Raw genomic sequence first — 72,089 nt, 5'->3', positions numbered from 1 at the left:
ATGACAAAAGACAGGTATTAATTTTTCAATGTCCCACATTAGGGAAAAGAAGGGCTTCTTTGGAGGAAGGTGTGCCAGGTACATCTCACCTGTCCAAAACCCTTTTGCCCATTATACTTATTTTGGACTGAGGGAAATATTTTAGGTTTCCCCCATCTCAGGCCTCTGGGCTTTTTCTGTCCAAGCCATTAGGATAGAAAAGAGAAACCAGTTTTAAAGTGAAGCCCACAGACCACCCCGTTCTTCACCAACCCAGCCACTTAGTTCAGCCAAACCATTGAGTCTCAGGAGGCAGCAATGCAGACAGGATTAAGTGAGGCCTATGCATACAGATAATCACTCAGGTAATGAGATTGTAGGCTTATGCCCTTTGAAAACAGAAAACACATGTTAATTTATGTAACATAACCCACATACAAGTCTCTAAATCTGTAGGACTGTCTTATCGGAAGGAAAATCCTTGTCCTTCTAATATTCACTGAACTTGCATTTCTATTCTTTATATTTTTATTCCCCCACCCACTAAAAAATTTTCTGTTTGTTTGTTTTTCCACTACAGTTGTCTCACTTTTATTCCCCCTCTTGCTTCCCTGCACCCTGCCCCCCCCCACAGTCAGTCCCCACCCAGTTGTCCATGTCCATGGGTCATTCATACATGTTCTTTGACTAGACCCTTCCCCTTCTTACCCCTTCTCTCCCTCCCATCTCCCCCTTTGTTACTGTTAGTTTATTCCTTGTTTACATACCTCTGGTTCAATTTTGCTCATTTGTTTGTGTTGTTCATTAGTTTCCTGTAACAGGTGACAGCATAAGGTAATTTTCTTTTGTTGCCTGGCTTATTTCGCTAAGCATAATTCTCTCTAGTTCCAATCATGTTGTTGCAAATGGTAGAAGTTCCTTCTTTCTTTCAGTACTTATTCATTGTCATTTTCCCCCTTTGTACTCGTGTTCCTCTCTGTCTCTCTGTTTCTTCATCTTCTTAAAGCAGACCCTTTAGCATCTCTTGCAATGCTGGTTTGGTGGAGATGTATTCTTTTAGCCTTCTTTTGTCTTGGAAACTCCTTATTTCACCTTCCATTTTGAATGAAAGCCTTGCTGGGTAGAGTATTCTTGGTTGTAGGCCTTTGTTTTTCATTGCTTGGAATATTTTTTGCCATTCTCTTCTGGTTTGTAGTGTTTCTGCTGAGAAATCTGATGATAGCCTTATTGGAGCTCCCTTGTATGTTATTAGTTGTTTCTCTCTTGCTGCTTTTAGGATTCTCTCTTTGTCTTTGAATGTTGGCATTTTAATTATGATGTGTCTTGAAGTGGGCCTGTTGGGGTTCATCTTCATTGGGACCCTCTGTGCTTCCTGGACTTGCGTGACTCTTTCTCTCGTCATGTTAGGAAAGTTTTCTGTCATTAGTTTTTCAAAGAGGTTTTCTATCCCTTGCTCTTCTTCTTCTCCTTCTGGAATTCCTATGATACGGATATTATTACGTTTCATGTTGTCCTGCAGCTGTCTTAGAACCTCTTCAGTCTTGTTCAGTCTTTTTTCATTTTGTTGCATTGTCTGGGAGTTTTTGTGTAGGTTGTCCTCCAGCTCGCTGATCCGATCTTCTGCTTCCTCTAGCCTGCTTTTAATTCCTTCTACTGTGTTCTTCAATTCAGAGATCATATTTTTCATTTCCTCCTGGCTCTTATTGATAGCTTCTATGTCCTTTTTCATGCTCACGTAATTTTCTGTGAGTTCCTTGTAGTTTTTCTGGAGTTCTTTGAAGTTTCCGCTGAGCTCATTCAGTTTCTCCATAATCCATGTTTTGAATTCCATATCTGATAGTTCGCTCCCCTCTATTTCATTTAGCACTCTTTCTGGGGATTCTACCTTTCCTTTTGATGGGAGGTTGTTTCTCTGTCTCCCCATTTTTTTGACTCCTATTGTTTGTTGGTGCTTCTTGGAATGATCTGCACTTCCTGGATCTGCCTCTGGTGGCGTCAGATCATGTACCAGTCTGGCCCTAGGCAGCCTGTTGGAGACTTCCAGGGATCTACTGTTGTTGTCTGTCTTCTTTGATTGTTAATCTATTCAATCTGTGATTAGCTGTCAGGCTTAAGGACTGTGGGTGTGGCAGCTTAATTCCTGTAGGCAGGGCTTTTGCTTCCCCTCAGGCTGACGCCACTTGGAGGGGAATGGTCTACCCGCAGTACTGGGGATGAGTCAGCACTGGGACCCAGTCAGCTGCTCCTCCAGTTCTCCCCTCAAAGCCACTGTGCCAAATTCTCCCCAAGTGTCTCCAGCCCTCATTGCCTTCCCTCTGCTTGAGCCCAGGGTAAGTGGTGGCCAAAATATTTTCGTATGTGATCCACTTAAGAGCTCTTTTTCTCCTGCTGTTTCTCTCCAGCTAGCAAGAAAGCCTGTGGCTTTTCGCTTTTCACAGCTGATACTATTTTACTTTCCACGCTGTCGCTGTAGGCTGGGAAGCCCAGCTGGGGGTTTAGACCCTGCCCTTCTCAGGGGGAATCCCCGGCTGCTGAGCTGTTTCTCAGCCCCTTCAGCTGCCACCCGTGGGAGCCCAGCCAGCCCTTCCACGTCTCCGCACTCCCTACCGGTCACGTTGTGATGTAGCGGCCTTTTCTGTCTCTCCGTGGTTATAAGACTTCTCTCCAGCTGGTGTTCGGTTCGTTATTCCAGATGATTTCTCCAAAATTACATTGTAAATCCAGACTAGTTCTAGGAGGAAGTTAGTGTAGCTTCCACTTACTCCTCCGCCATCTTGTTTCTCCCAACCTGAAACATTTTGATGTACAGGATGACTTCCAACCAACTGAACTCCCCACTGTCTATTTTGTACCTACCAATTATGCTTCTTAGTCCCTGCATCATTTCCCCCTTTCTCCCCCTTTCCCTGCCCAGCTGATAATCCTACAAATGATCCTCATACCTATGATTCTGTTCCTGTCCTGGTTGTTTGCTTAGTTTGTCTTTGTTTTTATTTTTTAGATTCAGTTTTTGATAGTTGTATGTTTGTTATCATTTTAATGTTCATAGCTTTGATCTTCTTTTTCTTAAATAAATCCCTTTAACATTTCATATAATAATGGCTTGGTGACGATGAACTCTTAGCTTTACCTTGTCTGGGAAGCACTTCATCTGCCCTTCCATTCCAAATGATATCCTTGCTGGATAGAGTAATCCTGGTTGTAGGTTGCTTTTCATCAGAACTTCTTCCATTTGGAATGGTTTCCTTGGGCACAGCTGTCACCCTGGGAACTTTCTCCACCTTGCTTATGTGTAGGATCCCATTATTTGAATTACAATATTTTTTATTTTTTTGTTTCCTTTCATTGTGGGAGAGCACACCTTGTACTACTAGCTAGACTCCTGAGAAAGAAGGGTGATAATGAAGCATGCTGTGCTTTTTGATATCTTAGTGTATCATCACACTTTCTTGACAGTTTGACTGGGTAGATGACTTTATTTTATTTATTTATTTATTTATTTATTTATTTATTTATTTATCTCCTATTGCTACGCCCCCCCCCCCACAACAGCCCATCTCTTCTCCCACAGTCAATCCCCACCTTGTTGTCCATGTCCATGGGTTATTTATACTAGTTCCTTTACTAAACCCTTCCCCCACCCCCCCGGTAACTGTTAGTCTGTTCATTGTTTACATGCCTCTGGTTCAATTTTGCTTGTTTGTTTATGTTGTTCATTGGGTAGGTGACTAGACTGTCTTTCTTCAGAATTTCAAAAGCACTGTTTTTATTTTTTTAAAGTTTATATTTTACATTACAGCTTTGCTCTTGAGAAGTCTAAGCCACTCTGACTCTTAATTCTTAGTAACTATTTTCATTTTCTACTGATGTGTAACAAATTATGAAAAAGGTAGAGACTTATAACAATATTTATTAATTGTCTTACAGTTCTGTAAATCGAAAGTCAGTTGGGTTCTGCTGGACTCTTTGCTTTTAGGGTCTCACAATACCAAAGTCAATGTATCAGCCAGGCTGGGCCATCGTATGAAAGTTTGGGGGGAAATCTAATTTAAAGGTCTTTCAGATTTTTAGCCAAACTCAACTTTTATTTGTAGGATTTAGGTTCCCATTTTCTTGCTGGTGGTCAGCTGGGGGCTCCTCACATTGCTTGTTATGTGGTTTTTCTCTGTCTTCCAGCCAGCAATGGTGCAGTGAATTCTGATGCTTTCCATCTCTAATTTTTCCTTCTGCCACCAGTCAGATAAAATGCTCTGCTTTTAAAGGGCTGATGGAATTAGATTAAACTCACCTTAATAATCTCAGTATTTTAAAATCTGTAATTTGGGATTTTAATTGCATTAGCAAAATCCCTTCATAGTAGTATATAAATTAGTGCTTGATTGAATAACCAGAGGATGAAAATCTTGAGGAGCTCATTTTTAGAATTCTGCCTACCACAGTAACTGTTTGTACTTTGCAAAAGACCCCTCTCTCTCCTGGAAATTCTGAGACACCCCTCGGTGTTGTCCATGTCCATGTCCATGGGCCCTCCATATACATTCTTTGATTAATCCCTTCACCTTCCTTCAGTCAGTCCCCACCCCTCATGGAAGGGTCTTAACAGAATATTAGCTTTTCAGATGTCTCCTTCAATATGTTGATTCCTCAAAATGTGTGTATAGAGATCCTGGGTTAATTTGTGGTTAGTTTCCTTTTTAAAGAATGTTAACAAAAATGTCATGGGGAGGCACTGGGACCAGGGCTATTCCGTCCCAGGATGGTCTGGAATATGTAAACCATTTTTTCCTAAGTGTCCTTGGTTAGGGAAGATAAAACCTTGTGATTCATTAGCTGACTATAAGTTGCTCAAATCATTTGGCCTTGCTTAATTATTTTGTCTCAGTTTCCTTTAATCCACTTGTCAAGGAATTTCCCTAGCTTCTTACTATCCTGCCTCATTATTACAATTAAAGTAAAAGGCATTTAAAGTTCTTTATATTAAACAAATCTTATTATATTAACAAAATCAGGATGTGAATCTGAAAATATCTCTTACATGTTTGAGAGGGAGCATTGTTTTAATCAACTAGGAAAAACTTTCAATTCAAAAGAAGGCTGAATAAGCCTGAGAGAATGTAGGAGGCAGAGGAGATTAACTCCAGTATGTTAAAGGCTGAGAGCTGAGAGGACATCACTGTAAGAAACATGCTGGATGAAGAACAAATTAATGCTATTTGCCACAATCAAGCTGATATAAATCTGGTCCAGAATTTGGCAGAAGAGTAATTCTGATTCTCAATGCATGGTTCTAATCTATGCACCAAAAAAAATAAATAAATAAATAAAATAAAAAAATAAAAAAATGTATTAAATCATATTATTTCTCAAGTGATATTTATTTATTTTTAAAAATTTTATTGAATTTATTAAGTTGACATTGGTTAATAAAGTTATTTAGGTTTCAGGTATACAATTCAATAATACCTCATCTTTATCTGTATTAGTATTGTATAATTACAAAAAATTATCTTCTTTCATGACCACTTATCCCCCCTTTACCCTCTTCCACCTTTCCCCAACCCCTTTCCCTCTGATAATCACATACTGTTGTCTATGTCTATGAGTTTTTTATAAATTTAAGCAAGGATGTAAAAGACCTGTACTTGGAAAATTATAAAACACCAAAGAAAGAAATTGAAGAAGATACACATTAGTGGAAGCATATACTGTGTTTATGGATAGGAAGGAATGTCTGTACTACCCAAAGCAAACTATAGAGTCAATGCAATTCCTATCAAGATACCAATGACTTATTTCACAGAACTAGAACAAATATTCCAAAAATTTATATGGAACCACAAAAGACCCCCAATAGCCACAAGAATCCTGAGAAAGAAGAACAAAGTTGGAGGAATTACACTACCTGATATCAAACTATACTACAAAGCCATAGTAATCAAAATAGCATTGTACTGGCATAAAATGAGACATATAGATCAATGGAACAGAATAAAATGTTCAGAAATAAACCCACACCATTATGGTCAATTAATATTTGACAAAGAAGTCAAAGACATACAATGTGGCAAAGACAGTCTATTCAATAAATGGTGTTGGAAAAATTGGACAGATATGTGCAGAAAAATGAAACTAGACTACTTTCTTACATCATACATAAGAATAAAATAAAAATGGATTAAAGATTTAAATGTAAGGCTTGAAACCATAAAAATCCTAGAAGAAAGCACAGGCAGTAAAATCTCAAACATTTCTCATAGCAGTATTTTTTCTGATATATCTCCTAGGGCAAGGAAAACAAAAATATAAACAAATGGGACTACATCAAACTAAAAACTTTTTACAGAGCAAAGGAAACCATCAACAGAATGAAAAGAAAACCACTGAATGGGAGAACATATTCATTAATGATACATCTGATAAGGTGTTACTAATACACATAAAGGACATATACAAGTCAATTCCCCCCCCCCCAAAATACCCACAAATAATCAAGTGATATTTCAAGAAGCTGATTACCAAGCTTTCTTATGTAAAATAATACTTCAATGTTTCTAATGAGATCTCAATAAGAGCAATTTTCTGTTTGGCAGTTCTTGGCCACTGATGTTGAAGTTCAATTTGTTGACTGAATTAAAATACATATATACATACCTATAAAGGTCTAATTTTTTTTAGGCATAAAACATAGCTATTTTCTATATACTTCTTATCATGTGCATCATGTTTACTTAATAATAAAATATATGTCATGACTATTTCAAACCCTCTTTTAACTATTCAACATAATCTTTTAATTATTTAAAATAATCTCATATGCCAATAAGTAAATACTAAAATTTTTAATTAAAAAATGCTATTGCTAATATTTCTAGGACTAAACTAATTCTATAGTTACATAAATGAGTGTTACTAGTTGCAGTTCTTAGTGACTAAAATCAACTCTGATTGATGGACGTGAGCAGGAAATGAACTTGTAAAGACATTAAACAACTTGCAGAGTCATCAGGGGAGTTGAAACTGGTTTCATGAAATAGAAAATAACAGAATGAACTATGGCTAAAAGCATGGCACAGACCTGTCACTACAAGGATATTCCACCACTGAGCACTGGGTGATATAGCCTGTTCCCCAACATCAACCCATGGACACCAGACCTTGCCACTTCTTTCTGGTTACTGGATCTTTCAGCCACTTCTACCATCTCCAAAGAGAATTCTCCACCCCTGCTCCTTTGCACCAATAGATTTCGAGTGGTTGCTCTGTCTGGCTGAGCAGAGGGCAAATGCCTGTGCCTAGATAAGGTGCACACAGGTTGACTGCAGGTATTAAAAATGTAAGAATCTGATGTTTTCAGCTTATGTAGTGAGAGTCAGTCTACTGTTTCCTCCAAGACTCTCAGTATAGGTGTTTCCCCTTACTCCCAGACATAAGAAGGGGTTTAGATGCTGGGCAGTAAATAAAATCAAACAAAATAAAATGGTACCAACATCCATAATAAGGGGTCATGAGCAAACAGTGCTCATCATAAATCTAATTGAATTAATAAAGTAAGTAGCAAATTGAATATTTGTATTTTTAATACTCATTGATAATAAAATTTAAAATGACCGAGTTTTCATCATTTTTCTAAAAATTAAATTCCTGTGTGGGATCTTACATCATGTTCTGAGATATCTTGGGTGTTTTCTTTTTCTTTTGGGTTCTTGAAAAATAACTGGGCAATGATGAGGGCCTGAGGAGCAGACAGTTGCTATCTGAAGGCTTTACCCTCCCCCCACATTATCTTAATCATGGTGATATAACAATACTCAGAATGCCATCTTATTGATTGCATTCTGAGAGAGATCATCTTTCCCCAAACCTCATTCTGCACATAAAGGAAGATCAAGAAAATTAGGTAATTTGCCCATAAGAAGCATGTTTGTATTTAGAACTCAGGTTGCATTACAGAAACAGTTCTCAGTGTGGTCCCCCAGAAACCCGAGACCCTTTGAGGAGGCTGTGTAGAGGTAATTTTAAATTTACAGAAGAGTTTCAATAACAGTATAGTTCCAGTATGCTTCTTTTCAAGCTTCCACTTATGTTCACATCTTACATAATCATAGACCATTTATCAAAATTAAGAAATTAATACTAGCACAATGCTATTAATTAATTTTTCCACTAATGTTCTTTTTCTGTTTTAAATCCCACGTTACAGTTAGGGATGCCATCATTAAAAAAGTTATTTTTATTTTAGATACTCTACACTAAAAAACTTTGCAATTCTTACCTGGGCTAATCACTAAGATAGGTACTTCACTGGAATTACTTTATAAAGCCAACTTCCCATTATAACGATCACAGCATGGGAGTAGAGGATGCACAGAAACTTGAATACCACAGGGAGTATAAATAAGGAAGGGAACTTTGGGTGGGTGTCTGTTTCTTTAATATTTTACAGAATCACAGAATATTAAAGTCAGGTGAAACCTGAGAGAGATCATCTTTCCCCAAACCTCATTCTGCACATAAAGGAAGATCAAGAAAATTAGGTAATTTGCCCATAAGAAGCATGTTTGTATTTAGAACTCAGGTTGCATTACAGAAACAGTTCTCAGTGTGGTCCCCCAGAAACCCGAGACCCTTTGAGGAGGCTGTGTAGTCAAAATTATTTTTATAATAATAATAAGGCATTATTTGCCTTTTTCATTTTCATTCTCTCATGAGTGCACAATGGAGTTTTCCAGAGTCAGCATGTCATGTGGTTTTACCAAAGCAGATATGAGATTCTAGTGGTTTTCTATTTCTAGATAGGTTTATTTTTTAAAAAGTAAAAATTTAAATGGCATCAAGCTGCTATTACATTCTTTTATATTTTGAAAAATATAGGTATTTTTTCTTTCAAAACATGTTAGTGATGTTAACAAGTACTATGTTTATTATTATTCTATTTTAAAATATGGTAACTATTGATATAACTCACATAAATAAAAGGTTTCAGGATTCTCAATAATTTTTAAGCCCTGTTCCAGTAATTAGAATGATGTTATCAGTAAGAGAAGGAAATACAGACAACAACATCAAATCTGTTAAATTAATGTTTTGTCACTCCCTTCTTTTCCTAAATATAGTTCTGGCTGTTTTGGAATAATATGTAATTCACTATATGTGAGTACAGACTCCTCATATGCCTTAGAACTCAGAATTTCATGCTTTCATAGTCATGATTGATTTTATATAACCTTATGAAGTTTATGCTAAATACATGAATGCTTGTAGATATGTGCCAATCATAGAAATGCTAAATTAAAGTGACTTGAACTAGATTTTTATTTTATCAACTGTGCATAATTGTCATGTACTTTTTTCAAGGAGTTACATTGTTTTCTATATGCTGCTTAATTAAATTTATTGAAAGGGCAAATGACAGGAGAAATTCCCCTTCTAGAGCAAATGAAAAGGACAAAAAGAGGGAACCCTCGCCCCCCCCCCCAAAAAACAAAAAAACCCCAACTTTTCATGTTCTCTGCCAATGTGTATTTCTGCTCATCCATGAATTTAGTGATACTCAGCCCCACCCAAGCTTTATTTAGTTTTTGTTTTTGTTTTCAAATGATGGGTTTTAAATCTGTAAACAGATCTACTGTTTCCTTAGAAAATGAGCTGTTTCCAGGCAGAATTGGGAAGAGTTGGGTGCTGGGTGAGTGTAGCAGCATCCAGGAGTTTTATTTATTTATTTTTAGAGAGGGGGTGGGAGGGAGAAAGAGAGGGAGAAACATCAATGTGTGGTTGCTTCTGGCATGCCCCCAACCGGGGACCTGGCAGGCAACCCAGGCATGTGTCCTGACTGGGACTCGAACCAGTGAGCCTTTGGTTCACAGGCTAGTGCTCAATCCACTGAGCCACATCAGTCAGGGCAGGGGTCTTTGTTATCAGCAGTTCCAGAACTACAGTACTATGAGAGCCCAAATGTTACTCTTAACAATTTGTTACCACATTCTCTTCAATAAAGGGTGTCAGTGGCAGTCTTCTGGTTGTCTTTGTTACAACTGGATACATATGAAAGAGAAGCTGTAGTAGCTTGGGAGTTCAACTCCCGGCAGGTTTGCTTTGGATTCAGTGAACCGGAAAACACAGCGGAGCATAGGAGAGGGAATTCATACCAGTTTAATCTCACTCCTGCAGGCCAGAACAGGAACGACAGGGATCTGCCTTACAAAGCTCCAGGCGGGGAGAGAGAACAGGGGCCATGGGATCATCCACCTTCAGTCTTGTCTTGTGGTGGCGGGCAAGGACTTGGGGAGCCAGTATCATCCATGCCACTTGAACACCAGGGTCCTGTATGTATACATGAAGTTAACAAAGGTGGCACCCAGTGAATCTGAGTTTTGTAATGCTTACACAGAAAGAATTCTTTTAGATAAGGGTGACCTAGGTAAATGAAAACACATGTGTGTGGAGGCAAGGATCCTGGCTACGGTCACCCTGACACGACAGAAGCAGACCCATGCAGCTTCTAGAACAAGCACATATCTGGAGGAAGACTAAGTGGAAGTATCTTTCTGTCACTGTCGTCATGGCCTTAAACAATAATTTTGTGATTGATGGAGGTGGTGAGAAAGACCATTCTTTTTTATGGACTCCTTTTCCCAAATCAGTTATTCCTGTGGTTCCACTGGGCATGATTTATCCTATTTCTTTAGCAGTCAGTGCTGGAAGGCAAGAATTTTTCATCTCATACATTGTTTTGTAACATATAATATGCATAAACATAAAATAAAACCAGAGTCATTGTGATTTTATTTTCACCCACTGTTTCTTCCCCAATGAAATAATAAGTTTAATCTTTTACTTAATTTGCATCCTTTGCTCCTCTAATCCTGTTAAATGATTCATCAGAAGGCAGTAACTTACTGGTAAACAACATATTGTTTCCCCTTGTTGGTTATTAGTAAACTTTAGTTTGTGCAATCTGTTCTCATGAAATGAGTCCCATCATTTCTTTAATCATCTTAGTCATTCTTCTTTGGATCTATTTAATTAGATTACATATTTTGGCAAGAGAAGTACTTGAGTTGAACAGTCTTTCCATATGTTATCTTAGAAGAGTGGTAGGGAAAAGACTTGGATCTTATATTCATGGCTCAATCATTTTGATAGATTCAGACTCAAGATAGTAGATATAGAACAAATGCTTGTGAATGAGAAATGTTCAATATAAACTTATTGATGATTTACTTCCCCCCTCTATCTTTTAAGTCCTTTACTAATATTTGGTTTCTTGAAAACTAATTTTAAATAACAGTAAGACTTTTAATGTAGCTCATGTTAATATCTGGATTTGATGATATACCAAAGGTCTAAGCACAACAAATGATTCTAGTAACTACCTGTGCAGTTAGTTTATGATACAGCTATTAGCCAGGCATGTACCAAACTGACAACATTGACAGCATGAATAAACCAATGAGTGAATAAACTAGGAAAGCAGCAAGAATTTTCCAAAGTCATAATATATGCACATAAATATGTGTACATAACATAATGGACTTTATTATTCACACAATTTATTTCTACTTTAAAACTTTTAAGAGTGAAATTTAGCATTTTATAAATTCTTAATATAATAAAATTCTCTGATTAAAATTATAATTGTTCTAAAAATTTTATTTGACTTCTTGAACTTAAATAATACATTTTCAATCAATATTTTAAAAAACAACTCATAAATCATTCTAAGGAAAAGAATGTATAAAACTCATAAAAGACAAGAATCATATCAGAAGAAAGGAAACTGTGTGAAGCAGATTGCATTTTTTTTTTTTTTTTGCTGACTCTAAACAGAATATGAAGCAATGTGTTAAATAAGAATTCTACCAGGAATACGAATGCAGATGAAAGGAGATTTTTTTCAAAAACAGATTTAAATTTATTCATGTATCTTCTTTAAATATTTTACATTTATTTTTAAAGTGGTATATAATATGTATGGAATGTATTACATATTTTTATATAAAAGTAAAAACAGAGTGTCTCTTAAGGGAGATTACAAAGTATAAATGAATATATTTGTGGATCAAATCCTCTCTATCAGAGGTTGACAACCTGGCCACTGGCTAGCCTTCTGCCTGTTTTTATAAAGAAAGTTTCATTGAAAAGCAGCCACAGTAATTTGCTTACATATTGTCTATGGCTACTGTCATCATACAATGGCCAAGTTAAGTACTTGCAATGGAGACCATGTAACTCATAGAGCTTAAAATATTTACTGTATGGCCTTTACAAAAAAAGTTCGGTGATGTTTTTGGTTGAAGAAATCCATTTCTTTTTTATTTGTTTACTTTACTTTTTAAATTAAAAATTTTAATTAGTACAGTATAGTGATTAGACATTTATATAACTTATAAAGTGATCCTCTTTAAGTCTAGTACCCACCTGGCACGATACATAGTTATTACAATATTATTGATTATATTCCCTATGTTGTATTTTACACTCCCATGACTATTCTGTAACTACCAATTTGTACTTCTTAATCCCTTCACCTTTTTCACCTAGTCCCTCCCATCTGGCAAGTATCAACTTCTTTGTATCTATGAGTTTGTTTTTGTCTTATTTGCTCATTCATTTATTTTCTTCTTTTATTTTTCAGTTCCACATATACATGAAATCATATGGTATTTGTCTTTCTCTGTCTGACTTATTTCACCTAGCATAATACCCTGTAGGTTCATCAATGTTGTTACAAATGGTAAGCTTTCTTTTTTTTTTAAATGGTACATTGTATATATGTACCACCTCTTCTTTACTCAACCATCTGTTGATGGAGAGTATTTCTTCCATATCTTGGCTATTGTAAATACTGCTGCAGTGAACTGAGGGATGCATATATTTTTTGAATTCAGGTTTTGAATTTCTTTGGATAAATACCCAGAAGTGGAATTGCTGGGTCATATGGTAGTTCTATTTTTAATCTTTTTGAGAAATATCTATGTTGTTTTTCATGGTAGCTACAGAAATTTACAATCCCATCATGCATAAGGGTTCCCTTTTCTGAGATTTAGTCTTAAATTCACATGTGTATGTTAATTATCTTTCAATGATTTCTTTAAAATATTCCTTTACCTTCAAGGGTTTTTCTTTCTCTTTAAAATTTTAGGAAAAAAAAGTCAAATTGGCAATTTCTGAAGAAGATGAGATAAAAAAATGTGGAATGCATCTTGGTTTCAAATTCTCTATACATACCATTGTGAAGTTTTTCCTCTTTACTCAAACCTTCAGGTATCATTCACCTTCTACAGATGAAGAACCATCATTGCTTTTATCTAAAGTCTTCAGAATTTAAGAATACTAAATCTGTGATATCACACATCACTTTCAAAAACTAAAAACCACCTGGGCCCTCCTAAAATAGATTGACAACTTGATTTTTGTTGCAAGTGGTTAAATACATTTCCCATTCAGATCAATTTTAGGCCCAGAAATAAGACCAATAGAGTGTTCTTTAACCTGTGTGGCATCAGATCGGCTCTCACAAATGCCAAGGGACAGGGCCTACTGAAGTTCACTCATGTTTTCTTAAGGGCTGCATTTTTAAAAAAACATGAATTCCCTCCCATCTTGCCCTGCTAGGAGAGTGTGGACTTGGCCCAGCCTACTGGAGCTCAGATTCTTATTTTGCCACTTTCTAGCTGTGGAGCTTCAGCAAGACACTTAAGGTTTCTGTACCTCAGTTAGACAACCTGAAAATGGGAGTAGTAATAGTAGTAACTTTTTTTTTTGAGAGATAACATGAGTTAGTACCCATTAAGCACTTAGAAGTTCACCTATGTACACTAAGAACTACATAACTGGATACTGCTGTGTCTACTATAATAGTGTAGCAGTGTTAAATATTTGTAAATTTTGTAAAGCTTTTGTTGTCATTACAGACTTTTACAACTGGAATATAGGAAACAGTGAGGACATTCCAGCTTTATCTAGGTCACAGTTCCAAGGAGAAGAGATTGATACACATTGTATCAGCACAAGGACTTTCACTGAAGAAGCTCAATTAACAAGCCAAAAAAAGAGATTTTTTTTTGTTAAAATTTAAAAAATATTTAGTTTTATTATGAGTAATTTAAAAACTTACCATAAAGCATATTGAAAAGCATAATGAAAAAGGTCATTTAGTGTGGGAACCCACTGTGTAGTGTATTTTAAGATGGCACCCTGCATCGCTACTTTTGCACGCTTACCTTCTCCTTCCACTCTCCTCCAAACTCCAACCCACTAGCACCAAGGAAGAACTATGTAAATATGCTGTCTGTAAGCACAAAGGAGGCAACAATGCAGGGTGAGGCCAAAGGAGAGCTAGGGGCAAAAAGAGAATTCCTTCCCCACTTCAGATAACCCAACACTTGGTGTGGATACTAAAACAATGTCCTGTGATCCCATGGCGCAGGGGACAACCATAGTTAACATTTTGGGAGATAAACATATGCATAGATACACAAGCATATTAATCGCTTTTTCAACTTTCAATGTAGACTGAATTCCAGGCAAAGATCTCTAGAGTTAATCTAAAAGGAATATAAAATCCTAAGATTAGGTCAATAGAAGAGGCAGGAATGGGGCAGGTGGAGGAGGCTCACACTTATATTTTTCTCTAGGAAAATAGATATTTTTGAAACTTTTTCCTTTCATTTGTTTTTTTCCAAAGTATGTTTACTTAATATAGAAATATTACTTTAAAATTTATGATGCCATCAGAAATTAATTTATTTGTGATATAACATGAAACATACCAATGGACATGGAATATATACCATTTAGATCAGCGGTTCTCAACCTGTGGGTCGCAACCCCTTTGGGGATCGAATGACCCTTTCACAGGGGTTGCCTAAGACCATCAGAAAACACATATATAATTACATATTGTTTTTGTGATTAATCACTATGCTTTAATTTGTAACAATGAAAATACATCCTGCATATCAGATATTTGCATTACTATTCATAACAGAAGCAAAATTACAGTTATGAAGTAGCAACGAAAATAATTTTATGGTTGGGAGTCACCACAACATGAGGAACTGTCTTAAAGGGTCGCGGCATTAGGAAGGTTGAGAACCACTGATTTAGATGATCACCCACTCTCCTTTATACACAATGGAAACCACTTTTTTGAATGAGCTGAGGCCTTATTATTCTAGTGCCAAATATTCTTACCAGATTTTTTTTTGTGTGTGTGTGTTCTGTTTGTGAATCATTCTTAATAGAGGACCCCTAGAATGATTTTCAACAAACCTGAAACAGGTGTAAATAATATAGATTACGTTCTGAAATCAACAAATCAGAGAACACTTATTTGGTATATAAATTGTGTGAAGAGCTTTGACTTTACGTAAAAACTAATCATGAATATAAATTGTTATTTATGGGTGAAGATGTATGACAATAGATATTTTCAGTCCTCTAATAGAAAGAAAGCACTTATGATAGCTTCAGTGGCTACACTGGTTGACAGGAGCATAGTGGATATATCTTGAACCTAAGCCATCATAAAATTTTGATTTAGAATGGCATAATAGACTACATATTCTTTGGCAATACATACTTAATTTTTAAAATAAAAGTGTGGCCTTTTCCCAAGGTAATAAATTTAATTTTTCTTATACATCATTTATTCATTCAACAAAAGTATATTGATCCCTTATTATGAAACAGGCAATGTTCCAGATGCTTGAGTTACAAAACAGAATCCAAACCCTCTAGGAACTCATAGATTAGGTGGGAGATATAAAGACAGGTAAAAAACAGTACAACATGGTAAGCATTATGTAAAGTTTTGTGAAAGCCAGAGGATAGAATGATTATATATTAAGAAATTAAATATGACATTATCAAAGAAAGAAAAAAAAAGATCAAGCAAATACAACAACAGAAAGAACAACTTTTTAAAGACCTGGCTGATTGGCTAGAGTGTGACCTGGGCTTCCTCAGGCCTGCCAGTCCCACACAAAAGTGATCAGCCATGGAGATTGTATACTCATACATGAAAAATGCTTTAGAGGGTTTGATTTGATTCAGGGAAAAAAAAAAAAAAGACTCCCCTCCTCTGTTAACTGTACCTGAAGTCACAATTGAAAGCAGCAGAAGCATAATTTGAAACTCCCTTTGATAAAGCTTTCCCTGCTTCCTCTGAGTTAAGAACATTTATGGAACCATGCACAGCAGCCTGTAGAAAATTTCATGCTCATCATGGCCAGATGGGAAGGGCTGGGGTTTGTCAGAGACTGACATTTGGAGAATTGGAGAGGCTAAAGATGGCTGTAGTTATATAATGAAATAATTAATTTAGAATTAATTTAAAGGCCAGAAGGGACCCTGAAAAAAAAAGAAAGGGAATTGCAAATGAGTAGATTTTTGCTGTTGGTAAAAATCTAGGTTACTTAACAGCTGTATTTTTCCATTTGTGTTTTTGTCTGTGGACTTTGATAGCACAATTGTCTAATAAGTGTTCATCATCTGAGTCTAACAATAGATTTCATTCCAGAATACAATTGTTACATAACAAAAATTCAGTATGTTGGAGAAAAAGTCTGTCAACACAGTTTTAAGCTTTGTACGCCTTTGTTTGTAGGAAGTCAGGCATGAATGAGCATTTGTCATTCGACTCTTCTAGTGCGTTTCCAGCACATTGTGCCTTGGGCATGACACATCAGAATCTGGTGTTTATCTTTTATTACCTGCCAGACCCCTCTGGAAAGAGCCTCCATGGTATTCATCATCTGCAGTGTTTGTTTCAGGTATACATATAAAAACATGTTGAATGCATTGGTTGGGGATATTGTGGTTTCCAAGGGCAACTTAAATAAAAAAGTGTGAGATGAATAATGAAGGAGACCTTCTGCAGGAGGTACGAAGTTAATAATTAAAATGTTATTTACAAAAATACTGACAGCAAAGCTTTCTATTGTTGTGTGCCAACTATTTGAGTGCCGGTATGAACAAGGGCAGCATGGTTATACTTGCTTTATGTCTGCTTTGGAGAATTTTGTGAAGGAACTCTCTTCTATACTATACATTAAGGTTATTAAAAAAAAGTAAATTTAGAGTTTACATTAGGAAAGCTCATTTAGCTTTAATAATCATTTAAACTAATTTTATTAAGTACTAAGCTTCAGATGCATAAGGATGCTATAAATTTTCTTAATGCCTATTTTGATTGTTATTGAGAGTACAATCTTTGTTTTTGTTAAAGCGTTTGTCTTATTCTAATAAAAATGCTTTGAGGGGGTGCAGCTGGGTGGAGGAGGGCAAAGGGGAAAACCAGGGACATCTGTAATAGTGTCAACAATAAAAAATGATTTGAGGTTAAATGACTAAAGTTGAGAACTTTGGGAGATAAAATATATTAATACTTTTTCTCCACCTTCTAAGTTCTAGGTGGTATACTAACCAAATCAACAGACAGATTAACAGAAGAATACCAAATTTTAATACAGGTACACGGGGAATTCACAAAAGCATGAAAATTCCAAAACAGTGATGCCAAGTTGGGTATATATAACATTTGGGACAAAGGAGAAAAGGTGGGGAAAAGGGTACTAGATTACAGAAGTGAGACTGGAACACACAGGGCAGACAACTCAGAAACAATGGAACATAGAGGGTATCTAGCTAACAGGCCCCTGCCTGAAGCCCTCCTATTTACTGTACTAAATTCAAATTAGGCTAAGGCTAACATGCTATTATTTTCTTCCTGAAGCAGTTTTCTCTACCTGGATTCTTGGGTAGGAAAACGGGAAGCTGTCTGAGTCTTTTTTCCTTAATAAATAGCTTAAAATCAATGATCTCAAAAAGGCAGCTTCAGAGTGGCAAAACTTTGGCCCCTTTCAGAACTCAATTTCAAATTATATTTGAAATGTTCAGCATTTTAAATGGTGACAGCTACTTATCTGCTCTAGAATATATTAAAACACTAAGTTGTCAACATGTAACATTTCTCATTAGTTCTTAATGTGTATGTGCCCAAGTTCTACTCTTGTTTTTCTGACAGATTATTCTGAAAAGCTGAAGTGCAGACTGGGAGGCATGCTGTGGTCAAGTCTGGGAGGGTGTGAGTTTTCTTTAGAAGAAGTTAAGAAAATATAATGCAAGTATCATACCTACTATGTGCAAGGCACAGTGGTAGACCAATTCACTGTGTTTGGAATAGTGTCATATAGAAAATAGTCCTGCTCCTTACTCCTTCTTCTAGTGGTGAAGACAGACAAAAAAAATCTAAGGAAGAATGAGTCACTGCTATGTATACTGAATATAAGCAGTGTGCTTTGGGATGGAGACAAGAATAAGTGTACTTTCCATGAGGAAACTGGGTAACACTGAGTGAAGAAGGGACTCACTGGAGAGGAGCTGCGGCTTATCAAATAGCGACCTATCATTGTCAGAGGCATCAAACGATGGACATGTTTGTGTAAAAGAACCAATTTATCTGAAAGGAAATTTGTGGCTGCAAGTGATGGCTTAGAGAAAGAAAGTATTAGTATTGATATCATCAGCTTTTTGAAATTTTGATTTCTAACTAAATTGGAATAGGTTTTGTTCCTACTGAGCTTATGGTACAACTGTGTTTTCTCTCTGACCTTTCAAAATTTTAGCCAAGATTCCAGGTGACCCAGCTTCAGTGAAAATTCTTGAGTCACATAGTCACCAGAGCAGTTTAGACCAATATTGCTTGTTTACTCTTAGGAGAATAGGAAAAAACCAACGATATTATTTTAAAGTACACAATTTTCACAGCAAGTGACAGAGTCTCTCTTTTGGAAAAAAGTTCCTTGATAACTGGTATGGAACATTATATTTAATGGATGTAATAAAGGCGAGCCTTGGTGTCCACTTGACCCAGCTCTCTGCTGAACAACCTCCTTTGTGCTCTCCCGAGTAGGGTCATATTCTCAGGGAGAGAAAGGACTTGAGAAGAGGGAGGGAGAGAGTGTGTGTCATTCCTTTTCCAGTTAACTAATGTCTGGAAAAGGACAAAGACTGTGTTCCATACCAGATGCTCTGGCAATGTGAACAGCTGCAGCATGAGGTTAACTGCAAAAACACAGCAGCCGAACAAAGGCTTGATGATTCAGAAGGGCAGATTGTGTGTGTGAAGAAAATCCGCTAGGATGATCACTTTTTTAACCAGAACAGATTCTTTGGCAGAACCTTCAGTAAAAATGAACCGTTATTAATCTTAGATTTAGTATTTTCCTAAAAAATATTTTACTGAGATTCTTACCTCAAAGCAATGCCATAAAGCCATGCATTCAGCTGAATTCGTAGCAGCGGTGAACAGAAAATAGATCAAAAACACATTCTTATTCCCAAAAGTAGATTAGTATTGACATCATCATTTTATGGGTGTATGAGGTTGCAAAATTGAGGGAAGTGGCAACATATCATAATAATTAAAATCTATTTGTCAAAAACCTTGTGTGTGGCACTGAGCTAGGTAATATGCCAGGCAAGTTGGGTAAGATATGTTCTCTGCACTGTAGATGCTTATGATTCACCCCCCAAACACCTGCACAGGTAGACACAGAGAGCCAATGCTTCCACATTGAAGGAGGAACGGATGCCACCTGAGGTGAGACCAGAGGTCCATTCTGCTTTGTAGCCTTTATCTCTGTGTGTGTCAGGGCAATAATGCAGCAGCTGTGTGGGAAGCTGTGGGTGACCTGATAAAGGCAGGACTCAGTGCTAGAGATATATGGGTCCCAGGTTACCCTACTTTTTGTGCTTTATGTTATTTTTTGTGCAACTCTATAAAAACTTCCCGATTCTATTTTTATATTTTAGTTGTGTTTTCTCTCTTAGGATTTAAAGTTTTGTTTTCAGAGTTCGAGTTTTTTAGTTCATTTTATATTCATTTTTATTTACCTCAAATCTACTTGTTTCTAGTTCAAGTACCTCTCTCGATGTTAAAAATAGTTTTGTGTTTCACATTCGTGGTTAAGATCCACTTACTAAAATCAGAATGCCTGTGTTATATTGTAGACTGACAAGTAATATCTCCACTAACTTTTCATTTTTACAGCCTTAAAGAGTTGTACATATTTTCCTTTGCACAGTAGACCTTTATGTGCTTTTTGACATAATAATGATAACAATTTTATGTGGTATACATTTATATAAATAAACACATATTTATCCATTTATAGTCCATTAAGTCTTTCCTAAGCTATGGTGACTAGAACTATATTTATTATTCTAGTTATAGGCATTTTATATTTTTAAAAGATAGAATGCCTTTTCCCATCATCTTTAAAATATTCTGTTTGAGGAGACTCAATATTTTTATCTGAAGCAGCCCATTAGTTAATATCTTCACTGACCTATAATGTTTTTGGATCAACTTGACACTGTGATTTTAAGAATATATTACATACTATATGTATATTTAAAATTTTATGCACTATCTTAAGCAATGTCACCCTACTAAATTAAATAAAAATTTTAAGTATATTTTATTGGTTATATTGTTACAGTAGTCCCAATTTATTTTCCCTTTGCTCCCCTCTGCCCAGTATCCCCCTTCCCTCCAGCAATCCCGCCCCCCTTAGTTCATGTCCATGGGTCATGCATATAAGTTCTTCGGCTTCACCCTTTCCTATATTATTCTTAACTTCCCCTGTCTATTTTGTACCTACCAATTATGCTTCTTAATCCCTGCACCATTTCCCCATTTCTCCCCCTTCCCACTCCCAGCCAATAACCCTCCAAATGATCTCTATACCTATGATTCTGTTCCTATTCTGGTTTGCTTAGTTAGATTTTGTTTTTATTTTTTAGATTCAGTTGTTGATAGTTGTGAGTTTGTTGTCATTTTAGTGTTCATAGTTTTGATCTTCTTTTTCTTAAGTAAGTCCCTTTGACATTTCATATAATAATGGCTTGGTGATGATGAGCTCCTTTAGCTTCACCTTGTCTGGGAAGCACTTCATCTGCTCTTCCATTTCAAATGATAGCTTTGCAGATAGAGTAATCTTGGTTGTAGGCCCTTGCTTTCCATCACTTTGAATACTTCTTGCCAACCCCTTCATGCCTGCAAAGTTTTCTTTGAGAAGTCAGCTGATAGTCTTATGGACACCCCTTTGTGGGTAACTCCCTGCTTTTCTCTTGCTTCTTTTAAGATTCTCTCTTTATCTTGAACCTTTGGTATTTTAATTATGATGTGTCTTGGTGTGGTCCTTTTTGAGTCTAGCTTGTTTGGGACTCTCTGTGCTTCCTGGACTTGTATGCCTATTTCCTTTGCCAAATTTGGGAAGTTCTCCTTCATTACTTTTTCACATAAGCTTTCAATTTCTTGCTCTTCCTCTTCTCCTTCTGGCACCCCTATGGTTTGGATGTTGGCACGTTGAAAGTTGTCCCAGAGGTTCCTAAGCCTCTCCTTAATTTTTTCAGTGCTTGTTTCCTCATTCTGTACTGATTGACTGTTTTTTTCTTCCTTATGTTCCAAATCATTGATTTGAACTCCAGTTTTCTTCCCTTCACCATTGGTTTTGTGTGGATTTTCCTTCGTTTTATTTATCATAGCCTTCACTTTTTCCATTCTGTGTTTGCCATACTCAAGCATCTTTCAAGCCTGTGAGCATCTTTATCACCAGTGGTTTGAATTCTATATCTCTTAGGTTGACTATCTCCTCATCTATGAGGTTGGCTATCTCCTTGTCACTTATCTCCTACTGGAACCTTGATCTGTTCCCTCTTTTGGGCCATACTTCTCTGTCTCCTCATCTTGACAGGCTCCTGTCTTTGTTTGCCTCTGTATCTTAGGTAGAGCTGTCGAATCTGTTATGTTGTAAGGGGCGGAGCCTTAGATATTCATCAGTCCAGGGTGACACGTTTCACCACATTGTGGTGCTGTATGTAGGGGAGGGGTCAGAGAGGGAACAATACCACTTGCTCAGCACTCACCCCTTTTCCAGGCACTTCTCCCACTTCCGTATGGGACTGGTGCCTCTGTAGCTTTTGCCCTGGCTGTTGTTCCCAGAGTGGGTGGGTCTGTGGATGTTCTAGGACCATAGGGGCCCTTTAAACAAGTGGACTCTGCTGAGAGACCAGCAGTTTCTTCCTCCGCCCCAACCCCTGCTGGTTTGCACAATCAGAAGCAATGAGGCTTGATTTTCCATGGCGCTAGGATGGTGAGCTGTGTGGTTTGGTCTGGACCTGGGAGCACTCCCTAGGTATTCCTCCATAGTTTTTAAAATGTGTGAATGGGCTTTCTGTTGGCCTGCCGCTGCCACTGTTGCTGTCACCACCACACCGCATTCTCTCCACCCCTGCTCTGTCCCCTCCTACCTGTCTGGTTGAGTATTTCTTCTTTATATCTTTGTTGGACTTCCATGCAGCTTGATTTTCTGGAACTTCTGGATGTCTCTAGTTTTTTTTTATTATTTACTTATTTGTTTGTTTATTTTCAGAGAGAGGGAAAAGGAGAAAGAGAGGGAGAGAAACATCACCGTGTGGTTGCCTCTCACTCGCGTCCCCAACTGGGGATCTGACATGCAACCTAATCATGTGCCCTGACTAGGAATCGAACCAATGACACTTGGCTCGTGGGCCGAAGCTCAATCCACTGAGCCACAGCAGCCAGAGATTGGTTGCCTCTAGTTTTGAGGTAGTTGTTATCATTCTTAGTTGTAAAGGGAGATGCAGCATGTGTCTAGACCTCCATCTTGGCTGGAAGTCTAAAAAAATTTTTTTTTCTGCAAGTTTTTTCTCACCTTTGAAGCATATCTGTTGTTTTTCTGCCCATCAACAAAGCTTTCAAAAATTACTTTGATCCTCTCTCACAGATAAATGTATTTTTAGGTGCAGAATCTTAATTTCTCTGGAAAATATGGAGATTTATTTTTCAGTTCACTTATGAAAAGACTAAATAAGATAAGTACTAGCACCAAACTCAGGGAATTGACCAATTTTTTTTCTTTCTTTATTATTTTATCTTCCTTTATTATTTAACTTCATCTTGTAAAAGTAACATGGCACTATACCTTCCGAAAGTTATTTTTTCCCTTCTCTGAAACTATTGGTTAGGCACATTTTCTCATAGAGAAAGTTCTGTGGCAGATTTTGCATTGTCTTGTTCCCAGAGGTGAGATCTGCTGTGGGCTTGGTGCTGCTGGTTGTGTATTTTCCCATCTTCTTGGGATAGGCATGAGATCCAGAGCTTCTTACAAGAGAAACAGCCACATCATTTACATTGTGACACTTCTTTCACACAGAGCTTCTTTATAATGATAGTTGCTTAAAATTTTTTGGGTGGATGTGGGTATATAGGAGGAATAGGGTTCCACCTAATCTGCTGGCTTGGATCTGGGTAATTTTATTTTGAAAGTAGTGAGCATCTCTGGTGGTAGAACTGGAAACTATCTGGTGATTCCTGACATTTGACTGGCTAACCCTTTCCACAAATGTGCTTGAGGGTGAGAAACATAACACTTTTCCAAATAGACCATCTCATCCTTAGCTCATTATGCTAAATAAAATTCTGATTCTATGTAACTTCCAAGAAATTAACTTATCTGTATTTTCCTTCGGTGCTCAGTTTGACCTCAAAGGACAGATGTTACTGAACTCTAAATTGAATTGTGAAGGTAAAAACAAAACAAAACTGTATTTCCTGCTGCCGTTTATATAAAACTGTTCAGCATTTAGTATTCTTAAAGGCAACATTTTAGTTTTTAGTGTTTTATTGCCTGTAAAATTTGTAAGTAGCATGAAGAAATGAAAGAAGACTTTTGAACCATTCATTTGGATTCTGTATTTTCTAGCTGTGAAACTAGTTGCTTTACTGCATCTTTCAGAAACTCAGCTACCTCATCAGAAAAATGGTCTGGTAGTACCTTCCTCATTAAAATAACACATACTCATACACCTTTTAAGTTATGTGTTACTTTATATTTCATGAAACAAGTAAATTCATCTTTAGTTCTTCTAGGGCATCTAGACCTATGACTGGCCTATTCTATTCTAAATACTTGTTGAATAAATGAATTAATTCTATACAAAGTAGAGTAGTCCCAGTAAGTCACTTGCCAACAAGAAGTGTGGATATACTACATTTATTTTCTTCAATTTCTATTTTTGCTATATTTTAAAATGTGTCTGGTCCCAATCATTATTGACCCATTATATCTTTATTAGAAACAACTATTAAAAAATTTATATTAGAAAGTGAGTCATTTATGAGAATTATTTGCGGTAATAAAAAACAACTCTTTCTGAAAATATTTACTTGTCAAAAATCTACAGGTTATGGGAAAATAAAGAACTTTCATTATATACATATTTAGTTTTCCATTTTATTAATGTTTTTGTACTTTTTAATTTTTGCAGTGAGGCTTATTTCATTTGTAATAAAGAAATGAAAGCAACAAAATTCTCCAGAGATTCCATGTATTCAGATGAAACTTCTAAAAATGGAATACAGTTTAAAGATTAAAGTTCTTTAAAAATATACAAATGAAGGTCGAGTTTTCAGGACAAGTAGCTCTGTGAGTAATGTGTCCCTAAGAATATCTTATTTTCTGTTAGTTGGAAAATGGTGGCCTTTTGAGTCCTTGTGCATAATGATCTCAGAGATTCCCTAATTTTGTGTAAGACTAAGGGGACTTTGCAGAAACAGCTTGATTGAAGGGGTGAATCACTTACTGGACCATAAATAAATGTTTTATGTTTTCAAATATGCTCCAAATGATGTTTATGTATCTGGTTGGTGAATCAGATATGTAAAAATGAGAATATTTTGGTCATGGTCTTGAGAAGGATATGGAATAGATCAGAGTCTACAAACATTGTTGACCACCAGGACTAAGTAAATATTTTGTAATTGGTTCTTTTTAATGTCTTTAAGTTTTATTTAATGTCACTCCTTAATGTTTAGAAAATTCTCTTGAAATATCAGTTTATATATATATTTAATGCTATGAGGAGGTATAGGAAATACAATTTTGTCAGGTCTTAAAGGAAATAATCATATCCCTGGTAAAAAATTGTTGTTTAGAGGATAAATATAGTAGAAAAAAATAAAAAACCCTTAAGAAAAGGTGAAATTAATGGGGTAAAGAGACAAGGGTGTTGTGAAGTAGCTTGTCACCAGCAGAAACTTTTCTATTTCTTATCTTATAATAGAAAACATTGTGTAAAGCCATTCCTGTGTATAAGACAGAGAGAAGCCATCTGATGGAATGACAGCAGAAACATTTCTGAAGTGGGAATAGGTTTTCTGGTGGAAATGTCAAAAGAAACCAGAATGAACCTGTTTTAGTAGAATTTTGAGATTGTCTACATTAAGCATGAATTAGATTTGCATATTTATGCTATACGATCTGAAACTGCATATCTGTGCTTGTGCTCATGGTTTCTCCAACCTGGTTAACTGCATCCCTCTCTATCTTCAGCTCAGATATCTCTTCTTTTTGGTTTAAGCTTGGCCTAGTTTCCCTGGCTATCTGAAGACTCTGTTTATAAAACATCCTGCCAGTTTAATAATAGCAACATTGAAGTCCAGGCTCAAGAATGTTGTACACACTGCTCCTTCTGAGAGCCCTCAGATTACTAACATACCCCCACCTGTTGGAGAGGGTCTTCTAGTTTATTGAGTTCAGAATCTAGAGCTGCTTAGATAAGAGATTAGAGCTTGACTCAATGGAAGCTTTACCCCGTAAATTAGGGGCCCATGAGGTAACCTAAAATGAGGTATCTTCCCACAGAGATCCTCAGTAAAGCATGGTGCCTAGGTAATATCACAACTAACATCTCTTTAGTACTTACTTTGCATCAGGCACTGATTGGTGAACATAAAGGTGCAACCAGAAGATTTGTCAGCTGCAGCTGTATTGCTGATTGCTTCCATAATGTTCCCAAACTAATAGGTAAACAGCTGCAAAGTCTTAAAACTCCAAACTTTTCCAATTGTCCTACTGTTCCCCAAGGGCCCTTGGACCTTCCCACAATCCATGAACTAGAGATTTAACACCTGACCCTGCAGGAACCCTCTAGAATTCTGCCTTAGCCTCCCAGCAGCCCAGAACCCTGGGGTCATTCTTACTGACAGTATTCATTAAGAGTGCATTAAATACTAGTGCTCTAGAGCCAGCTGTCAGGATTCAAATCTTAGCATTACTACTTACAAGATGTGTGATTTAGAGCCAACTCTAAAATTGAGATGATAACGTTATCTATCTCAAGGGATTGTTTTGAGACTAAATGAATTAATATATACAGAGCATTCAGAAGAGACTTGACACATAGTAAGTATAATAAAAGTGTTTGTTATTTTTAACAGCTGTGCTAATGGTTAAATATTTTGACCATTATCTCTCAGTATCACACTAGATACCACTGGTGGGGAGAAACACAGGGTCACTACAGCTATCACTGTGCCCAGGGGCCACCTAGAACTGCTGCATATTCCGACAGCATTTCAGTCTTTGAGATCTTCTACATGGTAGTTGAAAAACTTTCTTTTCTTCTTTACTCCCTGCTTTATACTTTAAATGAATCTCCAACCTTTAAAAATCATGAAATTTCCTGTAAGAATCCAGATATCTGGCATTCCTTGGAGATTTGAAAAACTGACATCACAGGGGCAACACTTTTTCAAGCAACAACTAGCTAGAACAACATCCTGGCTTCTTCTTGGGAAGGGCTGTCAGCTCTGGTGTTCGCCATCTAGCCCAAGGTGCCTCTTTGTTATCTGCCTGTAATTTGAGTTTGCTATCCATGAACTCACCGAATCACTTTCTTTACAACATGGAAACCTTTAACTTCCATAACAATACTTTATTGCCTATTCTTGAATATAAGATTATTTATAAAAGAGACCATGTTATATTTATTTTTATGTCTTTGACTTTGCCTCATCCATAGTAGGTTATCCATAGTTCTCATTGTTTCAACTGATGAAGTTTAAGCTGGTGGTGAGTTAAGATGGTTTTAATCCTTACACAGGAAAGAGTTATAAAAAATACAGTTGTAAAAGATTATATTGAAGAAGTAGAGTGAACAAGTTTTTATGAGTTACACAGATAACATTATATAATAGAATCGAAATTCCATCTAGTTCAATGTCAGGCTGTGGTGATATGGGAAGCTACTTAAATAATTCCCATTCTTCCTTGCAGCCATATGACCTTGAACAAATGGCTTAACCCCTGTGGAGCTATTTTTGCCTTGGCAAAAATGTAGGTAATAATAAATGTTCACTGGATGTTTTTATAAGTATTAAGTGAGACATAATATTGATTGGCTATGAAATACTTGTAAAATGTTAATATGCTTGTGGAGTATGATTGCATTTATTGTAGTGTTTCTGGATGAAAACACCAAGGTTACAGTGGAATTTTCTACATAGTGAGAAGTCAGAATTAGAACCCTAACCACATAAATACTCGCTAATAATTTTTTTAATTAAAAAATTATTTTATTTTATTTTACATTTTAAATTATATTTTATTGATTATGCTATTACAGTTCCCCCTTTGCTCCCTGCCTCCCAGCACCCACCACTCCCTCAGGCAATCCCTACACCATTGTTCATGTCCATGGGTCAGGCGTATAAGTTCATTGGCTACTCCATTTCCTATACTGTAATTTACAGCCCCATGGCTACTCTGTAACTACATATTTGTACTTCTATTTAAAAAATATATTTTTATTTATTGATTTTTGGTGAGAGAGAGAGGAGGAAACATTAATTTGTTGTTCCACTTCTTAATGCATTCATTAGTTCATTTTTGTATTTGTCCTGACCGGGGATCAAACCCACAACCTTGGGATACTGGTTCGATGCTCTAATCAACTGAGCCACTCAGCCAGGGCCTCATATTTGTACTTCTTAATCCCTTACTTCTTCATCCATTCCCATCCACCCTCTTCCCATCCGGCAACTATTAAAATTCTCTCCATACCCATGATTCTGTCTCTGTTCTTCTTGTTTGCTCAGTTTGTTTTTTAAATTCAATCATTGATAGATATGTGTTTATTGCCATTTTATTATTTATAGTTTTGACCTTTTCTTAAATAAGTCCCTTTAACATTTCATATAATAATGGTTTGGAGATGACAAACTCCTTTAGCCTTTTCCTGTCTGGGAAGCTCTTTATCTCCCCTTCAATTATAAATGATATCTTTGCTGGGTAGAGTAATTTTGGCTGTAGGTCCCTGCTTTTCATGACTAAATATTTCTTGCCAATCCATTCTAACTTGCAAAGTTTCTTTTGAGAAATCAACTGACAGTCTTATGGGAACTGCTGTGTAGGTAACTAATTGCTTTTCTCTTGCCACTTTTAAGATTCTCTCTTTATCTTTAACCTTTGGCATTTTAATTATGATGTGTCTTGGAGTGGGCCTCTTTGCATCCATCTTTGTGGGACTCTCTGTGCTTCCTGGACTTGCACATTTGTTTCCTTTACCAAATTAAGAAAGTTTTCTTTCATTATTTTTTCAAATAGATTTCCAATTTCTTACTCTTTCTCTTTTCCTGGCACCCCTATGATGTGAATGTTGGATTTCTTGGAATTGTCCTAAGGCTGCTTATACTATATTCATTTTTTTGAATTTTTCTTCCTGTTGTTCTGATTGGTTGTTTTTTGCTTCCTTGTGTTCCAAATCATTGATTTGATTCTCAGCTTAATGCACTCTACTGTTGTTTTCCTTTCGCATTGTTCTTTAATTCAATTAGTGTAGACTTCACTTCTGACTGAATCTTTTTTATGCTGTTGAGGTCCTCACTAAGTTTCTTGAGCATAGTTATAATCAGTGTTTTGAACTCTTAATTTGATAGATTTGTTATCTCCATTTTTTGGAATTTTGATCTGTTCTTTCATTGGGCCATATTTCTTTGTCTCCTCCTTTCAGCAGCCTCCCTGTGTGTGTTTCTATGTATTAGGTAGAGCTGCCATGACTCCCTGTCTTGGTAGTATGTCCTAATATAGTAGATGTTCTGTATGGTCCAATAGAAATTGTCCCCTATCGTGCAAGCTGGGTACTTGTGGTGCAGTCTTCATGTGTGCTGAGTACGCCTTCCTCTTGTAGTTGAACCTTGGTTGCTGTTGGCAGGTTAATGAAAAGGCTTTACCCAGGATGATGATCTGCAATTACTGGCTGTGACCATTGAACACCAACCTTTGCTTTCCATGAAGGATCAGCTCTTCAGTGGCAGGGTGGTGGTGCTCCAACATGGTTTGTAGCTGATTACTGGGTGAACAGGCTCTGGGATTTCCCAGGTGGTGCAGGCCAAGATCAGCTCCCACCTGTGTTTTGCCTAGAGCCACACTGCCTGAGCTATAAAGCAATCTGAGATGGCTGCTACTTATGCTGGGTTTGGAGATTCCCAGGCAAAACCAAGCTGTAAATCTATGCTGAATGCTGCCAGTGCTGGGACTAGGGTCATTTAGCAAGAGGTATGGGGGCCGGGGACTCACTGAGGCAGGCTGTTGCTTATTTGATAGGATTTAGGAAGTTGTGAAACATGAGCGAAGACCAGCCATTCATATGGAAAAGTCATGGTTAATTATTTGGGTGGGCCCATAAATTGGGTGGGACAGAGTCTCAGGGGATCTCCAGGGCAGGACAAACAGTGTTATCCACTTTAATAGAGTCTCAGATATGGAACCCCACCTGCCAGCTCTGTGGCTCTGTGAGGATAGGGCTCAGAAAAGGGACAGTGGCCTCTGCCTGTTTTTCTGTCTGGGAGAAAGCTGTCTTCCAGTTCCTACCTTAATGCCAGACACTTCTGTTCCTTCCTGTATGGAACTGGTGCTTTTCATGGTGCTAACCCAGTGCTGGAGCTCAGAGGGAGTGAGTCTGAGGAAATCTATGTGTGGGTTTTATAGAAGGATCTTCTTGGGACTCCTGCAGTTTCTTCCATTAACTAAATCCTTGCTGGTTTTTGCAGCCAGAAGTTATGGGGTCTTATATTCCTGGCACTGGAACCCCTTGACTCTGTGGTCTGATGTGTGGCTGGAACACCTCACTCCTGATATAACCCTCCCAATTTTTTATCCACCACATGTGGATGTGGGACCAGCTTGTTCTGTGTGTTCACCTCTCCTACCAGTCTAGATGGATGTGGTTTCTCTAATTCCTTAGTTGTCAGACTTCGATTCAACTTGATTTGTGACAGTTCTTAGTGATGGTTGTTCTATATGTTGTAATTTTGATGTGGTTGTGCGAGAAGGTGAAACTTGTTTACCTGTGCCGTCATCTTCTAATAACTTTTTTACTGAAATATCATTCACATCATAATTAAATATAATTAAAAGAGTAAGGGGAATAAAAATACTCTACTGGAGGCAGGACAAACCAAAAATACCCTAAAATTTTTTCAGCTATTATAGCTATATCTATACTTTGGTCATCCAGGTATGTAAGAGAAAGTCAAAGGACTGAACTAAATGTATTCTTCATCTAAATTTTTTTTTTTCTTGAACATCTATTGTGGAGTCAGAGGCACATACTATGACTTAGTTTTGGGGTTTTTATTGGTGAAATTCTCAGGTTAGTAACTAGGTGAACTGTCTTTGCTGTTTTCTTAAGAAACTTTTCCTTTTGGTCTGAAATATGGAGACAGGTGAATACTACTAAAACAAACTTTCTCTGAGGTTGAGTCTGTGGCATTTCAGAAGCAGAATGGCACTTTGAAATTAGAAGACCTATTTGTAACCTGCATCTTCAGTTCAATCATGAGGCCTTGAGCAAGTTATTTTGGATTTCACTTTTAACATTTGTAAAATAGAGATTCAACTATTTTGAGGGTTATACTGAGGAAACATGCCTGACAAAGTGCTCACCTTAAGCATATTGTTATATTAGTTGTATGTCAGAGTTTGTAGCTGGAAGAAATCTTAAAGTTTATCTCATTTGATTTCTTCATATCTGTATATAAGGGGACCCCCAAAGGGTCAAACTAGTACAAATGTTAGTTTGTTTTTAAAAATATATATATATTTATATATCTGGAAAAATACTTTATTTTCCAAATGAGGCTTCCTGTAAATAAACAAGGACATATATTTATAAAAATATTTACCAAAAATACAACTATACATTGGCATTTATATGACCTTAGTAACCAATGTAACCCCAATAAAGTTAATAATAAAAGAAGAAATACAATTATAAAATGTATATTTCTGTCAATGCAATTTTAGAAATGGTCAATATGCACATTAGGCTATATATTACCATCAGAATTCTATAAGAAGTGTATTGGGAAAATTTGCACAGATATTTAAATAAAATTATACATGACTAGAAAAAAAATTATCTCACAGTATCATATGGTCCAAGTATAATATTATTTGGAGTAGAATAAACCACAATATTCTTAGTAAAACTTTAAAATAACAAAAAGGTTTTTACCTTGTGAAATGTATCTTTGTTCATATACAATAAAAAATAATATATCATAATTACATATAAACAAAAAAGAAACATTTTTTTTCTCTTTCAGTTTTCAGAGGCTGAGTTGGTTTTATTAAAAAAAAGGGTAGAACTGTGCTCCAGCAACCACTCTGGTCATGTATTTATATAACTTCCCCTCAGATATGGAACTTCTGAGAATCTGCTCTTCAAAAAGACAATAGCTCAAAACATTTTAGAGTATAGTTTTTGACCCTGACCGTGCCACTTTCATTTCCCCTCAAAGCACAATGAGGAGTTTGTAAAAAACATTAAAAATATCAGTGTCAGCTAAAAAAAACTGTATTTTTTTTTTAGCGTTTGCTTTTATGTCCTGGGACTCAGAAGTGATTTTGTTCATTGCTGGTGCAGAGACATAGGAGCTCTTCATCCCCACCCCCGCCTCTCTGCCCAGTTTCCTGTTGGAAATTGCTCTTGACAGGTCTATCAAGGGATCCTGTCAAAGATTATAACTAGAGTGTAGGAAGTTTGGTTATTTTGTTTAAAATTCTTTTTCTTTACATATCTTAAGCTATAAAACAGTTGAAGTATGACATTTGTTTTACACATGTAAAATGCAGTCACAAAACAGCATTTTATCAGTGCTTTTTTGAAGTAAACATTGATGCAGTAAGGTTGACGTAAGAGAAAAGAGAAGAGTCAATTTCTCAGGTTCTTATGCCTCTGGTCAAAGATATTAGAGATCCTAAAAAAGAAATCATAAGACAAAACTTTTTAGCTGAAATGCACTTGGTAAAATTATTTGAAAATAAATAGTATAAAACACTTCAGAATATAAAATAAGGATAGAAATCTTTTTTTTAAATTTATTTTTAAGTATATTTTATTGATTTTATCATTACAATAGTTCCAATTTTTTCCCCTTTGTTCCCCTCTGCCCAGCACCACCCCTTCCCCAGCAATCCCATCCCACCCCCCAAGTCCATGCCCATGGGTCATACATACAAATTCTCTGGCTTCACCCTTCCTTATATTATTCTTTTTTTAAAAAAAATAATTACTTAAATAATTTTTTAACAATAAAAAATAACAATCCTCCCCTCTCAGACTTAAGACCCTTTATAATCTTATAGAGGACAATGGGTGAAGGTCTCGTGCTCCTCTAGCTGCTTCAAGCTGGACATGGTCGTCGTCCTACCTACCCTTGAGTCCAGAAGTCCCTAATAAGAGTGGGGGTGTGGAGGGGAGGGTAGCCTTCCCACATGGGGAAGGATCGTGCAGACTCCAGGTCAGTTGGCTGTCCCCGGACAACGGCGTGCTTGGTTTAACAGGCTGGCATACTTGTTGTGTTCTGGGGGCAACAGATTTGGCAACAGGGTTAAAAGACATCATTCAATCCATAACCACTAGGTGACAAAAGGCAGGTATTAATTTTTTAATGTCCCACATTAGGGAAAAAAAGGGCTCCTTTGGAGGAAGGTATACAAGGCACGTCTCATCTGTCCAAAGCCCTTTTGCCCATTATACTTAGTTTGGGCTGAGGGAAATATTTTAAGTTTCCCCCCTCTCAGACCTCTGGGCCCTTTCTGTCCAAGGCATTAGGATACAAAAGAGAAACCAGTTTTAAAGTGAAGCCCACAGACCACCCCATACTTCACCAACCCAGCCACTTAGTTCGGCCAAACCATTGAGTCTCAGGAGGCAGTGATGCAGACAGGATTAAGTGGGGCCTATGCGTACAATCAGTCAGGTAATGAGATCATAGACTTATGCCCTTTGAAAACAAAACAGATGTTAATTTATGCAACATAACCCACAAACAAGTCTCTAAGTCTGTAAGATTGTCTTATTTGAAACACATCCACTTGCAAGGCATTTGACATTCTTCTTGCTGTAAATTAAACATCTTTGATGATGACACAGACATAGTTTCACTTTCAAATGAAAACAAACTGTAAATGAAAAGAAACTTTAAAGACGGTTAGCTGCACTACTTTATAGTCTACCTCTGAGCATTGTGATTTTCCTTGAATCACGATTTTTCCCCTTCAGATTGCCCTCTTTGTCATTAAAGGGACCGCATTAAGTCCAGTTTTAATTTAAGGATAGAAGTCTTGACTAATTGGACAAGATCTTAATTTATTTCATGAAATTTTCTGCACCACATTTGAAAGGCCACACAGAAAATCCAGCCTATCAGCAGAATGTTGGGCTTTATAATTTTGATTTTTTCAAGTGGATGTGGAAATGAAAAAATTTACATCATTATAAAAGTCTCCTATACTCATTTTAAAATTTAGCTGTCCAATCATACCTTCTTGACAACCAAATTTAGCTGTGTGAATGCTCTGTTATTGGATCTTTTGTTTATCAATTATATAGGATACAAGAGATGAAGAAAGCAGCAGGATGAATAAATTAAGAAGGACAGAAAAGAAAGTCACTAAATCACAGATTTCTTTGACTGAAGTAGGAGAAATGGATATATCCAACTCAAAAGGTATCTTGTACGTGTGCTCCCCTCTGCTACCTTAGTTGGTAGATTGTAGAGACTCTTACTCTCAGGAATTATCTTGCTGTTATTATCCCTCAAAAATATATGGTCAATGACAATCTCTATTTGGTCTACCTTTTCATAATAAATTTGCTTTTCGTTTATGGAAGAATAAATAAAATTTATTTCTACATAGGCAACATAAAAGATGGCAAATATAGGCTTACAATGTACATATATGAACATAACCAATGGAAAGATTCAGAATTTATAGGGCAGGAGAATGAGGATATATAGTTGGAAGAAAGAGAACATAACAGAAGGTACATGTAAGTAAGAAGAGAAGCACATATCTGTTCTGAGAATGAGTACAAAAATCATTACTGAGGATTTGGAAGGCCATGTTAGAGTGTGGAACATGTTTTCATATGATGTGCTAGAATTCCACCTAAACTCTAATGGATCTGAAACTTGGAATTAATCTGGACACACACTAAATTCTAGGAACATTGATGCTTTCCAAGGCAGGTCACTAGGAATGGCTAGTGCATGGCAGCAATAAAAAGCAGTCAGAGGTTTTTAGATTTTTAAAATTGTTTTTAAGTTCTCTACAGACAATGCATCCCCTTATGGCCTGCCACTAAGGTGTACTATGCCCAGTGCTCTTTGTTTGGTATGCCACTACCTAGGAATAAATTATTCCCTCAAGCATTTCTCTCCATGTCACATTGAAAGACAGTTGAAAACAATGGCAACATGCCTTAACATTTTTTTTTTTATTACTACAGAAAAGTTCACAAAACAAATGGTGTGTCACAAATTGGGGGATATGAGCAAACCAGTTGTGAGACCTGGCTCTGCTGAATCTCATCTGCCACAAGATGACAAGGATTTCCAGGATCACACAACAGTGATAAAACCCTCATCCTTCAAAACATCAGCCAGCACTCCTGGTGGTGAATTCAACTCAGACTCCAGCTCTCCTGGTAAGGACTCTGGGACAAACTGGCATGTGGTTCCAGCCACTAGTCCCAAATTTGTGTTTGAATTAGAGATAATGTCATTTTGTTTGAGGAATGCTAGCCTGGTTGTCAGAATACTTAGAAGAATTTATACAGCTATCATTTATAAGGTGCTTTACAGCTTTCTTGACCTACTAGGCTGCTCATCTGGAAAATGGAGGGGTTGTAATGGATGATCTCTCAAGTATTTTCTGAAAGTGAATATCTGTTATTTTGACTTTCTGGCTTATTAATAGTGATATGGCTATTTTAGACTATGTGTGCATTGGTTAAAAATCTCTGAGATCCAAATGAGAGAAACTAGTTAAAAAGAGGTAATTTTTTTTTCTCTTGAGGGAATCCATGATAAAAGGGTTGAACAAAGTTTGGAAAGTCAGAAATATAGCAGGGAGTGAAATTAGAGAGAGAGTATCCACCAGGCAGTGCTTACTTCTGACTCTAATTGCATGTTTGGGAGTTCCACAAGATTAATCTTAGTTTTCATACTTTGCTATCAGGACCCACAGAACTCACTGGAAGTGACTATACTCAAGGTTATAGTTTATTATTATGAAAGAATACAGATTAAAATCAGGCAAGGGAAGTGACTTTTTTGGGGAGGAGTCCTGGAAAGTTCTAAGCATGGAGCTTCCATTTGCCTTCTCCCAGTGGAGTCATGAATGACATGTATCCACCAGGCAACAATATATGACAATAGGCACAGAGTGTTGTAACCAGGGAAGCTCACCTGAGTCTTGGTGTCCATAATCCTTACTGGGGTTCCACAGACAACTGGTCATGTGACTGATTTCAGTCTCCAGCCCTGCTGGGGGTCAAGCTGATACCACATGACTCAACAATAAATAACATTTCTAGGTATTCTAGTGGGGCTAGAAGCACCAGGTAAACAAAGATACTCTTGTCAGGCAGGAAATTCCAAGATCTTAAAGATAATCTCCTAGGGGCCAATGGTAAAGGCTGGTGCTTTCCTTGGGCAATGTGAAATTCTTTGCTGCACATGGCATCTAAGGAGGAAGAGCCTGGGAGGAATGAACATTACCGGAATTCCATTTACTTGTACATTAGTTTTCTATTGACATCAGATCAAATTACCACAAACTTAGCATCTTGAAAGAACACAATTCATTATCTCAGGCTTCTATATATCAGAAATCTGGTTTGGCTCAGCTGCTATCTTTTTTTCAAGCTTTGCAAGGTCAAAATCAGAGTTTTGAATCCCTGGGTTCTTAGCCAGAGACTCTAGGGAACTTTCTACTTTCAGTTCATTCAGATTGTTGGGAGAATCCAATTCCTAACAGTTGTAGAACTGAGGTTTCTATTTCCTGACTGGCTATCGACTGGAGTGGTTCTTAGCTTTTAGAATCCTGTATCTGTTTCTATATCTCAGAGCCAGCAATGTCTCAAATCCTTCTCATGTTTGGAATCTATCCCAATTCCCCTCCTTCCATGGTTCTTTTCTGCCTACAACTGGAGAAAGTTCTCTGCCTTTAAGGGCCCACTTGGATCATCCATAACAACATTCCTATTCAAAGATTATATATAGCTATAATATCTGAAAAGTGCCTTTTGCCATGCAGTTTGACATAATCTACAGGTTCCAGGGCTGAGGGTGTGAAAATCTTTGGGGGGCTATTCTGTCTATCATACCATCTCTCATCCCTGCATTTTTCTGCGCTTTTGTTTCCATGGAAAAAATGAGCCCTGACAGTTCCTAAGTATCAGGGATTATCAACACAAATGCCATAGGGGCCAGGCAAATAACACAGATGAGTGAGGTGAGCTGGTATAGAAAAATAGGGAGTGGTGCTGGCTGTGAGAAACTAGGGCAGAGGTTGACAAATTACAGCCCAGGGACCAAATTCAGCTTGTGGACTAGTTTTTGTAAAGAATATTTATGTATTGTTTATGGCCACCTTTGTGCTACCATGGCATAGCTGAGTAGTTGCAACAGATAGCATATGGCCTGCAAAACTGCAAATATTTTCTATCTGGCTCTTTACAGACAATGTTTGCTAACACATGAATTAGGGGATCATGCTCCATTGCAGAGCTCCAGTCAATGGTCGCTATGAAGAAACATTCACTGAGTGTTCCACATCTAGTTTTTTCTAGAGAAGCTTGAGCTCAAGATTTTTATATGAAATTTTCTGATATTTGAGGGTCAACTAATTAAAAAAAGTTTTCAAACATTGGCTAGAGTAATAAGAAAACATCTGCCAGCCATATTGGCTCTTTTCCAAACAATTTGTAACCTTTAGCCAAAAAAGGAAGATGGAATTTAGCATTTCTTTATCTCAAGTCAAAAAATCTGAGCGAAGAACTTATGTCATGAGATGTCTTTGCACAAATCACCTAGGAGCTTGGGTACCATTATTGACTCAACTTAATTCATTCAGAAGCTTCCTCTCTAGCCCAGGGCTAGATTAAGTGTTTTTAAGCCCTGAGCACCAAAAAGTTTATAACCCCAAACAAACCACCTTCATGTGTGTTTTAAATAATACATAATTTAAGAATAAATATAGAAATCAACCTCCAAAATAAGTGCAAAAAATTTCAACATAGTATTTTATCTCCGTCAAGTACTCTGTATTAAAAAGAAATTATATTTTTTTTCCAAAGAAAGGCTCCCCACTCCTCACCCACATTTCCACATTTTATTGTTTCTGTCCCTGCTTTGTACCAGGTTATTTGGCCACCTGGGTTTTCTAACACTGCTGGGCTAATATGGTGTGGCAGAGGGGTGGGGTACACTTGCATGAGCAGGGTGGCTCTCAGAATGGCCATGTGGATGAAGGAGGGCAGGCCATGGGAAAGGAGCACAGTAGATTATCCCCAGCACTCCCTAAGCTGAATGAGTACAGAGTGTACTCTCAAATGCACTCTTCCTTTTTTGAACTGATATTTCTGAAAGCCCAAATGCCTAACTAATTTGCCTTTTATAAGTGACCATGGCTTGCTCTCTACAACTGAAGAATGTCCTCATTGTCACTGAACACAGGCAGCATTTCTCTGAGGCCTTCTAGTTGCTATAGAGCTTGGAGGATTTTGTTTTTGTTTTCATTTTTTGTATGTATTTTCTGATTTTTCCCCTAAACAGTCACAGGAGTAAAACTTCCTCTATAGAAGCACATTGATTTAATTTATTAGTCCTCTGGGTGATGTAAAAAGAGAACACCTCCCAGGAACCACACTGTAAAAAAAACAAATGAGACCCTGAACTGGCAATTATCTGTCTGCTATTCATCATGGGCATCTGGGAAGGGCTGACCAAAAAGTTTAATTGTAACTAACAAGTATGATTTATTTGAAGAAAAGAAACTCAGACAATGATGCAGCAAGATAAGTTACTGCCTTGAAAATGAAATTAGATTGGAATAGGGTTCCCATATTTGATTAAAAAAAAAGAACTTTCAAATGAACAATCAATATTTAGGATACATACCAAAATATGTGATGTAAATTTTTCTTGGTAATTAGACAAGGTCAAATCACACTGCATGCATTAATTAATTAATTAAATCACACACCAACTTATTAAAGCCATTGAGTGCCTATGGTATGCAGGTACTAGGGATACTGCAGCAAGTAAATCTCAGCCCCTGCTCTCTTGGAGCTGACATGCAAGTAGGGAGAGACAGACAATAACATGTGCTTATATAATATGGCAGGTAGGTGATGATGAGGACTCTGAAGGAAACTATAACAAGATGATATATTTTTATGTACTAAATTGTGTCTCTTAAAAATTCATATGTCGAAATACAAATCCCTAGAACCTCATAATGCTGACTGTATTTGGTGGCGGGATTAAAAGAGCTGAATAATGTTGAATGAGTTGTGCAGGATGGCTCTTAAGTCCAGTATGACTGGTGTCCATGTAAGAAGAGATTAGGACACACACACATATAGAGGGAAGACCATGTAAAGAAGACAGACATTTATAAGCCCAGGAGAGAGGCCCTCAGAGGAAACCAGCCCTCCTGACACCTTGATCTTGGACCTCTACCCAATAAAACTATAAGAAAAGAAATTTCTAGTAAAGCTCCCTGGTCTGTGGTATTTCTTATGGCAGCCCTAGCAAACTAATACATATACTCACTGTGTAGCCATAGTGCAACTTAGTGATCTTATACTGAATCAGTGGTTGGATCTGTCCACATTGTAATCAAATCTCATATAACTAATATTCTAGATGATTATGTTTTATAAATTTTTAACACTTTTCACCATGATAAATTATCTCAGCTTCAGAGTCATTCAATGGCATGTTATTGTTGATAGTTCCTTCATTCGATAATATAGAACTTCATGAGGGCAGGGATTTTTCTGCTGCATGCTAGACTGTGAGCAGTATTAAGAGTAGAGCTAACTAAAAAAACAAAACAAAACAAACAAACAAACAAAAACCCTATCTTGAGTGGATCAATATTTTTCTTATTTTAAAATAATACTATTTATTTTAAAAACTTTAGAAGACACAAGTAAGGCAAAAAACTAAGAATTACTTGTGATCATATTGCTGGTGAACCAATGAAATGCCCTTACTCCTTTATTAGGAAATACACTTTTATTTTTTTATGTTGTTAAAAATATTTGTACTTCTATATAATAACATGATATTTAGGATACTGATTACCTGACATTTTTCATATTTTAAAATGCCTATCAATTTTATTTTCTTTAAGAGGAGTTATTTAACTCAGGCAGAATACCCAATACTTCAGAACAGGTTTGGAACACAGCAGTTGCTAATTTAGTATAAAATACTGTAATTACTATAGCTTAATTGTTTGTGTTAAATGGAAAGTAGTTATAAACTCTCAGGAGTCTCAGAGTAGCCAACTGTATCAGTGACAGGACATTATCTCTAATATATTTGCAAGGTGGAACCAGTAATTTGTTTCCCTCATGCTTCATCTACTTAAAATCTAGTTAATCTATGTTTTTAAACTGTCAATCTTTATGCTTATTTTTAAGGTCTAATTATATGTCAAAAAATGATACTCATCCCTCTAAAATTATAGCTGCTCAATGTTGGTGATGTGACAGATTGATGGGTATTGAATTCAGATATGATCATAGTAGCATTATTAGAGTAATTGTGCTCACTTTACGCATTTAAGAAGCACTTATATGGTGTTTACTGTCTGCCAGGAACTGTTAAATAACTTGTTTAATTGTCATAACAAGCTTGTGATATAGGCTTTAATCATCATAACAAGCCAATAGGTATATTGTATCAATGACAAAGCTGAGGTACAGAGCACATAAGAGATTTGCTAGGTCGAGGGCAAAATTTATAGAGGCAGATGGGCTTCAGTGTTTGTGCTGTATCCCTATAGTCTGCTGCTTCTCCCAAAGGCTGACATTTGTAATGGGTATTATGTGCCTGACCCTTCTATATGCTTTAGATATATTCATTCAGCCATTTTATGGTGATGAGCCACCCACTGAAAATCAAAGTTTCAAATTCCAGTTTAAATTTTGGCAATGAAGTGAGAGTGTGATTTGGGGAACCTCATTGTATCTATCTCTCTGGGACTTGAGCTAAAGAGTTGATTGAATTAGCCAATTTATCTTCAAAGTCTCTTCTAATTTAAAATTTTTAGAATTTAAAAACTGTCTTAAAAGTCCTGAAAAAAACCTTTTTTTTTTTTTGTTTCTAATTTTAGAGTGATATTATTGGGGACTTTCTATAGCCATTTCATCTTTTGTTTTTTGGTTGTTCTAGGTTCCTAATTTTAAAATTGAGTACTTGGTCTAAACTTTTCATCTCCTACACTCTTATTCTTGAAAAATACTTTTTGTCTGCTTCTTCACACAAATTTTAATTTTGACAGAAAAATGGAGATGCCTTATATATATATATATATGTATATATGTATATACGTATATATATATTTATTTATTGTCGACACAATTACAGATATAAAAGCCCTTGGCAAGCAGAACAAAACAAAAAACAAAAAAACTTACAGGGACTTTTAATTTAGATATTACCAGCCAGTTCAAGAAGCTCAAAGTGTTGTTAATAGTAGTCATCTATATATAGATTTATATGGTGCCAAAGCTGTCCAATTATGCAAATATATTCTAATTTACATAAGCAAAGGCATTTTCAGTAAGTATTTACATATGATGTTGCTATATATTTATGCAAATAATTTTAACTTTCACCTAGTCCCAAGTGATTAACAATTTCTTAGTCTGTTTAGGGACAATGTTCTTTGAGAATATGCAAAAACAGAATAAGATAGGTAAGATCTCTAACTCTAAGCCAATGACAGGACTATATGATGCTTTTGTTAATAATCATAATGAATAATTCACTGCTCTCCAGCCTCCTTTTGCTTCTCATTTCTTCATGATATAATGCTTTAGAACCATTCTTTGTTTTACAGATAACAGCAGGGACAGCAAACAAATTCCAACAGTACCTCAACTCTCCTCTAGAATGAAGCATGTTAAACAAGAGATGGCCAAAAATCACCTTCAGTTTGTGCGATTTGAAGCAACAGATCTCCATGGGGTGTCCAGGTCTAAGAGTATCCCTGCACACTTCTTCCAAGTGAGTTTTACAAGTAGAGTTATAACTGAATGTAACTTCATGACCATTAGCAAGCAACTAGTCCTTAGTATTCTTTCTCATTTTACCTTAATCTATACAGTAAGTTTAGCTGAAAACTGGTAATTTATTTTGTTTCTTCCTTTGTCCCTTGCCAAACATATTATTGCTTCCCAAGTGATAAGTAAACTCAAGAGTTAAAGATTTTTGCTTCAGTCATATTTGGTATGCTTAAGTGATTAATGCATGTGGAAACATGACCTATGTGACTCCAGGAGGTCAACAAGCAGTTCAACCTTCATGTCCCAGGGTGTCTGCAGGTGATGGAGACAGTATCTGAGCCATTGTATTCCAGGGAGGGAAGTCAGTAATGCAGATTAAGAATGGCTGATCAACAGATAAAGAAGTACTAGGAAAATTCCCTCCAGACTGAAACTCTTATCCGATTAACCTTTTTTTACAACCCCTTTACCTGCCCCTTCTTCTCCATATACAGATCAGCTTGAGATGAGATGTTAAGAGTTTTTGAGGGTACATAACCCACTGTCTTCTCAGATTTCAGGCATCTGAATCAAGTACCCATGAAGATTCAATCCTTGTCTTTACTTATTGGTTCTGGTAGTGACAGGCACCACAAATGCTGATTTTTCTGGTTTTAGGAGCTGAACATATACTTTCAGCTCCCAAACAGCCATTCCTTCACCCAATGGAAATATAAAACTAATTAAGACTGGTAATTTTAGTCCTTCTGCCTTAAATAATTTCCCTCCTCAGAATTATCTTTTCTCTCTTACTGCAATTATAAAGATTATATTTTGTTTGACATGAAAAAATTACAACAGAAGACCCAAGAGCAAATATAAAGAAAAAATAAATAGAATATTCTAGATAAAAAGCATATCGCTTTTAGCTTATAATTCTGATAAGAAAATACTCCATTATTTTGGGGTGACATTGAATATCAAGTTCTCAAAAACAGTGATATCAAAAAATATTGTTTCTTTTGGATACATTATGAGATGTTAAGATTTTTTAATTTTATATCATGTGTTTATTTTAATGACAGATTTATTGCACTACTGAAACATCTTTTTGTAGGAAGAGACATTAGTCAGTATTATATACAAAAGTATAAAAGTTAAGAATCCTCTAATGTTATTTTAAAGAAATATATCACTGTTAGTTATCATTTTAATATCAAATTATAATTTTTCTCATTTGCTTTATGTTGGAAAAAATTGATATCTTCATAACATTTTTTAAAAAATGCCAACAGATTCAATTTTGTTTCTTAAGAAATTCCTTGGATCAGCCTGCAGATATTATTTTCTCCATATTCAGGCAAGAACACATCTTGGTTAATTTGGTAACAAAATGTAAAATTTACTGTGGATAGGCCCATGATCTAATTTACATGAATTTTTCTCAATCAATAAGGAAACATAATTGGCACTTCATGCACTTGCCAGAGACCTCAATAAAAACTATTTGCTATTCAGCTTTTGTCAAATTCTAATCACTTAGTCCACTAATGGCATCTAAAACTACATACTTAAAACCTTATCCGAGTTTCTCAATGGAACTCTATTATGAAAATATAATTTACTTTGCTCCCTACATTTGCTGAGGATTGATATAATTGATGTACAGAGAAAATGTCTGCATTCTATTTTTAAAAATTTTATTGAAAATATATTCCTGACTTCTGGTCAATATGGCAGCATAGGTAAACATGGATTGCCTCCTTGCACAACCAAAATATAGAACAATCATCACTCAGAACTGTCAGAAATTGAATTGAATGAAAGTCTGACAGCTACAGAATTAAAGAAACTACATCTATCCAAACTAGAAGAAGGGGTGGAGACATAGAACAGGCAGGTCCCACATTCATGTGTAGTGGACAAAAAAATCAGGAAGCATATCTTGGGAGCAAGGAGTCCCATCCACATGCCTGGCTCCCCATACCAGAGTTCCAGAGTTAGGAAAATATGACCCCATAACTTCTGGCTACAAAACAGTAGGGATTGAGTCAGTGGAAGAAACTTCAAGAGTCCCAAGCAATTTCCCTTAAAGAACCCACACACAGACTTACTCAGACTCACTTACCCTGAGCTCCAGCAACAGAGAAGCAGCTTGAAAGGCACCTGTGGCATACAAGGAAGAACTGAAGTATCTGGCATCAAGGCAGGAACTGGGGACAGCTTTCTCCCAGACGAAAAATGAGCAGAGGCCATTTTCCCTTTTCTGAGCCCTCCCTCAATGAACCACAGAGCTGGCAGAGTGGTGGGGTGTGCCATACCTGAGACTCCATTAAACTGGAAAACACTATTTGCTCTTTCCTGGAGATCCTCTGAGACTCTGTCCCACCAAAGTTATGGGCCCACCCAAATTGTTCACCATGCATTTTCTATATGAATGGCTGGTCTTAACACATACTTCACAACATCCTAAGTTCTACCAAACAAGCAACAGCTATCTTCAGTGAGCACCCAGCCCCTACCTCTTGCTAAGTGGCCCCAGGCCCAGCACTAGCAGCAGTCATCCTAGATTCACTGCTTGGCTTTGCCTGGGAATCTCCAAGTACAGCACAAGTAGCTGCCATCTCAGGTTGCTTTATAGCTCATGTAGGGTGGCCCCAGGCAGAACACAGATGGGGGCTGACCTTGGTCTGCACCACCTGGGAAATCCCAGGACCTGTGCACCCAGAAAATAGCTATAGACCACATAAAAGCACCACCACTCTGCTTCTGCACAGCTGATCATCCACAGAAGGTAAAAGTTGGTGGTCAGTGGTCACAGCCAGTCCTTGCAGCTGAATGGCCTGGGTAAATCCCTCTCATTGGCCTGACAACAGCCATAAAGTCTTGACTACAAGAGGAGGGTGCACTCAGCCCACACAGAGGGTGCGCCTCGAGTACCCAGCTTGGTTGATAGGGGAAGCTGTGCCACTGGATCCTACAGGACACCTACAACATTAGGCCACACCACTAAGACAGGGAGTTGAAGCAACTCTACCTAACGCATAGAAACAAACACAGGGAGGCTGCCAAAATAAGGAAACAAAGAAACATGGCCCAAATGAAAGAACATGTCAAAACTACAGAAAATGAACTAAACAAATGGAGATAAACAATCTATCAGATGCAGAGTTCAAAACACTAATTAAAAGGATGCTCAAGGAACTTAGTGAGGACCTCAACAGTATAAAAAAGATCCAGTTATAAATGAAGTCTACAATGAGGATCAATTTACAGGGAAACAACAATAGAGAGCATGAAGCCAAGAATCAAATCAATGATTGTAACACAGGAAGCAAAAACAACCAAGCAAAATAAGAATAAAAAAGAAGAAAAAGAATGAGGACATTGAATGTGTATAAATGACCCATGAACATGGACAACTGGGTGGGGACTGACTGTGGGAGAAGGGGTGGCAGGGTGCAGGGAAACAATAGGAAAAAAAGTGGGACAACTGTAACAGAAAAACAAACAAACAAAAATTTTTAGTGGGGGAAAAAAAATGAGAGCAAAATAAATTAATAAAAGAGCCAGCAAATCCCCCCCTCCTCAAAAAACAAACAAACAAACAAACAAACAAACAAAAAACCCTCACATGTAGGAAAGTGAAGAAAGAAAATGTAAAGTACGAAAATGAGATTTTAGTGAATATTAAAAGGACAAGGATTTTCTTTCACACGGTATATTTTTCTCCCTACTTGATCCCTCCAAAATTTGGCATTCTGAAGAAGTAATTAATGACATAAAGTTCTTTGCATAAAACTAACAAGACCAGTTGTTAATAGAGGTTTTGTTGACCATGACTTTGACCAGAATGTCATAAAAAAAAAAAAAAAAATGAGCACAGTGTAAGCAGCCCCTGGGACAACTTCAAACATTCTAACATTCTCATGATATGAGAGCCCAAAGGAGAAGAGAAAGAGCAAGAAATTGAAAATCTATTTGAAAAAATAATGAAAGAAAAATTCCCTAATTTGGTGAAGGAAAGAGACATGCAAATCCAGGAAGCACAGAGAATCCCAAACAAGATGGAAGCAAAGAGGCCCGCTGCAGGACACATCATAATTAAAATGCCAAAAATTAAAGATGAAAAGAATTTTAAAAGCAGCAAGAGAATAGCAGTTAATTACCTACAAAGGGAGTTCCCATAAGACTTTTAGCTGGTTTTTAAAGAGAAACTTTGCAGGCTAGAAGGGATTTGCAAGAAACATTCAAAGTCATGAAAAGCAGGGACCTACAGCTAAGATTGCTCTACACAGCAAAGATATCATTTAGAATGGAAAAGCAGATAAAAAGCTTTCCAGACAAGAAAAAACTAAAGGAGTCTGTCATCATCCATCCATTATAATATGAAATGTTAATGTGACTTATTTAAGAAAAAGAAGAAGATCAAAACTCTGAATAACAAAGGGGCAATAAATACATATCTATCAACAATGGAATCTAAAAAACAAACTAGGCAAACAAGAAGAACAGAGACAGAATCATAGGTACAGATAGCATTTTGATGGATGCCAGATGGGAGGGGAGTGTGGGGGAATGGTGAAGAGTTGAGGGATTAAGAAGTACAAATTGATAGCTACAGAATAGCCATGGGATATAAAGTACAGTATAGGAAATGGAGAAGCCAAAGAACTTATATGTGTGACCCAAGGACATGAACAATGGTGTGGGAATGGCCTGAGGGAGTAGGGAGTTGCTTGGTGGAGGGGGACAAAGGGGGAAAATTGGGACAACTGTAAAAGCATAATCAATAAAATATAATTAAAAAAGAAAATATTTTCCATTATCTTGTTCAATGTCTCACATATAAGAACCATTTTTATTTTTCTGAGGTGTAGATAGGGAAAAATTTAATCTATCTTGAAAATTTTAAGATAACTCATTATATTTTACTTCAATTGCTATTTATTTTAAGCCTCTTTTCTAATACCTTTTATTACCCCTTTCATTACCTAGTTATTATTTTATTCTTATTTAATGATTATACACTATCTATATATTTTCTAACAAAATAATTTAAATTTATTTTGGAACTTGTGAAGGTATAAATAAGGATGAGTATTTATTTGCATCATGAATATTTGTAATTTAAGATTAAATCATTTTGGAAAATTTATCACGAATATATATTAAAAGTATCTAAACCAATCTAAATTTGCATTCTAAATATATATATATCATCCGGGAAAGTTCAGGAAAGTATTTTAAAAAATAGAGTGTGGGCAGTTAGTGGCAGAGTTGGGACATCAGTTAGTGATTCCTTGTTTCTGTTTCCAGAGCTTTTTTTGTTGTTGTACTGCACCTTCTACCTCTATCTTAGTCTTTTTTTAATGAAAGTTTTAAAAAAAATATTTATTTATTTATTTTTTGAGAGAAGGGAAGGGAGAGAGAAAGAGAGAGAGAGAAACATTAATGTGTGATTGCCTCTTGTGTGACCCCTAAATGGGGACCTGGCCCACAACCCAGGGATGTGTCCTGACTGGGAATTGAACTGGCAACCCTTTGGTTTGCAGGCTGGTACTCAATCCACTGAGCCAAACCATCTAGGGCCAGCTCAGCTTTTATATTTTCTTTTATAGTTAGCTTGAGCTAAGTATTCTTTCTTATAAAAATTGGAAAAAATATTGATATTAGAAAACAAGCCACCTACTCAGAATAGAGAAAGGGACTGTTACATAGTTGGAAAAGGCCAAATGTGGAACCTCTGACAATGAATTATCTACTTTTTAAAGAGACGTCACCACGTGCCTAACGCTCTATTCAATGCCTTACAACCATTAGTTTATTTAAACCTCATAACCAACTTATACTACCTGTTCTAACAAAGGATTGTTTTTTACTTAAATCATATGCAGATAATATAGGTTCTGTCTTTGATCTAATCAGAACATGATATATTGCTATGGAACTCTTAATTATTTGCTTATTTCAAAAGATGAACTTTACTGTGGCCTAAATTTCAGTTAATATAGAGATTTGAGCTATTCTGTAAGAATTTTTATGGAGTCCCTGGTGATGTATATTGGAGTGCAAAGCTGTTCTGGTATTTATATTTATATGGATAATTTAAGATAATTGTCAAGAACAAGATCTGTTTTTATATGTTTACATATTTACCACCACTAATAAAGATTAGTTTGCATTTAGAATGCTCATAAAAGGATAAAGAAAACAAGAGTTAGCAAAGAGTGATTAGAAAAATACAGATTAAATAACCTGAAAAATAAAATGTGACTTTTTACTATTCCTTAAATTCATGAGGAGTGAAATGGTAACAAGTTATTCTCTATTGCTTACAACCAAGTGAATGCAAACACATTTAAATTGCAGGAACTCTTGGAAGTCTCATAAACAAAATAAATTACCCCTCATTTTAGAAATAAATCTACCATACAGATTTTCAAACTAAAAAATCGACAAGTTAGGGAAATAACGCTATTTTTTACAGTGAAAATTTGAATTAAAGGATTTCATGCTAAAATACCCTAAAAATCCCACAATGTGTGTGGGTGTATATGTATAAAGTTTATATATACGAGTTCATGAGTGAGTTGAAAAATTAAGCAGCAGATGATAGTGCTCGCCTTATTCAATTTTATTACTGGTAATAGCAGATTTGGATCAGCCAAGTCAAATGGCCTTTGAAAATATGTGTAGAGATGGTGGAAAACAAAGGGCTCAGAGGCTCACGGTCAGGGGAAGACTGCATTTACTCGCACCCGCGCCTCTTTGGTAGCCACGCTCTTGGGATTTGGAGGTAATATAAGGAACAAAATCTGGCTTGCAGAATGTCAGTATGTTTTATTGAACTCATAACGCTCACTGACATCATAGGAACCAAACTTTATAGTCGGCTTTCTCATCCACTAATGTAACCTTCAACACATGAAGCCTTGTTGATATTCCTATTACACAATTTCTAGAAATTGTTTTTTGTGTGTGTTTGTTTGACTTCATAACCTCATCACTCTTCTGTTGTTTGGCACATGGCAAAAGGTAAATAAATGACCATATCCATTGAACCCAAGAGGTATATGGTTAGAAAGTGCCTTAGCATTCACTTAGTCTAACACTTCTGTTTCACAGACATGGACACTGAGGCGCATATAGTCCGGCAACTGCCTAACTTCACATAAATAATGAAAGAACGGGACTAGAAGGTTTGGTGACCCACCAGTTCATGCTGAACTGAAGGCTACAATGTTTTGGAAACAATAACTGTGGAAATATAGGTCCGCATTCATGGGCAAAGTTTTTGGGACTCTGTGAGACTGTGAGGTAGCTCATTCTGAAGTGGGTTGTAAAAGGGAATGAAGAGAGGAGGGCTGTCAACAGACCTGGTTCCTCTGCTGTTAGGATGACTGTCCTCTGTGTCATAGTGCTGACAACAGTCAGTTCTCTGAGAAGGACTGAGAATTCTTTCCTGTAGACTTTTGAGAGTCAGTTAACTATGGAGATTACAACAGGATAAGCCAAACGAAAGAAAACAAACAAAAAAAAAACCTTGTCTGAAGTATTAGGAACTAAGCCATAAAGTAAAAAGTGCTCTGAAAAATATTTTTGGTTACAATCATTTCAAATAATTCCATAAGGCTTTACTTTATCTTTGTCATTTGCTATAAAGACATTTTTATCATTACACCCTTTATTTATGACTCCCATTTTCAGATTCAAGAGCACATAAAGCTTATAAGGCTAAAAATAATGAGTTGTTTCTAAAAGTACCTCTGGGATTTTTATTTCAAAATATTTAAAATTAGGTTAGTGATAACTAAGAGAAGTTAAATGCATTTCCCCCCCTCATTAGCAAGCACCATCTCCACCTTTTGTTTGTTTTCAAGGTTTAAATCCTAAATGCTCTATTCTTTAACTTCTTTAGGAAAAAGTGATGCATGGTGTTTTCATGCCCCGAGGTTATCTTGAATTGGTACCAAATCCTAAGGACAATGAAGTGGATCACATAAGAGCAACATGTTTTAACAGTGATATAGTCCTGGTGCCGGAGTTATCAACATTTCGAGTTTTGCCATGGGCTGAGAGAACAGCGAGAGTGATCTGTGACACATTCACTGTGACTGGCGAGCCTTTATTGACTTCCCCAAGGTACATCGCCAAGAGGCAGCTGAGCCAGCTTCAAGACTCTGGCTTCTCCCTGCTCTCTGCTTTCATCTGTGACTTCTGTATTTTTGGTGTGCCTGAAATGATCAATTCAAAGACCATATCTTTTCCAGCTTCAACATTGCTAAGCAATCACGATCAGCCCTTCATCCAGGAACTCGTCGTTGGTTTGTGTCACGCTGGAGCCAATGTCGAGAGCTTCTCCTCCTCTACCAGGCCTGGTCAGATGGAAATCTGTTTTCTGCCCGAATTTGGCATCGGTTCAGCTGATAATGCATTTACCCTTAGATCAGGTGTCCAGGAAGTGGCCAGGAAATATAATTACATCACTAGCTTTTTCATTGAGACTGGATTCTGCAATTCAGGAGTTTTGTCTCATAGTCTCTGGGATGTTGGAGGGAAGAAAAATATGTTCTGCTGCAATTCTGGAACAGAACAGCTTACGATCACTGGGAAGAAATGGTTGGCCGGACTTTTGAAGCACGCTGCTGCGCTCAGCTGCCTGATGGCTCCTGCTGTGAGCTGCCGAAAACGTTATTCCAAGGAGAGTAAAGACCAGAAGGAGAGTGTGCCTACAACATGGGGCTATAATGATAACAGCTGTGCTTTTAATATCAAGTGTCATGGGGAGAAAGGCACCCAGATAGAAAATAAAATGGGCTCAGCAACGGCGAATCCTTACCTGGTGCTGGCCGCGACTGTTGCAGCCGGTTTGGACGGACTCGGAAGCAGTGATGGTGCCTTGGCTGGTCCAGATGACAGCACAGAGCTTTATCCATTAAAGACTTCTGAGGTCCCTTTGAAACTGGAAGATGCCCTTGTGGCACTAGAAGAAGATCAATGTCTGAGACAGGCTCTAGGAGAAACCTTTATTCGATATTTTGTTGCCATGAAGAAATATGAGCTGGAAAATGAAGAAACAGATGCTGAGAGAAATAAGTTCTTAGAGTATTTTATTTAGAATGGATCTCTTAATTCCTTTAGAGGTGTGATTTTTACTTAAGTAGCTGATCTAACAGGAAGAAAAGATTGGACCTTTGTAATTAACAGAAAGATTGCATATGCTTTTTCTTTTCTTTGTGTGTATCCCCATGGAATATTTGACAAATGAAGTGTACTGCTGAGATGATTCTGATAACAATAAAGTTGTGGTGAAGGTGTAATATGCAAACTTACCATGTCTCCTCAGTCGGTGATTATTTCTTCTGTGTATGTCGACTGAGATAGAAATATTCAGTTTTTTCAGGCAACAAATATATTTACACAATAAAAATGTCTTAAGAATTAGAAAGCAGCCCTGACTGGTGTAGCTCAGTTGGTTGGGTGTTGTTCCTCAAAGCGAAGGGTCACCAGATTCTGGGTTGGGGCACGTGCCTGGATTGTGGGTTTGGTACCCCGTCGAGGTCTATGTGGGAGGTAGCTGATCGATGTTTCTCTCTCACATCAATGTTTCTCTCCCCCTCGCCCTCCCTTCCCCTTGCTCACTAAAAAAAAAAAAAAAAAAAAGAAAGCAAAATTTACATCACTTAAAGAAAAGAAATAATTTCAATTATACAGCTAGATTGTGACTGCTAGGAAGACAGAAATACTTGCTAATATAATCTCACTAATCAAGACATGCTGAGGATTTATTTTGCAAGCATCACTGTGATGTTTCTAAATAAGTTAAATAAGTTTTGCAAAAATATGTCATGATGACAAGTCAGCAGAAGTGTTCCCATATGTCCCTTCTCTTTTTACCCTTCTTCATTAGCTTCTGAAAGGCCTAGGAAGTTCAAGGCTATAATGTCCATAAGACACATATCTATAAGAAATAGAATTCAGTCTGGGATCAATGAGGTCAAATATTTACCTCCAACCCCTCTTTTAAACAATGCCTCATCTAGAAGCCCAATGCATAAAATACAGGAGGAATGAGTTATGTGTGTAAGCATGGATTGGTTCTGTGTGATTTGTTCCCTTTTTTGAAACTGAGATTTCAAAGATACCTCTGGTGCTTTGTGAAATATGAGAACAAATGCTTAGATAACTAGGGCTATGTTTGGAGCTTAAATTTGTATTTAAATTACTGATTGTGCTGCCCACAGAGTTTGGTGTCTCTACAGATAATATTTGTTCCAGACCTGAATGAGATAATACTGTAAGTATCACTATTTAGCCTCTCTAGGGACGAGATCCAAAATCCACTTACTAGCAAATGAAAACCCTATTCTAATGTTTAGGATCAAATAGGAGATTTTGTGTTCAATTAAAACCAATTGTGTTCTCAATTTAGATAGCAAACACATAGGCAGAGGATTAGAATCTGGCTCAGACTCTCCTATTCAAATTTGTAGTACAGTAGTGCCCCCTTATCTGCGGGATTATATTTCCAAGGTCCCCCAGTGGATGCCTGAAACTGAGGATAGCACTGAACCCTATATATACTATGTTCTTTCTTATACATGAATGCATACATACATACATGCCTTTTCACTTAAAGGAAGCACCTTATGCTTCTCTTCAGCATATCTGAATTGCAGCATCACTACTTTTGTGTTTTGGGGCCATTACTAAGTATCATGAAGGTTACTTGCACATAAGCACTGTGATACTGAGACAGTTGATCTGATAATGCACACAGTTCCTGAGTGACCAATGGGTGGACAGCATGTACAGCATGGATATTATGGACAAAGGGTTGATTCACATCCTGGTCAGGATGGAGAGAGACTGTGGGGGATTTTATCATGCTACTCAGAAGGGCATGCAATTTAAGACTTATGAGTTGTTTATCTCTGGAATTTTCCATTTAATATTTTTCAGATTGTGGCTCAGATAACTGAAACCATGAAAATTAGAACTGCAGATGGGGGCGGTGCTATTCTACCCAGTAGCTTTAATAGTGACAGCTGGTCTGTCCTTCACTAATTGCTCCCCTTGCCTCTTTTTTGAGCACAAATGTGTTTGGATACATAAGAATAAGGTTCTTTGTGGACTCAGAGGTAGAGAGAAAGGTGGTGTTGGGTGGGTAGAACAAATAATGAGATCCCACACATTACATCATGGCAGGGAGAAGAAGGAGGAACCCCATGGCAGCTTGCTAGTTGTCTGCCAATGTTCACTCTCCCCTCTCTTCTCAGTAATAACACCTACCTATGTCAGTTGGGAACACGTTATGAAAAATAAAAGTGACATTTCTGAGCTTCCAGAGTGGCTGAGTATGGCTATGTCATTAATTTAGGCCAAAGAGATGGAAGTAGAAGTGTATGGAAGCTCAGGGAAACTTCCTTAAAGGACAGATGCTCTGCTCCTGGCCCTTTTTCTATCTTTCCTCCTTTACCCTTGCTGCTGGCTGGCCATGCCCAAGGGAATGGAAGCCACACAAGGTGGAGTAACAAGACAGAAGCTCTGCTTTGTGGAGTAGAATTTGCTTTGCCCACATTCAGACTTTTAACTGAGAGAGAAACAAACTTCCATCTCCTTTAAAGAACAGTGATTTGGGGTCTTTTTTACTTGTAATAAAACTTGTATTCTCTCTCAGTTGTGTGTGAATGTGACTGTAGTGTGTGTATGAGTCCTATGTCTGAGTGTACGTGTGTGGGGGGAATTTGAGGGATTTGGGTGTGAAAGAATAAAGATATAAGAAGTAAAAGCCAACTTCCTCAACCTTTCCACTTGTCTAAGAGTAGAACCTGAAGTAACAGAATCCACACATGAAAAAAGTTGCACTGTCTCACACCCTGACAGAGCTCTAGAGACCTGTTCATAGTCCATGGGCCTTTATGAAACATATCTCGTGCTTTGGCTTGATTTTTACTACAATGGGTTAAAGATGTTATAAAAACACTCTGCTAATTATGTGTTTGTAGCCTTTACTTTTTTCCTTATAAATTTATTAGCATTTAAAAAACACAACATTCATGATGCCAGTGGGAGGAAATAAGGGGAATATTATCTTCTGTGTTCAGTGTACGGTAGTGAGGTGGTAGAAAACATACGGTCATGTGTTACCAATCAGTTAATAACATAAGTTGGTGTTGCAGTCTTCATGGAGATTTCCCTTAGGTGCGTGCTGATGTATACGCTTATTTTTTTAAAGGCAAATCAACATTGTCCAAGAGCATTTAGGGCTACAGAAAAATTAGGGTAGATGTAAAAATTCAGTTATTGGTTTCTATTTCGGAGAGGACTTTCTGCTGAGGCATCTACCTTCTGAGTGTAGGTAAGAAGGCCAAACAGACATTCAGCAGCATTTATTGGGTCCCTTTTGTGTGCTAAGTCTTCTGCTAAAACTTATAGAACTACGGGAGAGCAAAACAAAGAAGATGAGCAGACAATGAAAGAGTTTTGGGCCTGTGTATGTTAAGCAGAGCAGAAAGAATTTTTTGTAGCCTTCATGTTGATAAAAACAACAACAACAACAAAAAACTTTTTAAAAGGCTGCTTTATGGCTTGAAAAGGACGCTTTATGAATCTCTTCACAGAAATTACTTTCTTATTTTCATTTACTATAATTGTTCTAATCAAAGCTTACAGGAAAATGTGATTACTGAATTTAAATTTGTTTATTAAATGAGTATACATAAGAAATGTAAATTAAAAACTATAATATTTTAAGACTGGAAAGTAAAACATTAGTATCATAGTAAGAAGCTTCTATTTTCAAGGACATTTTATGATCTAAAATTTCATTTTACAATGAGTGTCTGAATAACAATGAAGCTTGAAATGATTCAAAAGCAATGAAAGATCTAACAGCTAAATATGAATAAAAATTGAAATACAGTGCAGTCTGAAATCATGAGCATCACACAACAGTCTATTGACATGTCTCCAGTCACCTGTATAACAAAACAGACTTGCCAATATGTTTGTGATATAGGTATTATCGAACGATACCTTTAATCTTGAGTTTTCTATTACAGGTGTTAGACTTGTATCTCTAAACATTACAAATGTGCACAGGTCCTTTCACCTTCCCTGTTAAAGCTCTTCTCATGTTGTCTATAATTCGTGATTTACATGTCGGAGTTCCTAATTAAGAGAGTTCCAAGGGCACAGATCTTACTCATTTTTATATTTATATTTTTGTTCCTTGCATATGTTCTGGAATTTAATAACTGTTTAATCAATCAAACCTATATGTTGTAAACGTAATATAGTTCTATCCTTGTACAGTGTAATACTCTCACACACCTTCCTATACCCTGAGAGAGTGCGAAATAGAGATGGGGACAGCTGAGAGAATCAATAATTTGTGGTTTGTTATTGGCCTTCAGCTTCTCTGTTTCTAGAAACTCCTGAGTAAACACAATTTGATCAACATGATGAGAATTGTAAAAGGCAAGGAGCAGGGTGAAATGGCCTTGTGAAACCCTTTGATGGCTTTCTGTGTTTGTGGGATTTCTTTCCTTTTGTCTCCAGCCTCCTGAGGTAGAATTCAGAGCCTCACCTGCCCAGTTTCCTGCAGCCTTGTTGCAATCATTCAACCTCTGGGGACTCCACTCTGGGTAAGCCAGAGGGAGGCAGCTGTGATAAGAGTCCCAGTGGTAGGGAGTGACCTGGAGTGTGTGGTCCTGGCAGGACTCTGGTCTAGTGACAGTGGCTTAGGGTCTCTCTGGAGCAGTCAAGTGCAGTGTCCAAGCCTGATTTTTGGATCTTCTCAGGCTCTGTGAATTATCTCATATTTTTAAATAAATTCATTTTCTGCTTAAATTAGCTGGAATCTGCAAAAAGAACTATGACTGAAAAAGAGTATATAAAAGGGTACACAAAGAGCAAGCAACTTTGATAAAAGGAAAGGGAAAAAAAAAGACAAGGGGTGTTCCTTAAAAGAGTAGGAACAATTTAACGTTTGCATGAAATTCAGATTAAACAAAGGTTTATTAGGCTCCTTGCATAGAGCATACATCATGCTGGTGCTTTCCATTTATTGCCTTATTTGATGCTCTCTACAATTTCATGAGAATGGCATGCTGATTATTTTAAAAGTAAGAGGTATAAGACTCAGAGAAATTAAATGTTGAGAGAACTGGAAATCAAATTCAGGATTCTTCCACCTTTTGAGTCTCATGGTCTGTGCTATACCCAAAAGACATTCACCACACAGTTCCAGCTGAGTACAAAGCTGAAAATGATGCTGCACAATGCATTTCAATTTTAAGGCTTCTGGGTACCAAAAATGTAGGCAGATACTTAAATAATTGGACCTTTCCTTTTTGGTTAATATGCAGTCCGATTAATGTAGTTCCACTGAGTTTTAGTTAATATATTTGACTACAGACAAATCTCAGCAAACCAGATGTGGTATTGTTCTGGTAATAGCTACCTGCCAGCTACTCTATCCAGGACAGAAAAATCTCATCACAAAAGAATATCAGATCATAATAGGATTTATTTTAGAAATTTTCTCAGAGAAGAATAGTAAATCATGCCTTAAATAGTTTTTATAATTTTTTGAACATAAAAAATACCTGGTAAAATTTCTGACAGTCCTTGGAATTTGAACTGAATTAATTTTGTTCCATCTTCAAAAATATCCTTGACAAATACTCAGTATTCACCAAGCACATAAAATATTTGATACTTTTCTCTAGATGCTTAAGGAACAACAGATAAGAAAGCACATTTGTTTTTGAAACAGGCAGCTTACCTGAAAGAAAAAGGTATAACTTAAGGTGAAAAGAGAATTGATTGAAAATATAGGATGCAATAATCATATTAATCTTACTGGAAAAGAGAGTCATACTTTTAATTAATAATCATACTCATTGAATTGTTATAGAACTGCCAATACACGATTCATTGAAAAAGAATGGATATCTGTTTATTGGGCATATACAGTACAAGAGATTATTGAAGAAACTGTCAAATTGCAGGAAACTTTTAAAACATGCGCTAGAGGGCAGCAGCGTACCATTAAAGAGTCAGTACTGGTGGCTCAGGATTCATTACAAAACCTAATATTGAACATGAAAGTAACCAGATCTTAAATGAATAGAATTGAAGAAGTATATTAGGATACTAACAGCAGCAGTGCATTTTCAATCACATGACTTACATTTGAATATGTTTAGGTTAACAGATATTAAGTACAGGCTCAACTTCAGTGGGGAGAGGAGAAAGGGGCACTGGAAGGATATTATTGATACTGAAGGGTATATTCAAGAGCCATTAGACATATGAAACCATGGAAACATTAGCTTCATAATGTGATGCCTGAAATTAATCCTGGTTTTAAAAATTCTGGATGAGTCTGCAATGGATTTCAAATAAATAGTTCTGAAAAGAAGTAAAGAAGAAATGTTTAACATTTCAAAAAACTAAGAACAGAATAATTTAAAAAATCTAGCTATAATCTGTTACTTATTTGGAGGTTCATTTAAATGAATCAAATTATAAAAGCCTCTAAAACATCTGCAAATTAAATAAATTCAAGTGCTAGTTTTCTTTCAGAGGTCACCAGAAAATATATATGCCAATTCAATTTTTAAAAGGTAATCAGAAATTATGATATTTTTGTGTCAGAAGTTAGAAAATATGCTTAGATTTCAAGTTGCTATTGGTGTTAGATACTAAGTAGCATTTCTATTGAAGTTGCTAAGAAACTGTTTGTGAGAGTCATTTGTATGTGGATTACTGAGGAGAAAAGTACAAAACTGGACAATACATGTTTTTCTTCCACCAAGAGATTTCAGTTTAATTGAGAGTATTAGGTATATTTGTAAATTTATGGTTGGGACCGAAGAGAATGAAATAGTGTAATGGAGGATGACACTGACCAAATAATACTAAGATCTTGTCTTGATCACCGGCTTCCTGGGCTCCATCCTTGTTTACTTCAGGAGGGCAGGGGTTTCAGGGCTCATGTCTTCTGAACTTGGAGAAGAAAAAGAAAACCAACACTAAAAGTGGCCAAGCTGTACCACTCCCTTGATTCCCTCACAGTCACCTGGCATCTTACCTCCCCTGACCATGGTTTCCCCTTCCCTCTGCTGGTGATGCAAGATGTGTCTCAAGGTTCCATACTTATGGCCTTCTCAGGCCCTAAATGCTACCACTCACCCACTTTTCTACTGTGTCTCTACTATGTCCATCTTCCGATGTTCCTTTCCTGTCAGAATTTAAATATGTTGACCTGTTTCCAATATGTATAATATACACACACATTCTAAGTGAAAAAATACTTTGTTTTAATCCTAAGTACCCTTCATACCACCTCTTCTCCTTAAAATCAAATTTATTGATTGGGTTACACATATCCTCATTCTTTCTGTTTCATCTTACTATTTAGTCCTCACAGCTGCACACCAATCTACTCCAACTGCTCTTGCCAAAGTTAACAGTGACCGCCCTCTTGTTAAATCCATTCGCCACATTTTATTCTTTATGTTTCATGACTACTAGACAAGCAGAATTTGACACTTCGTTAAAATGGATTACTCTTGACTTGGAAGGCACTATAGTCTCTAGGTTTTTTTTTTTTTTTTTCCTGATCACTTCTCAACCTCCTGCAAACTCTTCTCTTTTGTCTGCTATTTTAATGTTGGTTACTATTCAGGATATTTCTTTTCTCTCCTGAAAGTCTTTTCCTCATTCTAAAATGTGTATCTATAACATCTTATTTATTTATTATTATTTTAAGTATACTTTATTGATTATGCTGTTACAGTTGTCCAATTTCTTTTCCCTTTACTCCCCTTTGCCCAGTACCCCACTTCCCTCAAGCAATCCCACCCCTCTTAGTTCATGTCCATGGGTCATGCATATAAGTTCTTTGGCTTCATCTTTTCCTATATTATTCTTAACTCCCCTTGTCTATTTTGTACTATCAACAATGCTTCTTTTTTTTTAATGTTTTTTTTTAATATGCTTTATTGACTATGCTGTTACAGTTGTCCCAATTTCTTTTCCCTTTGTTCTCCTCCATCCAGTCCCTCCAATTTCCCTGTTCCCCCTAATAGTCCATGCCCATTGGTTGTGCATATAGTTCTTTTCAACACCTTCCTATCTACTCCACTCCCTCCTACTATGCTTCTTAATTACTGAACCATCTCCATCCCTTTTCCCCCCTTACTCATCTCTGCTGACCTCCCCCCAAAATATTCTCTATACCTATAATTCTTTCCCCACTCTCATTGCCTACTTAGTTTGCCTTTGTTTCAATTCCCTAGCTTCTGTTATTGGTTGTTGTGATACAGTTTTCATTTTAATGTTCACAGTTTTGATCCTCTTTCTCCTAAACAAGTCCCTTTAACATTTCATATAACAGTGATTTGGATGTGATGAACTCCTTCACTTTTACTTTGTCCTGGAAGCACTTTCTCTGCCCTTCTATTCTGAATGAAGCTTCGCTGGATAGAGTAATCATGGTTGTAGGTTTTTGTTTTTCATTACTTTGAATAATTCTTGCCACTCCCTTCTTGCCTGCAGAGTTCCTTTTGAGAAATCAGGTGATAATCTTATTGGGACCCCTTTGTATGTAATTATCTTCTCTCTTGTTGCTTTTAAGATTCTCTCTTTATCCTTAATTTTTGAGATTTTGATTGTAATGTGTCTTGCTGTGGTTCTCCCTGGGTGTTTGGAACTCTCTGTGCTTCCTGGACCTGTAAGTCTATTTCCTTCCCCAAGTTAGGGAAGTTCCACTTCATTATTTTTTCACCTAATTTTTCAATTTCTAGTTCTTCTTCTTCACCTTCTGGCAACCCTATGATTTGGATGTTGGACCGCTGATAGCTGTCCCATAGGTTTCTGAGTCTCTTCTCATTTTCCTCACTTTTATATTTCCTCTTTCTGCACTGGTTGACTGTTTGTTCCTTCCTTATGTTCCGATTTGTTGATTTGATCCCTGGTTTTCTTTCCCTCACCACTAGTTTTGTATGTATTTTCATTCATTTTAACAGGACTAGCCTTCATTCCTTCCCTGTCTTGTTTAAGATCTGCTGTTAGGTCTGTAAGCATTCATATAACCAAAGCTCTGAACTGTGCCTCAAAAAGATTTCCTATCTGCTATTTCGTTAGATTAGATATTTGCTCTCTGGTCAGCTGCATCACCGGGATCTCTATCATGATCTGCTGCATCCTGACAGTTTTGTGTTTACCTTTGCTTCCTGGGCGGGGCTGTTACACCTCCTATGCTATGGGGGGCGGAGCCCTGTGCACTTGTCACTACCTGGCAACCCTTCTCACCACGCTGTGGTATTTTGTATGGGGGTGGGGGGTCCAAGATGGATTCCTGCTGTTCACTCTCCTCTGAGAGACTGGGGGCCTCTTCCTCTGTGCCCACTCTCTCCGGCCGTCATGGTCCAAGGCAATGGGGTTCTGCCTTCCCCAGCATTGGGATCGCAAGCTAACAGGTATGGTCTGCAAGTGGGGGTGCTCTCCAGGTGTTTCTTGCCTCTTTTTAAATACAGGTGTCTGTGCTTACCGCTGTCCCACTGCCGTCGCTGCAGCTGCCGCCACCAGCATAGCTTGACCTCTCCATCTCGGCTTCACCCCTCCTACCCACCCAGACGAGCACCACTTCTTTATAACGTCATACATTGGACTACCATGTAGCTTTATTTTCTGGAACTTCTGGTTATTTATGGTTTTGCGGTAGTTGTATTGCTTCTTAGTTGTGGTGGGAGATGGAGCATGTCAGTCTCGGTCTCCATCTTGGCCAGAAGTCCGCTGTCTCCTTCTCCCAACTACACTTCATAATTCCTGCACCATTCCTCCCCCTTACCCCTCCCACCTGATAAGTCTCCAAATGATCTCCACACCTATGATTCCTATTCTGGTTGTTTGCTTAGTTTTTGTTTTTTAGATTCTGTTGTTGATAGTTGTGAGTTTGCTATCATTTTAATGTTCATAGTTTTAATCTTCTTCTTCTTAAATAAGTCCCTTTAACATTTCATATAATAATGACTTGGTGATGATGAACTCCTTTAACTTTACCTTTTCTGGGAAGCACTTTATCTGCCTTTCCATTCTAAATGATAGCTTTGTTGGATAGAATAATCTTGGTTGTAGGCCTTTGCTTTTCATCACTTTGGATACTTCTTGCCAGTCACTTCTTGCCTGCAAAGTTTCTTTTGAGAAATCAGTTGAGAGTCTATAGGTACCCCTTTGCCGGTAACTCTCTGCTTTTCTCTGGCTGCTTTTAAGATTCTCTCTACATCTTGAAACTTTGGCATTTAATTATGATGTGTCTTGGTGTGGTCCTCCTTGGATCTAGCTTGTTTGGGACTCTCTGTGCTTACTGGACTTGTATGTCTATCTCCTTCACCAAATTAGGAAAGTTTTCCTTCATTATTTTTTCACATAAGTTTTAAATTTCTTGCTCTTCCTCTTCTCCTTCTGGCACTCCTTTGATTTGGATGTTGGCACATTTCAGGTTGTCCCAGAGGTTCCTAAGACTCTTCTCATTTTCTCAATTCTTGTTTCCTCATTCTGTACTGGTTGACTATTTCTTCCTTATGTTCCAAATCATTGATTTGAACCCCAGTTTCCTTTCCTTCAGCATTGGTTTTATGTGGATTATCCTTCATTTCACTTAGCTAGACCTTCCCTTCTGTGATTGCCATACTCAATCATATCTGTTAAGTCTGTGAGCATCTTTATCTCCAGTGTTTTGAACTCTGCATCTGTTAGGTTGGCTATCTCCTCGTCACTTAGTTTTCCCACTGGAACCTTGACCCATTCCCTCTTTTGGGCCATATTTCTATCTCCTCAACTTGACAGGCTCCTGTGTTTGCCTCTGTATCTTAGGTAGAGCTTTCATACCTGTTATGCTCTAAGGGGCAGAGCCTTAGGTATTTGTCAATACTGGGTAACCCATTTCACCATGTTGTGTTGCTGTATGTGGTGGAGGGGTGTGAGAGGGAACAATGCTGCTTGCTCAGCACTTGCTCCCTTTCCAGGCACTTCTCCCACTTTCCAAGTTGGGCTGGCACCTCTATAGCTGTTGCTCTTGCCATGGTTGCTAGAGTGGGTGAGTCTGCAGATGTTCTGGGACCATAGGGGCCCTTTAAACAAGTGGACTCTGCTAGAGACTAGCAATTTCTTCCTCGGCCCCAACCGCCACTGTTTTCAAAGTTAGAAGTATTGTGGCTTTATTTTCCCCAGTGCTGGAACCGTGGTCTGGTCTGGTGCTGGGAGCACTCCCTAAGTGTCCCTCCCTACTTATTTTAATGTGTTACTGCACTTTTTGCTGGCCTGCCACTACTGCTGCCTCTGCCACTGATGGTGCTATACTGCTTCCTCACCACCCCAGCTCCACCTTTTTACTTGTCTAAATGAGTATGTCTTCTTTATACCTTTGTTTGTTGAACTTCCATGCAGGTAGATTTTCTGGAACTTCTGGTTGTCTCTAATTTTGAGATAGTTATATTCCTTCTTAGTTGTGGAGAAAGCTAAAGTGTGTCTACCTACACCTCCATCTTGGCTGGAAGTCGTTATTTAATATTAATACTACTTTTTATTTTTTTAATTGATTAAAACTCTTCATTTGAAGTATGGAAATAAAGTTAAACTTGATTAAAAAGAAAGATTTTTTGGGGGGGCGATATAGAGATAGAAGGTGACCTCATGGACCTTAAGACCTTTGATGTGACTATGTTTCGGGGATGAACCTAACCAGGTCAAAAGCACTGTAGGTAAACCAAAACATCTTTTCTCTCTGTTCTCATCTCTATGTTTCTCTTCTTACTTTACACAATTGAAAATGGCTGCTGAAACAATAGACCAAATTTATATCTTTTATAATAAGCCACCTGACTGAAGTTGGACTTTTCTAGCTCCAATTCCAAATTGCCTGGTTCAGTTTGGGCAATGTACCCTCTCCTCATCCAGTTAACAGTGGCCTGAAAGGGAGAAGTCACATTGTACAACTATGGCTACTCTCTTTATGACAATATGGTTGGGACAGAGAAGGGGAAGCCTTGTGGGATGATGTGAAAACCCAGTGAGTGTCCATGGTAGGTTCCATACTTTCAATTTCCATCTACAGATAGGTGATTACCAAATGGTTTCTCAAAATACATCTCCATTTGAATGTCTCCCAAGTGTCTCAAATTCAGTATATCTAGTGTTTAACTCATGACCTTTTGGCCTCAAAGTCTACATATTAGTACCTTGCTATTTTTTAAGTCTTCACTGGCCTCCCTCTAGAATAAATTCCTTGTTATATCTGGTCACTGATCATCAGCTACCATCCATTGTTTGAGCTCTTCATATAGTGACAGCATCCCCCAGATGCTTCTCATCTGCTGACTCAGTCCTTCAGCTCTTTCTAACATTAGAGGTCCTCTGAGTCCTGGCCATGTCTGCTATACACTGAAGGACCTGTATGGTCCACTAAGCAGCTTCAGCTACGGCTTCATCTCACCCTGCACATTATGGCCCACGCTCTTGGCATGTGATCTTAGGAAAATAACCTAATATTTTTTAATTTTTCAATTTTTGTTTACTTTCAATATTTTTTATTAGTTCCAGGTGTATAACATAGTGCTTAGACAATCATATACTTTACAAAGTTCTCCCCCAATATTCTCAGTACTCACCTGACACCATACATAGTTATCACAATATTATTGACTTTATTTTCTATACTGTACTTTATAGCCCCAATAACCTAATTTCTTTGAACCACAATTTCTCAATTGATAAAATGAGGCTATACTTCTTACTCACAGTAGAAAGCCTGTTACAATAATCCCCCCTTTGTTAACTAAAAAACACTATACATACTATTATATCACATAACTAAGAAACATTAATAAATGTATTGTTTGTTTGTTTTGTATGTTGTATTGTGTGTTCACCATCCCAAATTCATCACAAGTGTATTGTGCTGAGCTCCTTTGGACATGCCTTAAAAATATGACACTAAATGGATGATTATATAATTTAACCATCTAATAGTTACTGAAAACTTTGCTCTGAGTTGGATAAATAATGACCTAAGTGGAGAATAAAGAAATGTCTTGACTGAAATCTGCAGAGGGCATCTGAATTAGACCCCACAAGTATTCTACTTCAAATCCCCTTGCTTCTCTGTATAGTGTGAAACCATACCTTAAGGATTTAACTGGCAAGGTCACTTGCCACAGTTGAAGCTCATGGAGAGGGTGAGATAGAATTGTTCCCCACTGCAGGGATTCTCATTTTTAATTCTCAGGTACCCAGCCGAGGAAGCCCTAAGCTTTATTGTGACCTTATAGTTTGTGTTGTTTTTGTTTTTCTGTCAGGGCACAGTGATTGTTTTTGCATATTCGTGGTTGCCAGAGCTGTTTCTCTGTCTCACCGGTATGAAAGAAGAGAATAAAATAGTGAGAAAGACAGGCAGCTTCAGGAATCAAAGTGGTTACAAGGATGCTCTAAAACAGCACAAAGCTGCTCAAAGAGGTCCTTGCAGCAGCAGAAGAATTACATCTGAGCTGTGTTTGTTTTGTTTTTTATTAAAGAGATTTTATTCATTTATTTATTTAGAGAGAGGGGAAAGGAGGAAGAAAGAGAGGAAGAGAAACATGTGCAAGAGACACATCGATTGGTTGCCTCTTGCACGCCCTTAGCTGGGGACATGGCCCACAACACAGCCATGTGCCCTGACCAGGAATCAAACCAGAGACCTTTTGGTTCACAGGCTGGCACTCAATCCACTGAGCCACACCAGCCAGGGCACCTCTGAGTTTTTTAGAGTTGCAAACTCTCGGGCCCAGAATGTGTGTTTCCAAAAGTGCTCTAGGCCAACTCTTCTGCATCCCTAAATTTGAGAAGCACTGCGCAGCAAGAGCCAGACCTGTCCTAACATTCACAGAGGTTTCCATAATCCCTGAATCTGAGGGGGTAAAATACACAAAGGCTTCTGCTGTTTTGAAGATGCTCCTTCCATGCTTCTAGTTTCTTGTGCCCCTGGGGCTAGAGTTTGCTATTCTAAAAACTGCTACTGATGTCAAACAGCTGTTCTCACACCTAGGATTTCTTCCTACTACCTAAGGAAGGCCTTTATGTGGAGCAGAAAAGTATGTTACCTGCTGTGTTATTAGGTCCAATGTGATAACTATTAATCAAGTTTACAGCTAAGACAGTTAAATGGTTTTTGACATGTGAATAATCTCACTCCACTTTATTACTTACTCCTTTAAGGAAGGAGGAAGACTATAAAAATTATCTCTGATCGAATGATTTGCAACTTACTGGTTTTGGGGTATTTTTAAGAATAGGATTTTGGCAGCACATTTAACCTTATTGAGCTATCTGATATCTCAGGCGGCAAAATTCTTGCACGACCAAGAAGTCATGTAGTTTTTGTTCAGTACTGCTTAGGGTTATGAAATGTCTCTTAATTCCTTAAATGCCTCTTAATTCTCTCTAATAAGCTCATCGCCCCCCACCCCCTGCCCAAAGACAGCTATGTTAGGATATATACTCACAGTAGGAAAAGACATTGTACACATTGAATTTATCCACATTCTTCAAAAAGATTCTTAAATTTCTGAAATGCATTATTTGAAATAGATCCACACACACAGAGAGTAATGAGTGAAATAATGTATTTATTGCCAATAAATCTAAACCTTTACATAAAAACACTGACACCTGTACAATCTGAACAAGTATAATCATTATCCCTGTTGGGCCAGTCTAGTGTAGAGTCTTATACAGCCCAGTCTGCAATTACATTGCCTGGGTTGGAGTCCTGCTCTACCACTTACTGCCTTTGTGCCCTTGAGAAGGTTTTGCAAACTCCCTGTGCTCACTTTCTGCATCTGTAAAATGAGGTTCATAATAAAACCTCAGAAGTCACTGTGAGGATTAAATTAGTTCATGTGTGAAAAGCCCCTAAAATTGTACCTTATATATTTGTTAAGCACGCAGTAACTATTTGCAAGTCGCCCTGGCTGGTTTAGCTCAGTGGATTGAGCGTCGGCCTGCGAGCTAAGTGTCGCTGGTTCGATCTTCCAGTCAGGGTACATCAGAGAAGGAAAACTCTGACTCCAAAAAACCTCCGCTGCCTTGCGGCATACCTCTTCAGGGGAAAGGCTAAGGGAGTAAACCCCGACAGAAAATCCGGAGCCGGAGTCCCTAAGGCGGTTTGACGTTGTAGTCAACACCGGCAACTCCTGCGGCGCACCTGAACCCAAGCTGTATCGACTCCGTCTTTCCCTTGGACCCTTCAGCTGCGAAGAGAGGGGGGGTCTGCTGCATGGGCAACAGCAGACCCTCCATATTACCCTGCCCAGGCTCTGTAGCTTCAGCGTCATCGCAAGATGTCAATTCAACACAGGAGGAGACAGATACCATGTCACTCCCGAGTCGGACTGCACAGCCATTCTCGGCGGTGCAGATAGACTCTGAAGAAGCTACACCATCGTCTCTTGAGACGGACGGCTGCCGACGACGAACTATTTGCAAGTGAACTACAGTATTATTTTTTTCTGATGAGAGGAAACATGGATTTCTTTTTATACTATCCATATGGTTTGAGACCTCCCCAGCTGGGGGTTATAGCTCTAAAAAGGAGTTCCCTTGGAGACATTTGTGATGGGCGTGTGTATAGAGGAAGCAAGTATAGGACCAGTAGCATTTAATTGTGATGTCTTCTGTCTTCCAGGTTTGCTTTCCTTCTTCCCAATACAAATAATTTTCATTTCTGTGAACAAGATAAAGGAGCACTTTTTTGGAGTATATATTATTTTTAAAAATTTACTTTAAACTTGTAATACACCTCAGAGATAGTCTTTGACTGACAGAAAATATAATAGTATGTAAGATTTAAGCAGTCTCTCATTGTTCTTCACAGTTATAGTCTACATACATGTAAGAAGAGAACATTTATAGATAGAAGTTTCTAAAAGCAATCTCATGTAGCATGGATTTTCATCTGCCTTGAAGTTCAAAGGAATCTTTGTAGCATATAAAATCACAATGCAATTCTTGAACAGCACAAAAGACTGAAATAAAGGACTATTCATTAATTTTCTTGCTACTAGTACATTTTTCATATTAAGTAAAAAAAAAAGAAGGGTTAAGAGAAAGGCAGAATTGAATAATTTATACAAAGGACATAAACCTAACACATAGGAAAAATGATGTTTGACAAGGGGTTTCTTCTGAAAAGAGCTTATTTTATTAGATTCTGAAGAAAGAAAGCTTATTCTAAAGAGCAACAGATTTATGATAACCTCTTAAATAGAAATTCTTTCCCAATAAGAATTATTTATAATTAAATTTAGAAATAAAATATTATAAGTTGAAAACAGTATTTGACCAAAAACACCATATAATTGTATACATTGTGTAAAAGAGTCAGAGGGTCCCTCCCCCAAAGTCTCCACAGCCCATGGTTTGGGGGATCAGGAAAGGAGATAGTACAGTTTTTAAGGTACTCTGCATTTTTATGGCAGGCTGGTAGCTAGATAATAGCTGTACTACTGCTCAGGTAAAAAGCCTGTGAAAGGGTAGATAATACAGTTTAAGATACTTTGCATATCAATGACAAGGAGATAGCCCAGCCTTTCCTGAAGGGAAGCAGTGTAGTCACCTGAGTAAAAGGGCAGATAATACAGCTTAAGATACTTTTCATAACAATGAGAGGACACTCTCTTAGGACATGTACCTTTCCTGGACTTCACCATGATCCAGTGTAACATGGCACATGCTTTCCTGGACTGTTATATGGAGGCTAAAGACAGTATACCCCATATCTTGAAGGAGAGCTGACAGATAAAGGATGGGGAACTATTAGGCTTGGTTTTGGTTTATAGCCTTTTGGGGAGCAAGAGAAGTGCTGGGTCTCATAGGGGAACAGGGCTCTGAGCTGAAGTGGTCCCAGTACCCCACTGTTGGAGTATTGTAAATAAAGACCTGTTTTTCTCAACACTAGTTGTTGGGTCTTACACCAAGGCTCCAGGTGAATGAGTCTCTCTTTGAATAACCATATGGTGTGTTTTTGTTAATTGTATGACTCCTTTTATATAATTTTTCCAATTTGAAAATCTTAGAAGACTTTTTCCTTGAATACTTTTTAAAAAATCACTTGTAGATAATAATCTATTGTGTGTTGTGTTACCTTGTTTAGTTGAACATAGTTAAAAAATGATTAACAGATTTTTCTAAACAAAAAATAAAGAATGAGCAAATTAAAATGTTCTCAAGAAATCTCAGAGTATTTATAAAATATAGCTACTCTTAAAGTAAGTGATCATTAAAGATTTGTTATTTCATGAGTCAGATTTGGCATTTAAAAATATATATTTTATTGATTATGCTATTACAGTTGTCTCAATTTTTCTCCCTTTGTCCCCCCAACTAGCATCCTCCTTCCCTCTAGCAACCCCCCGCCCTTAATTCATGTCCACGGGTCATGCATATAAGTTCTTTGGCTTCTCCATTTTCCACACTATTCTCGACATCCCCCCCCATCTATTTTGTATCTACCAATTACACTTCTTAATCCCTGCACCTTTCCCCCCATTCTCTCCTTTCCTTCTCCTAGCTGATTACCCTCCATATGATCACCATATCTATGTTTCAGTATGTTTGTTTAGTATATATTTTTTAGATTCAGTTTTTGATAGTTGTGAATTTGTTGCCCTTTTAAGGTTCACAGTTTCGGTCTTCTTTTTCTTAAAAAAGTCCCTTTAACATTTCATGTAATAATGGCTTGGCGATGATGAACTCCTTTAGCTTCACCTTGTCTGGGAAGCACTTTATCTGCCCTTCCATTCTAAATGATAGCTTTGGTAGATAGAGTAATCTTGATTGTAGATTCTTGCTTTTCATCACATTGAATACTTCTTGCCAGTCCCTTCTTGCCTGCAAAGTTTCTTTTAAGAAATAAGCTGATAGTCTTATAGGAACCCCTTTGTAGGTAACTCTCTTCTTTTCTCTTGATGCTTTTAAAACTCTCTCTTTATTTCTACCTTTGGCATTTTAACTATGATGTGTCTTGGTGTGGTCCTCTTTGGGTCCAACCTGTTTGGGACTCTCTGTGCTTCCTGGACTTGTATATCTATTGCTTTTGCCAAATCAGGTAAGTTTTCTTTTATTATTTTTTCACATAAGCTTTCAAATTTTTGCTCTCCCATTTCTCCTTCTGGCACCCCTATGATTCAGATGTTGGCACATTTAAAGTTGTCCCAGAGGCTCCTAAGCTTCTCCTCATTTTTTTGAATTATTTTTTCTTCCTGCTGTTCTGATTGAATGGTTTTTCCTTCTTTGTGTTCCAAATTGTTGACTTTATTCTCAGCTTCATCCTCTCCACTGTTGGTTCCCTGTAGATTTTTCTTTCACTTAATGTAACCTTCATTCCCTACCTTATGTTTTTGTTGTACTCTGTGAGTTCTCTGAGCACCCTTGTCACCAGTTTTGAAACTCTGCACCTAATAGGTTGGTCATCTCCATTTTGTTAGTTCTTTTTCTGGGGTTTTGACTGTTCTTTCATTTAGGCCATATTTCTTTGTCTCCTCAATTTGGCAGCATCCCTGTGTTTGTTTTTGTGTGTTAGGTAAAGCTGCTTTGACTCCCTGTCTTAGAAAAGTCACCTGTTGTAATGTAATGAGTGGATCGTTAGGTATTTGTCAGTGCACGGCAACCTGCTTCACTGCTTTGTGGCTCTGTTTGTGGGGAGGGCTTGGAGAGGGAACAGAACTGCTGCCTCACTTCTGGATGTTTCTCTGTCACTCGCCCCATTTCCTGTCACTTCACCCACTTCCTATATATGACTGCTACTTTCACATTTCAAGCTGTTGCTCTGGTGGTGAATCCCAGAGTGAGTAGGTTTGCATATATTCTAAGCCTGTGTAGGCCCTTTAAATGGACTATCCTGAAAATTCAATAGTTTCTTCCACTGCCCCAACCCTCAATGGTTTTTTATAGCCTGAAGTTATGGGGATTCATATTCCTGATGCTGGAAACTAGGGCTCTACAGTCTGGCCTGGAGCTGGAATCACTCATTCCCAAGGTATCCCTCTCAATTTTTATCCACCACATGTGAGTGTGGTCTACCTATTCTGCTGCCACCACATCCGCTTTTCCTCTAGTCTCCATGACCCACTCCCCCTACCTGTCTGGATGAATGTGGCTTTAAATCCTTGCTTTTCAGACTTCCATACAGTTCAATTTTCTGACAGTTCTGGTTGTTATTCGTTTTGAGATATAGTTGTAATTCTCTCAGTGGTTATGGGAGGAGGAGAAGCATGTCTACCTATGCCTCCATCTTGACTGGAAGCCCAGATTGACATTTTTATACTAGGACCTTCAGTTAAATTATCTTTTGGTGAGGGTAAAATATTTTCTACTTCTTACTAAGGGAAATATTAGTAACACACATGTATTATGCCAAGAGCTCTTCTCCCGAGGTTGCTTTTTCATTAGTTATTTCTATAGAGTAAGACTGTGATTGCCATTGCTCATGGTCAGTTGGAGCTGCATTTCAGGGTATGGAAGGGCTTCTAATGAGAAATTCAAAATAAGTTAATGAAATTTCAAGTTTTGTTACCATAGAGTGACATAATAAAATCCTTTGTGATGCATAGTAAACCAGAGATTTTCACCACCAAGGGACTCAGTTGGTTTTATGCTACTGCATGGTGAATAAGAGTCTCCCAATAAGGTCACACCATGAGCTTCTATATATTGTACAGGAAATCAATAGCATTTTACAACAGAATTACATGGTAAGCTTCTCTGTGCTTTACTCTAAATCAATGGAGATTCACAACAGGATTCACCTTTTAGCTTCTATAATATGCATGGTAAATCAAGTGTCTTTATTTGTTTTAAAACTGGATAGTTGCCATCACATTAGTCAATAAAGCTCAAAAGCATATCTTTTCTGATAAGAATGAAATTTTATTTCTAAGACATGCCTCAAGATAAATATGAATTTTTCAAGAATGAAGGCTGTAACTTCTAAAATAGCAAATATTAGAGTCACTTGGAGGAAAGGAGCAAAACTTATTGGAAGGAACAAGACAATTTTTTGAGCCACAAACTCGAGAAGAAACTGAGGGCTAAGAGAAATCTTCCTGTTGGTGGAAGTTGAGATGATGGTGGGAAAAAAGGTTCAGAGAGAATGAGGAAGTTGTGGGAGGCAAGAGGATGAAATGTTGGCCAAGTATTGATTCAAAAATCTCATCCATCAATTAGTAAAAATTTTATTCTTTCTTGCCAGAGAGAAATAGTTACTTTATTTCAGTCTCTTTTCATTATAATGGTTTTGGGATTATGGAAAAACAATTTTCAGAGAAAATATTTTACCAACCTCAAAATAGTTTCTCAATTCTGGAAACTTCTTGCCTTTTCAGTATAACACTATTAATTTTCTGTAAATTAAATTTACATAGGGTAAGTTCAGATTATAAGTGGGAGGAATTGTAAATACCAAATTGGATTTTAAGACACTTTTACTTTATAAGATAATCAAGTGGTGTAGACTTTTCAAACAATCCAAAGCATTTTGGGAGTGTGAATGAAATCAATTATCCCTTACCTTTATTTTAACAATGAGGAACCTAAGGCTTAAAGGATTTTGTACGACTTGCACCGGGCTGTTATTTACTGGCAGAGCCAAAACTGTATCAGGATCTGCTCATTTCCAGTCTAGTGCTTTAAAAAATGAATGTTGTACAATATCAGTTCCCTACTATCCTATATTTAAATAGCATTTTTGTGCTGTCACTGGAACTTGTAAAATATTTTTACCCTTGAGTCTGCCCTTTTATTTGCATTTTACCATGTTTTAAAGTCCCATTGGTTTTCTGCCTAGAGGAATTTTGAATTAAATTGCCTTTTGGGTTCTAAATTTGTTTTAAAACTCATTTTGAACTGGCTCATAAGACTGTGAGCTTGTCCTGCTCGAGTTTCGGCTCATCTGCTGATTTAAATTGACTTAGACATAAACTGGAGATAATTTCCAATTTTTCTCTACTTCCCAATCACCCGTCAGGCTCTTGCCATCCTGTTTTATGTTCTTATGACAGGAACTGAGAAAAGCATCCCGATCCTTGAGGTGATTTAAGGGTACATTGGACCAGATTCAAAGATAGAGGGGAAAAAAAGGAATGGTGGTGGATTTTAGGTAAAAAGTAAGTTCAAACCTGTTCCAGAAAAAAATGCCAGCAGGTGTCTATGACTCATAATCTAGTCCTTTATCACATCATTAGCTTTTCAATGTCTGACCCTGGATGCTCACAGCTACGTCAGCATCAGCTGCTGGCTTTCCATTTTCTCTGAGGAATGGGAATTATCCCCCTATTCAACTTAAAGCTTTTACTGACAATGCCTTTTGGAAATTGTAGTAGTAGAGAAATGCTATGTAAACATATTGGTTCTCTTTTGGGCACCTTTACCTCTAACATTCCATAATCTTTGAGATTTTTATCCTCCCTGTGTTCACTCTTACTCATGAGCTCCTAACAATTCTGTCTTCCTTGCTTCCTGTCACAGACTTGAAATACACAAGAAGGGACACAGTTTTAAGCAAGATTTTGCAATAAAGATTACATGACTGTGCGTGTTTCAAAGTTTGT

The 72,089-nt window shown here is 37.3% G+C and overlaps 1 protein-coding gene across 2 annotated transcripts; it reads left to right on the top strand.

The window, feature by feature from the left end:
- The first annotated feature begins 16,658 nt into the window (after positions 1 to 16,658).
- Positions 16,659 to 50,551, top strand: LGSN (lengsin, lens protein with glutamine synthetase domain). 2 transcript variants are annotated; one of them, XM_090280497.1, is made up of 5 exons: positions 16,659 to 16,754; positions 33,751 to 33,868; positions 34,651 to 34,848; positions 41,286 to 41,452; positions 49,352 to 50,551. In XM_090280497.1, exons 1-5 carry the CDS (start codon positions 16,659 to 16,661, stop codon positions 50,549 to 50,551), a joined length of 1,779 nt encoding a protein of 592 aa, XP_090136623.1. The 2 variants fall into 2 exon arrangements, with proteins under 2 accessions (XP_090136623.1, XP_090136624.1); XM_090280498.1 differs by lacking the exons at positions 16,659 to 16,754; positions 34,651 to 34,848 and having other exon boundaries at positions 33,772 to 33,868.
- The last annotated feature ends 21,538 nt before the right edge of the window (positions 50,552 to 72,089 follow it).

This window comes from Furipterus horrens, unplaced genomic scaffold (genome assembly GCF_987537825.1).
Source record: "Furipterus horrens unplaced genomic scaffold, mFurHor1.1.pri manual_scaffold_6, whole genome shotgun sequence".
NCBI lineage: Eukaryota > Metazoa > Chordata > Mammalia > Chiroptera > Furipteridae > Furipterus > Furipterus horrens.
The sequence above is the reverse complement of the archived record's forward strand: the minus strand, read 5'-3'. Positions and strand labels throughout refer to the sequence as shown.

What these genes read in the sequence shown, in the direction of transcription:
- LGSN (XM_090280497.1), top strand. Translation starts at nt 16,659, where the DNA reads ATGACACATCAGAATCTGGTGTTTATCTTTTATTACCTGCCAGACCCC. An exon ending in GGATATATCCAACTCAAAAG is followed by an intron (nt 33,869 to 34,650) that starts GTATCTTGTACG and finishes TTATTACTACAG; the next exon opens with AAAAGTTCACAAAACAAATG. An exon ending in TCCCTGCACACTTCTTCCAA is followed by an intron (nt 41,453 to 49,351) that starts GTGAGTTTTACA and finishes TAACTTCTTTAG; the next exon opens with GAAAAAGTGATGCATGGTGT.